This window comes from Glycine max, chromosome 15 (assembly GCF_000004515.6).
Source record: "Glycine max cultivar Williams 82 chromosome 15, Glycine_max_v4.0, whole genome shotgun sequence".
Taxonomy (NCBI): Eukaryota; Viridiplantae; Streptophyta; class Magnoliopsida; order Fabales; family Fabaceae; genus Glycine; species Glycine max.
Genome location: NC_038251.2, coordinates 8,847,329 through 8,918,812, shown reverse-complemented (window position 1 = coordinate 8,918,812; position 71,484 = coordinate 8,847,329). Strand labels below are relative to the sequence as shown.

General features: G+C 31.5%; 7 protein-coding genes across 8 annotated transcripts; 2 read left to right on the top strand and 5 right to left on the bottom strand.

Moving 5' to 3' along the window:
- Window positions 1-36: 36 nt before the first annotated feature.
- LOC100806033 (serine/threonine/tyrosine-protein kinase HT1) lies at window positions 37-5,840 on the bottom strand. Its single transcript, XM_003547227.4, has 3 exons — window positions 4,738-5,840; window positions 3,321-3,776; window positions 37-722 (listed from the first exon to the last, which is right to left on the bottom strand). The coding sequence occupies exons 1-3, from the start codon at window positions 5,161-5,163 to the stop codon at window positions 468-470; spliced, it is 1,137 nt and encodes a 378-aa protein (XP_003547275.1). The 5' UTR covers window positions 5,164-5,840; the 3' UTR covers window positions 37-467.
- An 18,473-nt stretch (window positions 5,841-24,313) lies between these two features.
- On the top strand, window positions 24,314-29,352 carry LOC100810114 (uncharacterized membrane protein At1g16860). The gene is made up of 4 exons (XM_003546127.5): window positions 24,314-25,646; window positions 26,780-26,935; window positions 28,318-28,529; window positions 28,650-29,352. The coding sequence occupies exons 1-4, from the start codon at window positions 24,954-24,956 to the stop codon at window positions 28,840-28,842; spliced, it is 1,254 nt and encodes a 417-aa protein (XP_003546175.1). The 5' UTR covers window positions 24,314-24,953; the 3' UTR covers window positions 28,843-29,352.
- Window positions 29,353-30,779: 1,427 nt separating this feature from the next.
- Window positions 30,780-33,438, bottom strand: LOC100809582 (dehydrogenase/reductase SDR family member 4-like). The gene is made up of 6 exons (NM_001253287.2): window positions 33,260-33,438; window positions 32,600-32,716; window positions 31,655-31,789; window positions 31,413-31,538; window positions 31,212-31,313; window positions 30,780-31,072 (listed from the first exon to the last, which is right to left on the bottom strand). Exons 1-6 carry the CDS (start codon window positions 33,395-33,397, stop codon window positions 30,923-30,925), a joined length of 768 nt encoding a protein of 255 aa, NP_001240216.1. The 5' UTR covers window positions 33,398-33,438; the 3' UTR covers window positions 30,780-30,922.
- Window positions 33,439-35,842: 2,404 nt separating this feature from the next.
- On the bottom strand, window positions 35,843-39,907 carry LOC100805498 (EH domain-containing protein 1). The gene is made up of 15 exons (XM_003547226.5): window positions 39,747-39,907; window positions 39,514-39,662; window positions 39,369-39,426; window positions 39,193-39,248; window positions 39,052-39,091; window positions 38,886-38,947; window positions 38,153-38,266; window positions 37,896-37,998; window positions 37,745-37,794; window positions 37,419-37,547; window positions 37,089-37,340; window positions 36,921-37,000; window positions 36,500-36,626; window positions 36,196-36,339; window positions 35,843-36,120 (listed from the first exon to the last, which is right to left on the bottom strand). The coding sequence occupies exons 1-15, from the start codon at window positions 39,814-39,816 to the stop codon at window positions 35,935-35,937; spliced, it is 1,620 nt and encodes a 539-aa protein (XP_003547274.1). The 5' UTR covers window positions 39,817-39,907; the 3' UTR covers window positions 35,843-35,934.
- Window positions 39,908-47,770: 7,863 nt separating this feature from the next.
- LOC100809035 (uncharacterized) lies at window positions 47,771-50,655 on the bottom strand. 2 transcript variants are annotated; one of them, NM_001253107.2, is given in 4 exon segments: window positions 47,771-48,235; window positions 48,324-48,636; window positions 49,101-49,550; window positions 50,060-50,611. In NM_001253107.2, coding segments are annotated over 4 exon segments (1,308 nt in total). In that variant the 5' UTR covers window positions 50,471-50,611; the 3' UTR covers window positions 47,771-48,101.
- Window positions 50,656-52,659: 2,004 nt separating this feature from the next.
- On the top strand, window positions 52,660-60,121 carry LOC100807967 (ubiquinol oxidase 4, chloroplastic/chromoplastic). Its single transcript, XM_003546123.4, has 9 exons — window positions 52,660-53,006; window positions 53,082-53,259; window positions 53,648-53,741; window positions 54,011-54,126; window positions 57,640-57,748; window positions 58,274-58,342; window positions 59,139-59,210; window positions 59,294-59,341; window positions 59,647-60,121. Exons 1-9 carry the CDS (start codon window positions 52,906-52,908, stop codon window positions 59,856-59,858), a joined length of 999 nt encoding a protein of 332 aa, XP_003546171.1. The 5' UTR covers window positions 52,660-52,905; the 3' UTR covers window positions 59,859-60,121.
- Window positions 60,122-66,838: 6,717 nt separating this feature from the next.
- LOC100807427 (1-aminocyclopropane-1-carboxylate oxidase-like) lies at window positions 66,839-69,207 on the bottom strand. The gene is made up of 4 exons (NM_001254970.3): window positions 69,024-69,207; window positions 68,696-68,922; window positions 67,836-68,169; window positions 66,839-67,409 (listed from the first exon to the last, which is right to left on the bottom strand). The coding sequence occupies exons 1-4, from the start codon at window positions 69,126-69,128 to the stop codon at window positions 67,119-67,121; spliced, it is 957 nt and encodes a 318-aa protein (NP_001241899.2). The 5' UTR covers window positions 69,129-69,207; the 3' UTR covers window positions 66,839-67,118.
- Window positions 69,208-71,484: the final 2,277 nt, after the last annotated feature.

The following is a 71,484-nucleotide window of genomic DNA, read 5'->3' as shown; positions in this document are numbered from 1 at the left end:
ACATTAAAATTACTATACATTTAAAAAGAGAGAAACTGATCCAAAATTTTAATATGATATGATGATGTGAAAATTCCCACCACACCAAAGAAAAGCTTTAAAGCTATCATATACAATTACTAGACTGATCGACCATATTTCCACACATACTATCCACCATATGCCCTCACATACAATTACTAGACTGATCCAAAACTCACCATATTATTGTGTTGTATGACACGTTCATCAGTGATACAATTCTTGATTTCATTTGTCAACCTAATAGCTCATCTTACTGCCACAGAAAGAAAGAAAAAAAAAGCCAAACTCGACATTTTCCTGAAGTACAATTACATAATACACAGTTGAGAGAACAAGAAGCGTGTATAACTACAAACTATATGATGGACTCTATAAAGTAATAAGAGCATCATATGGTAGATTACGACAATAATATGTATATATATATACCTTGTAGGGGGGAATCAAGCATGTACAGGTATGGAGGAGCTCATTGATACACAGCCTTTTATGCGTTCAATAATAACATTTCTGCTGACTAGGCCTGATGAATGATGATGACTCAGTGCTAGGCCCTCTTTCACACACTCATCGTACTTCTCCAAAGTAGACACAATATCACTGAAATCTGGCCGTTTCGAGGGGTTTGCTGACCAGCATCGCTTTATCAGACGTGCTAGTGCTGGTTGACAACTAGCTGGCAGAGGAGGCCTTTCATTCTGATCAACAATAATTCAATCAGTTTTTAAATTAAATTACTTACTTATGACAGCATTAAGCCTTTTCATTATGCATGCTTATGACTTAAAAAGTATTACAAGGTACACAAAGATTTCAAGTAGTGTAAGGAGTTCAGCAAATCCCAGGGTTTATTTTTAGAGTTAACAATTACTTCTGTCCTCAAAGTTATTGGATGTTATCACACTAGTCTCTCAGTTAAAGAAAATCCTATAAAAGTATTCGTTTCTAACATTAGTATAATACTTAGTATGTGTGAATTAATATGTTTAAGGATCAATAGGAGATATAAAATTGATTGAATAGTAAAAAAGAAAAAGAAAAAAAAAGTTGTGAATTTGATTTTTTTTATAATAAAAAATTAACAAACTAATAATTAATATTTATCAATAAAAAAATAAAAAATGATAGGATTTAGATGAAACAAATTATTATTTGAGAGATTTATTTGACATTTTTCTAATAACGCCCCACAATTTTAGAGAAAAATGCTGTTTATTCCTTCTTTTTATGGGGTTAAGGGGATGTGTGTGCCTCGTGGGAAAGCACTAATCGAGATAACACCATAGCGGCTAGCCTTTTATGCATAGTCCAAGGACTACTTTTGACAAATGTGTGCACCAAAATGTCACAAATGTTACTATGTTAGCGTCATACATTTTTTTTTTATCAGGTTGAGCGACATTAAGGGATGCTTGTTGGGACTAGGGAGGGAAAACATGCATCCAAAGGCCCATGCATCGGTGCTTCCCATTATTAGGACTAGAAGACACATGCACCGACTATTACACTTTTCAACAAAAAAGTTGAAGAGTCTTGATTAAAATAATCCATGATCATTGCTCATGTTAGGTTCTGCTTCTGCACATGTAACCCAATACCTACCTCACATGGTTCAAGTAATTCAAGATTTCCATTACGGGAATTCGGGGATTGCTACCATGATGTCAGGTTTTAAATCTCAAACAACAGGTGAGATGCAACATGAACTAGTAGAGTCATTTATTAGTTGTGTTTGTGTAGTTTAATTACACTGACTAGTGACTACTGATAACTATCTATGTATGGAAATAAAGATTAGTGGACACACATTTTATGCTATATGTATTCTGAGCTGAGGTACGTAGTTTGCTTTGTCTGAAGAAAGATTGTATTATATAAGGAAGTGCTATGGCCAAGTAAACCATGATAAACTGATAGTGACACTGAAATTATCATGAGAAAAACTATTTGTAGTTACAATATATAATTAGTGGTTACTCCATGCCGTGTCTTTTGGATTCGTCCTCACCTTTAGGAGTGACACTGAAATGTTTTGTCCTCACATGATTATAATTCTCTGCAAAGCAGAACTCCCTGAATAAAGATATTTTGGCACTGAAACTATGGTATTGATCCATTCAGTCACATATACTACTAAAATGGAAGTGAATGGGTAAAATGGCAAAAGATACTCATAAGCCTCATGAATGTGGATGCACCTAGATGAGGCATCAGCACCTAGATGATCAGGATTCTCCAATTAGCTCTGCCTTAGAGACGATTCTCTAAGAGGTCAATTAGAGGATTGATAAAAGTTTTGAAAATTGTTTTTGTTGTACATGTATTTGTTGTATAAGGTTTTAAAAGATTGGGTAATGGGAGAGATCCAGGTCAAACTTCCTGTTTGGATATGCTATTCATAGATATTTCTGTTACTAGAGTAACTATAGCTACTATTTCTTTTAATACTAAAAGGGACAACCCGCATAGCTACTGTGTTTTGATCCTTTTTGCATCTAATCACACCAGATGCATATAAAAATTAAATGTCAGAGATATCACATTTCTTCGCAGTCCCATTAGGGGGAACAAATAATGTGTAAAGGACAATTTCCTTCATCCTTATTTAGCAGTCAAACTCTTTCAAGGCAGAAATTCCCATATTATTGGGTATAATTCTGATTAAAAAGAACTTGTCCGACCAATCATTGAGTATAATACCGACCCAAAGAACTTGCCGGACCAATCATCTTTCAGACAATGCCACATCTGATTTCAATTTTGAATTATTATTTTTATATAAAGTTCATTTTAAAACCAATTTTAAACCAATTCTGAAATAAATTCTGATTCAAAAACTAGTTTTAAAACCTATTTTAAATTAAAATTTGATTTTAAATCCAGTTTTGAATCAAATCCAATTTTGTTAATCAGCCAATTTGAAACTGATTTGGTAAAAAACTCTACTAGTATTGGAAAAAAAGATAGTTTGATTTTAAAATCCAGTTTGGTTTCAAATAGGATCTGATTTGGTTTTGTGAAACCCAACCATGCACATCCCGAAGTCCAAAAACTATGTCATGTGTCAAATTAGACAAAAAATATAGTTAGTTTATCATTAGGCCAACTAAGGCGTTAGTGTACCATGAAGGAATTTTGTAGAGCAGACAAGAATAAGTCCAAAAGGGATTACAGAAAAACATTCAATCAATAAAACTATCAGAATTGCCAAGCAGAGAAGTGATGCAATCGTTTAACTAAAAGAAATTAACAAAATAAAGAAGACATCATTTAGAGTTCAGGCATAGCCATGTTACCTTCTCAGCCACAGCAAAAGCAGCTTGCACTGGTGTCATTCCTTGGAAGGGAAGTAGAGCAGTTGTGAGCTCCCAAAGCACAATACCAAAACTGTACACGTCAACTTTGCGAGTATAAGGTTTTTCCTTAACCATCTCCGGTGCCATCCAACGATATGTTCCAGAGTTCCCTTTGCTTTTCCGGCATCGTGTTTCAAGACAAGATGTACCAAAATCCGCCACCTTAACCCTCATGTCATCATCGAGAAGCAAATTGCTTGACTTGAGGTCTCTGTGAATCACACCTTGTGAATGAAGGTACTCCATGCCCCTTGATATATCTAGAGCTAACCTTAGTATTGTTTCCGTTGAGAGTGAGTACGGCTCTTTCTTGTTTAGATACATCCTCAGAGTCCCTTGTGACATGTATTCTGTTATGATACAGTACACGGGCGGTTTTTTACATGCTGCAATAAACTGTAAATTAAGGGTCATTTAAGCTTATGCATCCATTAGTAGAGGCATTTCAGAAACCTCTGCAGCTAAAGGTTACAATATCAATTACCACACATGAATGAATGTTAGACTTTTCTTAAAATTTGGTTTAGATGTAATTCAACCTTAATATGCAGTTGGTCCTATAATGGATGGCCCAACAGGCCCAGACCAATAACAACTACTAAGATACACTTTATCATATTATAATATAAATCTAATTCAATCTCAAAAGTTAATTCATAAGAAAAAAATTATCCTCCATTGATATAAACTTTAAAAATATGAAATTTCCATTGTGGTTGTTGACATTCAAAACTAGGGAATTACTTTGTGGCAAAGGCCAAATCAAATTTGTCTAATACTCAAAATAGGATACCTCATGGTCTTTCCAGAACGCCAAGTACAAAAATAAATCATTTAGTCCATTTACCTCCTGCTTTCTATTTTCAATCTCTAATTAGAGATGCTATGGGGTTATCTTTGCCTCGTTTAGTTTGTGTGTAATTTGTTTTTTCGGGACTCTGCCCCACCTCAACATAAAAAAAAAAAAAAAAAGAAGATAAATCACTGCAGTACTCATCCAAAAATGACAAAATAATAAGAAAGATAGAAAACTCAATCTTTGGAAGCAATTAGGTGTATTGTATATGTTATTGAGCCAACCTACTTATTTAAATTCCTCTTTTTTATGTCTTTTAAACTATTACTAAGATAAACAAGACCTTAGTCGTTCGTTTATAAAATTTATCATTTTCTTTCCCTAAAGTGGCAAGTAGCAGTGCCTCTTTATGGGAAAAATCAAAACTATGTACAGTATATAAATTAACTCGCAAACTTTGCTCTTTTCTTGCTTACTCCTCCAAGTTTCAGATCCACATAGACAAAACCCCCTAAATGATAACCAAACAAACTACCATTAGGACAAGTAGATTAACCGAACCTGCACTATGTTGTGATGAATGAGACGTGAAAGCAAAGCCACTTCAAAGTTAAATTGCTCCTCTAGTAAGGCCTTTTTCTCCTCATCCTGGGATGGAATCTTCACCATTTTCACAGCAACAGCTCTCTGCTTGTAGATTCCACGGTAAATTCGGCTGTGAGCTCCAGAAGCAAACTTGCTACCTATAAAAAGCTGAGACAGGTCTGCAGCCCATTCCTCTTTTTCTCCCTCCTGGTCCTCCTTTGAAGTCTCCCATGTCTCCATTGAGTCGAATATCAATGACCACGATTCCATGCTATCAAATCTCTTCCTTTCTACGTTCTCCGCGTCACTCTCCAACTGGGTCTTGGAGGAAGATGAAGGGTCTGGTAAAGCTTTACTCTTAGACATCCTTAGCCTAAGCCCGTGGAAACATGACCCCGCCATTGAACCTAGAAAACAAGTTTGTGATTGTGAAACCTTTGCACTTTGCTATGATGTGATGCTTTTCAAAACATACAGTCATAGGAAACTTTCATCATGAGAGTTGATTTTGAAACATGAGCTCCAACTAAGAATGAAGAGTGTTTGTGGGTTTTCATTAAACCATCTTGATGAGTATGTATATTCAATCAAGACCCTTTGAAAGTCATTCTTACTTAACTAGGCCACGGTTTACTTCATTTCAAACTATGATAACTTCGTATCTAGGGGTCTAGTTCGATTGATTGAGCAGTAAATTGTTGTAAACTCTCAGAATACTTGTTTTTTATTCTTACCAATAATATAAAATAAAATAAAAACTATGATAACTTGGTGTATCAAAGTTGTGAATTGTGATGGATAAAAATAAAAATTCTCAACAGCATTTAACTGTCAAGCAGAAACAACAGAGAAGCATGTTGGGATTTCATTGCTTGTAGCCAAATGCTAAGGGGTGTAATGAAAAATTGAAAATGAAATTGCTAGCATTTGAAAGAAGAAGAAGGATTTTTTTCACGGTTTTTCCTAGTAAGATTAGGTTGTTTAGCGGCATAAAGAAGAATTCAGAGGCAGAAAAGTTTCAAGGGTGTCTCGTGAATGCTAACTTGTTTAAAAAAGAGAATTAGTTATAGCGAGCGAGAGAGAGAGACTTTTTTGGGTCAATTTATAATTGAGAGCTTCCTTGATTATGGCAATATATCATGAATGCAATGCATTCTAAGTGGCCACAATGAAAAGAGAGAGAGACTTTTGCAGTCTTCTCATACTTTGGATATATCCCTATCCTTGTTGGGCCCCGAAAAGTTCCAAGAGTACAAGTGACATGTAACTTAACAAAAGAAAAAACACATTAGACAAGTGCCAACCGCCAAGAGATTGACCTATAATTTGATACTACGAAACAAAGTCATTCTATGAATTACTGTTTTTCCTTCTTCTGTGGAGAAAATGAAACAACACTTTGCTGAGAGTGAGGTAACATGCAGTACCTCATTCCATATAGCACTTGACTGAGGAGAACAAGATGTTCTTTAAGCATTTTAATTTCGGAATTCGGATGTTGAAGGCTTGCACTTGAAGCATTGGTCACCAATTTTGCAGAGCAGTGATTCCAAGCGCGGAATCAGATCTTTAAAAGAAATAATTCTTTTTAAAAAAAAAAAAAAAGCCAAGTTTTGTGGAATCTGATTGAACTATTCAAGGTATAGGAATTAGGAAGGTTTGTTTAGTTTGACAAATGTTTTTTTAATATTATTTTTATAAATAATTGTAAAAATGATTTTTTAAAGGCAAAGTATATATTTCTATTAATTCTAAAATGATAGTACTTTATTATTGTAATGTTTTCTGATTTTAAATATTTATATAGAAATCAATGAAAATAAAGATAATCATATTTTGATTACTTTTTGTACAAAATTTTGAAAATAGAAATTAAGTGAAAATAAGATGATGTTTTGTAATAAATATATTTAATTCTTAATTCATATTATAATTATTGAAACTGAACTAGATTAGTTGGTTCAATTGAACCCAGAATTCATCAAGTCGCTGGTTAAGATAATCCAAAAAAAAAATGGTGAAGTAGATAACTAATCAAGAACAAAATCAAATTGGTAAAAACCAATAAGAGTGAGCATCAACGTAAAAAAAATAAAATTAAAATGGTCATTTTAAAAAAACCTTTTGTCTTTTTTTTGTTACTTTTTTTTAAAAAAATATTCTAAAATGTTTTTGAATAAATAAAGGTTCATGCATAATATCTTTAGAGATTGTTATTATTCAACTCTTCATTATGATTTATTTTTTTTGTCTTATAAGACATGGGATATGATCCTTTTACAATAACTTAAAATTTTATCTAACTTATTTTTTTAAAATTATATATATATTAAAACTGATTTGACCGTGAATGAATGAAGAATAATTGTTTTCACTTCCTTTAAAGTCAGATCAATTTTTTGAAAACATTATTTTTTATTAATTTTCTTACTCATTAAATAAAAAATCTTAAATGTTTTTTTACATTTATTTCCTTTTTAATACTTTGTAAAATATTAAGATAAAATAATTATAAGGAAATTTAACTCGATTGATCAAGCATTATGTATAAATTATTATATATTATCTCATACTTGAGTTTGATGTCTATGAATAACAAAAAAACCAACAACATAATTAATTTTATTGCCGTAAGTCTAAGATCTTCTCAGTGTGTGTTGCATTTGAGCATCACTCTTGTCTCTTAGCCAATAAATCCTTCCATTGATTTTCTTTCCTGAGGTTGTGATGAAAGGTCACATTTGATGGAAGAAATTAAGACGATTAATTAAAATATATTACGACAAAAGATCATATTATTCCATTATAAATGTTTATAAAAATAGAAAATAAGATCGAAATAGCTTTTAAAAAAAAAGGTTTGGGGGAAAAATTGAAAATGTGGAAACAAATTAAGTTGAAAGAAGAGGGAGGGAGACATAATACTGAGGTCCCAAAGCATCTAAAACCATTCAATATTTCCTTCCAGGTCACGCAACATGGCCCGCAAACTGTTAGGTGTCCATATACTGCTTAAAATGCTGTGGTGTGGCCTTATCGCATGCAACATGTATTTGAGCTGCGCACTCTTTTTTGGCAATTCTTTTTGTACAATCATTTATACAAGAGATTTTACAGTTAAAAGATAAATAAGAAAAAAAGTATGAAATTTAATCATTAATACAATCATAGAGATAAAATAATAAAATGCTATATAAATGTTGTTGTAATAATAACTTTACTTTATATCTTTCTCTCTTTAATTTTATAATAACAATATGGGTTATGCACAGACAAATTTTATCATGATGAGTTTATTAATTTTTACAATCATTATTTATAAGTTATATCAACAATAATAATATAAAACTGTTTTATAAAATAAGTGCAAATGACTATTAAATTCTTAAGTTTTCTTTCTCTTTCAGACGTTCAAATATTTATCCAAAAAAAATTCTTCCCTTTCACTTCTCATTGTTTTTTTTTTTCGTTCCTATTTTTTGGGTGATGAATTATTTTGTCTCCCTTTCCTCTCCACAGACGTTCTTATTCCAAGAAAATAAATTTTATCACCTTTAGTTAATATAATATGCATGCACAAGAATTTGTTTCATGATGACTTCAGAAATCTTCTGTTACCCCCCACTAACTGCTCAAAATTTTCTGAGTTATTTTTTGTCGTAAATGTTTCAGAGCTGGTCGTGCACTATTACGTGCATTATTATAGGAAGCTAGGTTCATAAGTGTTTAAACTGGGACACAAGTAGCGCGTATGTTTTACTCCCATATTCTTTAATTTCAAATATCACAGTCACTACACCGAAAAAGATTGGTATCAGCCAGAATAATATGTCGTGAAGACAACAAGTCTTCATAAAAGTTAAAGAAAAAGGAGAGAAAAAATGTTTAATAATTGAGGATTATGTTTAGCAAATTTTTTCCCTTAAGAGTGTCAACTGTCAAGGCAAAGAAAGGGATCAAGTTTTTTTTTTTTCTCTCATTGTACAAGTCACAACAATCCAAAAAAGTCACTCACAAAGTTATTTCACAAACAACAAAATTTACCATATCATCTAACTTGTCGACTAGATACTAATTCAAATTCACGTTCTAACAGACCCCAATAAAGTCTCACGTACGTACACATTAGTATATTGAAAAACTGAACAATAATCAAGCAAGAAAAGTAAACATAGATAATCAATAGTAGTTTTCAAGTATGAGTCATGGTAGCTACTAAAGAGAGGTTCTCACTCTGGATGGAGGGTCACGTGGCTTTAGGTTTCTAGAGTTGTCCACAACCTTTCATTTACATGCTGTCATTGCAGACATCATGGCGCTAACTCGAAGGCACTGTCCGCCAATACTTCTCATGTTCTAAGAGAAGCCACCTTTCTTCCCTCAGCTGTCTTTTGAGAACCACAGGCACTACTGGCTAGTGATGAGACTTTGCATCTCTGGATGCCCCTGTTGGGTCTTCATCACCTGCTGCTCAGGTACCGTGTTCCTCCCTTAGGGGGTGTTTACCCCTCTTAATTTCCTTTCTTTTCTTTTCCATGTAACCACAAAGGGAGACACCTCAGTTATTGTATCAACTTTCAAATGAATTCCTATGACATCACCAGTTCATTCTACACTTTTAAAGAGGACTTTATATTAGGACCTAATTATCTGATTTGTTAAGATTAAAAAAAGTTATTAACTTAGTTGATAATAATACATTTTTCTTTAAAAACATAAAAATAATTAAACAATAAATATTACGAATTAGATTTTATCCAAAGGAATAAATATCATTTTAAGTTTAATTTTTTATAAATAAGAATCGAGTATTGTTTTCTGATTAAAATTAAATATTTTCAGTTACTTTTGAATTTAGGCTTCAAATACAGACTGCATAGTGGGCCCAAGGTTGGACGGTTCATTTCCAACTTGTGTAAGGTTCTAGATGATTCGTCGAGTGGAGAAGTTAGCTCAGGGATAATGGCTCCCAGTGGCTGAAGTGGTAACACTTATATAGATTTAGATTTTTTGTTGGGGCTTTGCCCTTCCATTTTAAAAAAAAAAAACCTATATATATTTTTTCAATTTTTAGGTGTTCAATGGATTATTTTTTTAAGGTCATTTTTATTATGTTTATGATTATTTTTAATTTGAATATTACTTAAATTTTATACTTTACACTCATCTAGTAAGATAAATGTCACATCTTAAAACAATCAAAATTATATTTTGAAATTGAAAATGATCATTATTTCAAAATAATCATTGACTTATTTTAAAAATATATATAAAAAAATTGAATTTTTAAAAAGATAATGAGTCAAACATAATATAACTAAAAGTATAATTTAACTCTTTCATTAATTATAATAACGTAAAATACACATTAGTTATTTTAATAGTTACACAATTAAACAACAAAGTTAAAATTATACAATTAACTATAAATAAAAATTAATTATTTTAATATTTAGTTAATTTGAATTAAAATAATAATTAAAAAATAAATTTAAAAGCATATATTTATATAATAATGATAATGTTGGTGACAACAATAAAATGATGGGACAAGATATTACAATTAAGCTAGCTAAATTTTCTTAATAAAGAAAATTAATTCAAATAGCTTTTGATTTTCAATGCTATCGGAACTCAAATGACTTTTACATTTTATTAACAATATTAAATTAATAACTTAAAAAATCAATTTGAAAAAAATATGTGGACGCAACATTAGTTATATTAAAAGATATATAGAATTAAAAATAATCGCAACAAATAGAGAATAAGGGTGTTACCAAATATGGGGATGAAGCGGGCATTGGTTATGGTATGTGTCTTGAAGACAACAAGGGTGAGTTTTGCCAAAGCCTTAATAGATTGGAAGTCCGCGAGTATTCCAGTTAGAGGAGGGGAGTGGATGCAATACAAACTTCTTATATTGATCTTTCCAAATTCAGTCTCATCATATCTCAGTGAGTTTAGAATCTAATTTTCAAGTTAGTTCTATTAAAAGATAGATCAATCTAGTGACCCATGCTTTAGCAGGGCGTCTAGCAACTATGCATGTCTTACTAATTTCAGTGTTATTCCTGAATATATTACTGCAAACATTAACAGTGAGATGAGTTAAGTTGTTAGCTGTATAAAAAATGGTGTTACCAAATATACAATTAAAATCATCATAAATATGCTTAAATATGTTTTTTTAGAGAGAGAGTCTTAAATATGTTTTAGTTCTTACATTTGAGCAGTTTTTTTTTTTTTTTTTTGCTTTAGTCCCCGTGTACCTTTATTTAACAGATTCTCTCATTTTCTAAAGTTAGGTTAATTGACTTTCGGCTTTTAAATTTTGCAAAAAGGGTTCGTGTACACAATGACTATGTGACAATTTTTTTATGGGGAAGACTGTGTCGTTGATACAAAAAAAAAAAAAAAAAAAGACTGTGTAAAGGGCCAAATTCCTAATAATACAACAGAAGCCCAAAGTTAATCACAACAGCCCAAACAAACAGAAGCCTAAACGAATTGTAAAGTGGGAAAATAAAAACGAGACTTAAGTATAATTTTGGTCTCTTTTTTTTTAATATGGAACTTGTTTCTCTATTTCAAAATAAAAATATTTATTCTTTCTATTTTAAAAATTCATAATTTTTGTCTCCTATTTTAAAATAAATACATTTAATTTTCAAATTTTTAAAAATTTATAATTTTAATTCTCATATTTTAAATTTTTTTCTCCAATCTTTAATTTTCTATTTTTTTATTTTATTTTTTACATTGTACTTAATTAAACTATTTTTTCACACTATCTTATAGATATATTAATTCTAAGGTTCAATTGAATCAATATAAAAGAAATAAAATATACGTAAAATTAAAAATTAGATTAAAATATATTTTTTTTTAAATAAAAGGATTAAAATATTTTTATTTTAAAATAAGAGATTAAATATTTTTATTTTAAAATAAAAAACTTAAATTATTACGGATTAAATTAGATAAGAGAACCAAAATTATATTTAACCAAAAAAACAAACTTATAAAATAAGGTTCTTTTAAAAAATGAGAATGCGTAAAGCAATAAAGCAGATGCTCCACAATAACAGAGAGATCGGGTACAAATAATTGTGGGATCACTGGCTATTTTGTGTTACTTTGTTTTATTGGCACAAATAAAATTCATTTTTTCTTGCTTCCCCATTTTCCTCTTGCAACTTCAATTTTTCTCTTTTTATTCCTTTCGTCCTTTTTTTCTCATATCTTTCCTTGCCATTATTTTTTTATCACAAAATTTGACTTCTTCGTTTGGCTTCATGCATAGACCTACTGCAACTTCTTCCCTTCTTGTGTTCAAATCTTTTGGTCTTTCTATTTATTTGTTGCCCCCCCTCTTCCCTCTTTGAGCTTGATTTTGTTTGGCATCATACTAGCTTGCTTTTGTGTGATCACTGCCTATTCACTTACTGGTCTCTTATTACAACTTACAAGTTTACAACTAGTCTTCAATCAATTAAGAAATGATTTAAAATTGTGTTCCAAAATAAAATAAAAATATTACTATTTCAGTAAGGGTCTGAGTCGCTACCCATCATGTTTTGGGGCGATTTTTTCTATAATCTTGGCACCATTTTACGAGTTTCTAGATTCTGGTCAATAAATGACATATAGATGATTAAATTTAAACCATTTTCAAGGGAAAAAAATAAGCCTAAATAATGGACCAAAAGTGGTGCCAAAATCTGAAAACGAAAATGGTTTCCAAAATGAGTTTAGACACCCATCACTAAACAATGCGATTTTATGCTAAAATTATTCTTTTAATGGGAAAACCACTGAGATCTCATATTCTAATGTTTTGGAATTAATTAAGACAAGTTTGATGAAGAAACCATGGTTAATAAGAATCAAAATGCAACAAATTCCAAAAACTGATTTTGTCCATCATAAAGGTACTTTGTTTTTACCATTTTCCCATGGTTTTCAACATGGTTTTGATCATGAAAATCATTGGGTCTGAAGGGTATGAATATTTGGAAACATTATAATGAATCTCATGATGAAAAACTTGAAAAATAAGAATTTAACAAAAATATATATGCTCTCAATAAAGAAGCGTATTATTATTTTTTTATTGTTCGGAGGATTATTCGTATCCATAACCTTTATTCATCCGCTTAACCTTTATATATATATATATATATGCTCTCAATAAATTTCAAACACTTGTTACTGCAGGTAACATAACAATGTCACACGCTCATAATTATACAGGGAGTTAGTCACCATTTACCTATAACTCAATAACAAATAATAATATTTTAGGTTGGTTACATTATTCCAGTAGAAAAAAAGTTGGTTGAATTATTATGATCAACATTTTTTTTATGAAATGGATATTTTTGAGTCGTGGCATTTTTTGTCAAAAAAAAAAGTAGTGGCATTTTTAAGTACGTTTCGCATAAAAAGGAACGGTCAATTTGTCAAGATTGGCAGTGACACATGGCAAACAAGAAGATCTTTGTCATTAAAAAGAAATTATAAAATCGAAATTATTAGGGACCCTCACTGGCCAGTGATCAAAGCTTATCATGGCAGAGTAACCCAATGTAAAGTAAAGATAATGCCACGCAGAGACTGGACCAATAGGGTCAATTAACTTAGTTCATATATTTATTGATGTTTACATAAAGTAACTTAAAATTCAATCATTTGAAAAAGTAGTTTGAATCTACAACTATAGCAAAAAAAAAAAATGTATGAAGTAATCTCCACAAGAATTTGCCAGTCAATTAGGTTTATTATTCGTTCTTCACTACTCTTGTTAAGCGTCTTGAACATTTAGAATTATTTTTATTCTCAACGCTCTTTTGGTGAAGTTTTGTTTCATATAGAATATTGCGTAATTCAGCTTATTGAAATAAAAGAAATAAGAGATAGAAGAAACAACTAATATTGTATATACAACATCGTATACTAACATATCGTAAACTAATATGCTACGTAGGCACATTTCATGATGATACTCAAAATCCTTTTGAATACTTATATAAAACTTAATATAGGATTGAGACGTGTGATGCCAAAGATTCGGGGTACGTGTGATTAGCTTAAGAAAGCAAAAGATCACCTACCTTCCTTATTGTGCATGAGATCAAAAAGTGATTGGATATTAAAATATTCAAAAGCTATTTCAAATGGGAACTTTACACATCTCTATTTCTGTTCAAATGACTAATGACAAGCTTAAATGGATGGTGTATCCTTATTTGAATCCAACATCCATTACACACAACAAAAGGCAAAAACTTAAGTAGGGTAATAAAAACGCAGCATGAGGTTAATATGGTATAAACGAAGTAAAATAATTTTTTTGGTGCGGAATGAGTGCGTTTAGATAGAAAATTTTAACTAAAAAAAGTAATTTTTCAGATAATTTAAATTTATGTAATTTAAAATTTATTGTTTGGATTTTTTTTATGAAAAATTTAAATTTTTGGAATTTTAAAATAGAATTTTAAACAATTAAAAATGTGAAATTTCAATTTTCTTCTAAAAGATGAAAAATTGAAATTTTCTTCTTTATATAATATTCCAAAACGTTCGCGTATTTCTTTTATAACATTCATCTTCTTTTCCACCTGAAAAGTTCCTGAAATCTCGTTCTCGAACTTGCGACTCTTCCCTCACGTTGATGATCCTCTTATTCAAGAAATACCGTTTGAGCTCGTGGAGCATTGATCGAGTGTGGAGGTAGGGGGACACATAGAACTACATCTGTTAGTTAGGGGAGCAGTCGCCACTATCCATCACGCGGCGGAGGTGTTCACCGACGCAGAGGGCCTGAGTCATACCTTGTGCCGTTAACTGTATAGTCGGGTGTGATGGGGTACATCGTCGTGTCCCATTTCCTGTGCGACTTCTTATGCTGCATCAGTGTTCTTCTCTTTGGAAGCACAAACCAACCATATTTTCTCTTTTCTTTGCCTTCATTTTCTTTCATCCTCACAATTTTAATTTTTTTTTATTCAAACACAAAATTTTGAAAATAAAAGAATTCTAATTGAAGTATTTAAAATTTCTCAGAATTTTAAATTTCCTTATCTAAACACACTCTAAAAGAATGTGAGAATGGAAGCGATACTTGTGAAATTCGGTTTGATCGTTGACTCAGTCAAGTTCAAGGTAGTGGGTCAGTGTGTCAGTAGTCTAACTGGTGAGTCAGTAATTGGTCCGGTTTGACCCGATATATATTAAAAATTTAAAATTATATATGTACCTATTATATATAAGTATATAATTAACATTATTTGAGTAAGAAAAGTTCATTCATATTTCAAAATCCAAAATAACAATTGATAATAATGAGATATCAAAACGACGTTGTAGAAGTGATTCATTTTTTTTTTGTAAAACCGGTCGGGTCGGGTCAATCCAATCAGGATTCGGTACTAACCAGTCTGGTTTGACCGAGTCATCCCTGATTAATTGCGTGACCTATCTAATAGTGGAACCAATACGACCAACACTACTAAAAAACAGGTTTCAACATCGATTATTAAGGACTTTCAACATTGATTATTTAAATAACCAATGTTATATAATAAAAAATTGAAAAAAAAAGTTGTATATGTTCACATCAACATTGGTTTTAACCAAAATCGATGTTAATATTGTATTACAACATCAATTATTTAAATAACCGATGTTCTATAATAAGAATTTGAAAAAAAAAGTTGTATATGTTCATATCAACTTCGGTTTTAACCAAAACCGATCCTAATATATAAAGACAACATCAGTTTTTAGTAAAAACCAATATTGTATGTTTATATTAACATCGATTTTGGTAAAAATTGATGTTGTTGGTAATAAAACAACATCGATTTTTAATAAAAATCGATGTTGTTTTATTACCAACAACATCAGTTTTTAGTAAAATCGATGTTGTTAATGAAACTTAACATCGGTTTTTAAAAAACTGATGTTAGAATAACATAAAAAACCGATGTTTCTTTTTAGGATTTTTTTTAATATGATGTTTGTTTTTTTAATAACCCCAAAATTATCCTGCAAATTTTAAAAGCAGACCACACAACATATAATTTTCATTCTGTTTTGAAATAGTTTTGACTAGAAATTCCATGAAAAATTTATTAATTACTATGAATGAAAAGAATATTTAATGTTAAGGAAGCACATGAATTGTAAAAAATGTAAAATAACTAAACTACAATAATAAAATTGCCTAAACATCCTAGGTTTCATTTTTAACTTTCAAATAATACTTTGCCCATTGGATGCAAAACACCTTTAATATCTCTGGTTCCAATGGTTTAGCATCGTTGAAATACTGCATGATATAATAAAATATAAGTTAATAATATATTATGTACCAATCATAACAAAATGAAATTTGTTTGAATTAAACAATTACCGTTTTCCAATTATTCTTAAAACTTTTTAAGATTATAGTTGACATTCAGTGCATGACGTAATACTCACACTCAGTACTTCCTTTTTGTCTATTACACTAAATACATTATGAAATTTAGATATTCAATATTAAGTACAAATCAGTCTACACAGTACTAAAATATAACTATAAGCATTGTTTAAATGACTTATTTTAACAATAATCCACCTAGCAGTAGTCTTTTATTTACTTTGTGGAGTATCGTCAAGTCCTTTCAAAACACTGTTGAATACAAATATGGATGCTTATTGTACAATTAAAATATTGATATTCCCGACTAATGCTAATGCAAATGTATTGAAAAACAACACTGACTTGTTAATTATTCCTTTGAGGTAGTTTTCTGGCCTATTATGCAACAAACAGAACCAGATGACAACATTTTCCTTAGGCAAAATGACGACCATTTGCGAATGTGCATTATAGTGGAGACCAATATAGATTATTATACTATTAAACATTATTTAAATTCATTTGTTCAGTTTAACTTAGCCATTCAAGTAAGCTCCTATGTACACATCCCGTTTCAAATTCTGCATCTAGTTCTAGATAAGGTTGCTGATATAAACAGATACGATCGCAAAGGAGAAGAAGCTTAGATGGACAAGAACAGAGCGCAAGCAAAATAGAGCTTGCGTTCTGATATTTTAAAATATAAGTCCAACATCGGTTTTCAATACAAAATCGATGTTACCCAAATGATGTTAATGTTAACATCGATTTTTTGATAAAAAAATGTTAATTAATAGACGTTAACATCGATTATTCAAAAACTGATGTTAACGAATACACGTTATTTATAATTATGCCACCGCGTTTATCTTAACATCGGTTTTGTCAAAAATCGATATTAATTTGATGATGTTAAATATACATTTTGTAGTAGTATAACTAGGTTAAATCAGGTTTAAGGACTATGATGGAAATCATGGGCTCCAATTAAAAAATATGTTTGTTTAATTTAATTTAATTTTAAAAAGTATCACTTATTTTTGTTAGTTTTTTAAAATAAATTTTTAATTTTTAGAAATAATCGAGTTAATCATGCACTTAATCTTATATTTAAAAGATGTAAAGAAATTAATCTTATTAGAAAAAGCGGTCAACGAGTAAAGTTAACAAAAGATAAATTTTTGATCATGTATAGCGAATGACACATGGGGCGGACACATTAGATAGCATTTCTCAATATTGTAAATTATTGTGTTTTTGCTAGGTACGTATAATCAAACAATTGGGTAATAGGGGCTAACTAAAATAATACAGCATTAATTAGTATTAAAATATCTAAATAAAATAAGTAGAGTTGTAGAACATATAAAATTAATAATTCGGTTAGAATGCCCGCCAAAACATTTTTCATTCTGTAATTCAATTATAAATTATTATATAAAATAATTTTATTTTTTTTATAAGGAATCCATTAAAAACCAAACCTAAAATATTATCTATGGTAGTAGACAGAATGTATTTTGTGTTGGTCACATTTTCAAAGAAGACAACTCTTGTATAAATACGTTTGTCTCTCACGCTTCTTCTTTTACTGAGTCTTACTGATGGATGGCATTCCCACTTTAGTAGAACTCAATAGAAACAAAACAAGTTTTCTTAATTATAGGTTGACATAATTTTGCTCATGGGTATGATTTGTGTCCCTCCATATTTTTGTAGTCACTGCCTTTGTTTTTTTCTTTATTAATATTTTTTTGTTATGTCAACCTAGTTGAAATCATGGGTCCTATTGTTAGGTTTTGCACTCCTTGGTATAAAAAATAAATAAATTATTAGTAATATTTTTAATATATTTAACATAGAAAAATATATTAATATCATTCTGCATGATACATGATATATTTTATTAAATGTAATAATGTATGTCAATGCATTCAAATGTTCTAACTTGTTAGCTAACCTAATGCATTAATTCGAATTGAAGTCAAAATCATTTATGTGTCTATCATGAATAAAAGCACATGCTTAATTCATAATTCAACCCGAATCTTTTATTTGAATTAAATTGGGAAACTTGTTTTTACTAACTTGGTAGTAGGCTTGATTTTGTTATCTTACATAAAAGCTTGTACCAGTTACCACAGGTTATTTGAAGAGAGAGTAATATTTACGTTTAATGTGGATGATTTGGATAGTTTCACGAGATCTTAAGTTGGAATTCTATTAAAAGAAATGCTAAAAATATACTTTTCTAAATATATTTTTTTATTAGTAGAAATTTACTAAAAGTAGTAAAAATTAGTGAAACTCATATTATACTTAATGACTCTCCTAAAAAAAATATAGTATGATAGACTCATTTACGTTTAATGTGCCTATACTATCACGATGTGTTAAGTTTGAAGAATACTTATTCCTATGCAAAATAATTCTTACAATCTTATAAATATAATGTTTCATTTTTGTATATATTTTTGCAAAAAAAAAAAAAGTAATACTTATTTTGACATAAAAAAATTATGATGTAAATAGGCACAATTTTTTAATTACATTATTTATACAATATTTTTTTATTTTTGCATCTCTTTGTAGTTTCTATCAATCGTCTTATTTTATATTTTATTTTTTATTTCTTTTACAGATAATTGGAAGAACATATACAATAGAATTTATCTTCTTTTACCAGCACGTATAGCAATAGCATAGGAATCACTGAATCAGCAGCATCCTTCAGTATAAAAGGATATTTTAGTCCTTTCGAAACCTTGGACCCGCATCTATCCCTGCACCGACTTCCACGAGGATGCGGATTTACTATATTGACCTCCACATCCACATTAGCATGGCGGGAATCCAACTACTAAATGTCTCTAGTAATCCCTCTTTTATATGGTGAAACCACATCTATCTTTTTTGAAAAACAATCTAATTTAATTTGAGTTGCATAGGATTATTCTGGGCACAAATTTTTTTTATTCGAGGCTTTATAATAATATATCTTCTCACAATAAATATTGAGAAAACATTTGTTTCGGAGATTAGTTTTATATACTTGAGAATGTTAAGATAAATATATTACATTCTCGTGTTTTCTTAAGGTTTAAATTTTTTTTACTTAGAATTTATTCGCAAACATAATTTTTGTAGCATTTTTTCTTCCAAATTATATTATGGATAAAGGCGAGAGTATGTTTTAATCAATTCTTGTTAACATAATATTTAGTTTATGTTTTGATAACCTCTAAAATTATGGTAAATCACGATGACATGAGTCAATATTAATTTTGATCAAATTTTATATGTTTGAATTATTTTTAATTCATGATAGAATTAATTATCATGGAAATAAATTATAATAAAATTTAAATAAGTAAAAAATAACTTTATTTTTATCAAAATTAATTTTATAATAATTAATTATATTAAATTAATTTAATTTAAAATTAATTTTATCACCATTAATTTAAACATATACTTAAAAGTAGTGGATGGTTGTGGTGTGAGAAGTGATGATAAGAGATAAAATATTAAAACATATTAAAACACCAAACGTGAGTAAGACACATTTTTAGTAATACAATTTTAAAAAATATTACTATAAGAGAATCACAATCTTAAAAAGTAAAAGAAAAAAAAACCATTCCCCAAAATTTTGGAGAGTGATTACTTCAGATTTACAACAAATATTTATTAGATCCCAATTATCTATCTGGTTTTTTTTTTTTAATAGAACAAGGGGGACCACTTTTTATTTAGAAGGAGGGGTCCATTACTAGGGTTGGGGTATGCTCCATTGGAACCTTGTTGTAGATAACAAAAGAAGGAGCTTCCACTTGATGGGGATCGTAGATCTACTAGTACGTACTGCCAGAGAGTAAGTGGGATTGGTCCCACACCTTCAAATGAATATGTTATTTTTGAGGGTGATGGGCCAATGGAAGTTACATCTTCATTTGTGTGCGATGATATAAGGCCAGAAAATCTTCTTCCCACGGAGAATCCATCTAGTAGGACCTTACCCATAAGGCCAGTCTCCCAGGTAGAACTCATTTTTCATATGTCCTACTACTTTCTATCAGAGAAAATGACATGAAATTTTTAAAAAGAAAAAATGGAGTTGTGCTTAAGAATAATATTAAAAACCTAGGGATTTCTTTTTTGTTGGATTACATTCTATGATTCATCAGATGGACCGCTCAGGACATGCGTCAAAACTTACCAAACACTTATAAAATTGGTAAAAATTTAACCATTCTAATTTCAGAACTTGTGGGAAGATGTAGACCTTACAGTGATTATGAAATGTGCTCCTTATAGATGTGTAGATGTGTGTGTGTGAAATAAATAAATAATTCTTATAAATCTATTAAATTAATATGAAAAATACACTCTTGAAAAACATATGGAACTCTGATATTTCAGTTAATTCAAAGATACCTTTGTTGTATTACATCCATAAATACATATGGAACAATGCAAGAAAATAGAATATTAATATTTTTTTACCAATTTCCTTTTTTATTTTTTATCTATCTATACAGCACCTTTTTACACTCTATTTCTCTCTAAACCCGAAGCATATGTGTAACTCTGATATTTCGTGTGACTAAATTCTGATATATTTCTTAATAGAGTAATACTACGTTCTCCAACTATATCCTTTTATAAATCTTTTTACCACCTTATAAAGAAAACATTAAATAAAAAATATACTATTTAATGTCTTAAAAATATATAATATATTTAATATCTATCATACAAATAAAATAAAAAGATTAATAAAAGAATGTATTAGTAGAAGATTTAAAATTATTTATCTTAAATCTGAACCCATATATAAGAAAAACATGATATTATATATTAAACTTAAATAAAATAAATCTGATTAATTTTATCTTATTTAATATTAGTATTTTTAAAACATTATTTATTTAATTTTAATTTTATTTTTAATGATTATTTTTTATTCATAATAAAAAATTCTAAAAAAAGATATTTTAAAAATAATTTTCTTTTTTTTACTTAAAATTTTTAAAAAATATTAATTAACTTTCTTAATCAATATAAAATTAAATTTTTTTTATATAAGTGTACTAGTATAACTAGAATTATGTCTCGTGTCGTGTTGTATCCAGTATGTGTACATTAATTACTACTTACTGTCCCTGGCTGCAGCCTGCATGAGACATTGGAACTCAATTGTATAAATTTTCTTGTTTCTTTGTCTTTTATGGGTGAAATGACCGTTAGGGTAATTTTTTTAATTATTAAATTAGAATAAATTTTAAATAAATATTAAAAAAATTAAATCATAAAATATAACACGATTTCTCAATTTAAAGTTATAAATTATTTTACGATTTCTTAATTTATAAAGTCATATTAAAAAAAATTAAGACATCATAAATTTTTTATAAATTTAATAAAAAAGAATAATCATAAATTTTTCGCCGTCTTTTCTGGCTTTTTGATTCAATGATTAATCAAATCTCCATTTGTTGTTTTGGTTCCTAATGTTCAAATCATCAATGCGGTGCTTTCTCTCACCCTGACTTCATTCAGATTGTTCATGTTGATGCAATTTTTTTTTTCTCGTTGCTCTTCTTTTTGCCTTTCCATTTTCCAACTTCCTCCTTCTACTTTTCTTCCATTTTCTCTGCCATAAGCATTCTTGCTCTTCCTGCTTTTCGATCCCAAATCCTCTTTTTCTCCCTCCACAGTCGAGTTGTTGCCCTTTATTTATATCTCTTCCATGCATACGTATACTTTTTTAAAAATTAAAAATTTGTGAGAATATTTTGAAAAATAAAATCTCACATTTTCTTAATAAGAAGTACAAATTTTAATATAAATTTATGAGTTGTATTAATTTAAATACTGATTTTAATTATATTGAATAGTATAAAATAATTATATTGAAATCAATTTTATATTGCTATATATAAAAAAATTAATGTTATTTAATAGAATAAAGGCTTATTTATGTTTTTATACTCTTAAATTTGAAGTAAATTCAATTTTGTTTTTCCAAATTTTTTTAGAGTAAATTACACTCGCATCTGTTTTATTTTTTATTTTTTTCAAATTATACCCGATATTTTTCTCTTTTTGTATCTTAAAAAAATCATTAATTGTTTAGTTCATATTACACCCCTCTTAAAAATTGTTTAATAATTGTTTAGACCCTTCTCCTAAACATTGTTTAATAATTTAACAGAAAGTAGACATATAATATTTTTTAATGAAATTTATGTCTAAAATATCCTTATATTCTTCTTCTTAATTTCATAAAAGACATGACATCATTTTTAACCTAATTTTTTTTAATATTCTTCCTTTTTTTTTTTCTCTAATTGGACATGAATCCAACTTTTTGTTGGATGTGAACTCACTTTGTTAGTACGCATATGTTAACATCTTTCATTCTTTTTCTTCTTTTTAGTTCAATATTTTCTATGTGAGTTGGATCATTTGGTTGCTATGTTTTTGTTAGACGTATTTCCAGCAATGCCTACTGATTGAGTATGGTTCTTTGCTTCAAATTTTAGTATTTTACTCCTGTATTTGTGTTTTTAACTTCTTTATTTGAAATATTTATTTTTATGACTAGGTGTTTGATATAATCTTTCAATCAAGAGCTGCATCTTCTTCAAGTGTTAGCAACAATGATGTAAGAGTCAAATATTAAAAAAATATTATTATTGCCTTAAGAGATGTCCATTCACATGGTCAATTATTAATTTGTTATTGAATATTTAACAAAGATGTTAGGACAATTTTATTTATTCACATATTTTAATTGACATTAGTTAACAACGTTAATAAAACTGGATGAAAGTAATGTAAAAAAATGGACGGGTATTAAATGTAATTTGAGATAAAACACAGGAGTGCGAGTATAACAAAGATGACAAAATAATTTCCTAAGCTCCCATTGACGTTAGTTAACAACGTTAATAAAAAGATGATAAAAGTAATATAAAAAAGAGAGCGATATTTGATGTAATTTGAAAAAAACATAGAAATGTTACTATAGTTTGATTTTATTTATTTTATTCTCTTAAGTTTTAAAATTTGAGGGACTAAAATGATTTTTTAGTTTCTAAAAACTAAAATTGAAGAACTACAGTGATTTTCCTTTAAAAAAAATGAGGGATCGAATTGGATTCATTTCAAATTTCAAGCACTAAAAATATTATTAAACCTAAAATAAACTAGTCCTAAATTAAAGTATGTGAGAGATGTTTGCAATATACTTAGCATACTAAGAGAAAAAAAATTATGTACTATCATATAAAAAAATTATTCACTTTTAAAATAATTATAATAATTTAAATAATAATTTATAATTAGATGATAATATAAAATAATTGTACAATATACATTGGACTCTATTTATAAACATCATAAAATATTTACAACATTGTGGTCATAAACATATTGGGATCCTCTCTGCGGCCGTAATATTTCTATATCTAGTTATGAAAGGTTGATATGTTGTTGTAAGGACAATAGGGGTCGTAGGACTGTAGAAAATCTTAGTTGAACATTGATACACCTAACCTAACAGTATCTGATTGAATTAATGATCTCAAGATTTTTGATATTGAATAAAATTAATTTAATTAAATTTAAAATTAAAATAAAATGATATATAATTAGATATTTTATTATAAAATCAAGTTAATAATAATTTATAGTATAAAATCTAAATAAAATCATTTAAGTTTAAAATTAATTTTAGATTCAAAATCAATATTTTAACATAAGCTTGCAAAATGTAAACTAAGAAAACATAAGAAAGAGTGTAAAGTACATTGTAAAATTTAGAAAACATCTAATTTTAGTTTTCTTAGTTTAAATTATGCAATATACTATAATAATTTAATGTGAAATCAAACAAACGCATAAGAGAAAGGTTAAAAATATATTTTTTGAAACAAATATTCTCCTATCAGATGAAATTTATTGGAATTATGAATTTTTTCTTGCTATCAGTTTCACATTTTGTTTAATAAATTTTTGTTATAATTTTATAAATTTTAATGAGGCGTTAGAAAAAGTGTTTTAATTTTTGAATAATGTTTTTAGCATTCCTCTACTCTACCCTAATTAAAATCATTTAGAAATATTTTAAAATCATAATTTTTTCAAAATAATTATACATAATTAATTTTGGTTGAAGTGCCTCTCAACCCGAAACATGCTACTAGTGGATTGTCTGGTGTCAACTGTCAAGGCATGACTTGAATATGATGATTTCAGGAGGAGAACACCATCACCACACTATCAGTCTATCAGTACAAAACTACCACATTTGAGGGCTGCCGTAGTTTTGTCTCCGTTGGTTGCCTACGCTGGAATCAGCAAAAAAATTTGTAAAAGGAGAAAAACAAACAGGAAAAAGGGTAATAAGGTAAATCTCTCAGCAATTGTGGGGACACAAATTACACAAATCTGCAAATAAACCAGCAAGAAAGTGGTATACCCTCCCCTAGCCCCAACATTATTAGCACAGCTATTTGAGCACAGGCAAGAGGGATACAGGTGTCATTATCACAAACCTCAACCCCATTTCTGCAATTCCATTGAACCTTTACCTTTACCTCCCGCACTTCTAACTTAGTTCTCCTTCCACTTGCACCACCAACACCTACTCACTCACACACACAAAGTGCTGGAGCAAACACTAACACTAACACAACACCACCAACAAGAAGAAGAAGAAACATTCCCAGAGACCCTTTTGCTCTGTGAAGCCAAAGTTGCTATCTTTTCTCAAATGGGGACCCGAATCCCTTCGCACCAGCTCAGCAGCGGCCTCTACGTGTCGGGTCGACCCGAACAAGTAAAAGAGCGTCCGCCGACGATGACGTCACGCTCTGTTCCGTACACCGGCGGCGACCCCAAGAAGTCCGGCGAGCTCGGGAAAATGTTGGAAATCCCCGGCGTCGAGCCGAAACCGTCGCGTCCGTCGTCTGGGTCGGTGAGATCCGGGCCGAACTCGGGCCCGGCGGGAGGGAGGCTGAGCGGGTCAGGGCCCATGTCGCGAAAGTCGTCCGGTTCGGGTCCGATAGCGCTGCAGCCCACGGGCCTGATAACGTCGGGCCCGGTCGGGAGTCGGCGGTCGGGTCAGCTGGAGCAGCCTGCAGCGACGGCGGGGGGGAAGATGGTGTACGGGTCGGCGGTGACGAGTTTGAGCGAGGAAGTGAGGGTGGGGTTTAGGGTTTCGAGAGCGGTGGTGTGGGTTTTCATGGTGGTGGTGGCAATGAGCTTGCTCGTTGGGGTGTTTCTCATGGTGGCGGTGAAGAAAGCAGTGATCTTGGTGGCGCTCGGAGCGGTTATTGTGCCCGTCGTTGTTTTGATCGCGTGGAACTGCGTTTGGGGGAGACGAGGGCTTTTAGGGTTTGTGAAAAGGTACCCTGATGCTGAACTTAGAGGCGCCATTGATGGACAGTACGTCAAGGTTACCGGGGTAATTTTTTGAACTATGATATAATAAATAATAATAATCACTCTTTAATGATGTCTTGTAGATCATGCTATGATGGGAAATTATTTGTTTTGTTCAGCTAACATTATTTATTTATGATATATCCTTCCCCTTAGGTGGGTTGTTTGTTTATTTATTTTGGTTTCGATAATTTGTTGTTAGGTACGGGGTTGATACTTATGTAACGAGTGAGTTTGGTCGTGGTGATTGCGACTGCTTCTTTTGGAGTTGTCCTATATGTTGAAAGGTTTTCTGCCTGGGGCGTTAGAGTCTCGAATAAGTATTTATAAGCTAGTAGTTTTCGTTCTGATATGGATATGCTTTGTTGATTTTACGGTACAAAATGGAAGGTCTGAAACGTGGCTCAAAAGAGTAGAGTTAACTTGCGTGTTGTGAAATTGTTTTCTTAGTTCATGAGCTTAAGTGAAAGTAGATGTCCACGAGAATTTTCCGGAGATGGTGGTCAGGGATAATGATGTTTAACTTTAACGTGCATTTTTGTGTTAGAATAAGGAAGAAGGAACGGGAATAGTTGCCTTTTTACAGAAATGGATGTCATGTAATTATATTTGTTGACAGAAGTAACTGAATATTAACTTCTTGCCGCATAATTGTGTGGCATTTAAGTAAGTAATTTTTGCTTCGCCTTCACTTCCCTTTATATCCCTTCCTACCTGTTTGGAAAAAATCTTCTTCTGCTAGATATTATGGATATATCATACTTGTTACTTTTCAGATTGTTATACTCTTAGTTTTTTCTTAATCATGATCCTTGAACAGGTTAGCCGCATAATCCTAATTGTTAGTTCGTTTCTTTACAATAGCACCACAATGCACTCAAGTAGGATTGTTCTGTGGATGAGATGATAATGTTCTATACACAACTTGATGCTTGTGTCCCAATTAGACTTACTAGTATTCCTAAATTTTTTTTCTTCACTTAAGCTTTCTAGCTTTCACAATTTACAGTATCACGTGAGATAGTTGCTTTTTATCAATATAATCTGGAGTAATTTAAGTAAAATATAAGGGATTTTACTAGCCTTGGCTGATGGAAAATAATTTGGCATGACCTCTATAATATAAGTTCATATGTATCCCATCTCTTCTTGTAGGTTGTAACCTGTGGCAGTATTCCTTTGGAGTCATCCTACCAAAGAGTACCTAGATGTGTATATGTCTCCACCGAATTATATGAATATAAAGGATTGGGTGGAAAATCAGCGAATTCTAAACACCGTTGCTTCACTTGGGGTTCTAGATATTCTGAGGTTAGTTTGTTCAACTCTTCATTGATGCTTTGTGTATACTACTGATTCAGGATCAAGCGTAATTTAATAAAGTGAGAAATGATTTATGCACACAGATCTACATTGACTTGATTGGTACCTCAAATACACAATGACTGGATGCTCGTGGAATAACAAGTTGATTTGTGGGGAAGGAATTGTTAAACAACTTAAAATTAAGGAGACCTTATAGAGCTCAAGACAGTGTTTTGGACTTACCCAACAATAAGTGAAGCTTAAAACAAATTTTGAGAGAAACTTTGTTTACTTTAAATAAGAGAATTATATGTTGGGTCTTTTTGCCAACATATGTGGCCTTCTTTACTTTTAAAAAATAATAACAAATATTTTTTTGTTAGTTGGCCTAAAGCTTAAGTTTTAGTTGCTTAATCCTTGGGTCGAGTCTAACAGTGTTTGATGCACACTGAGAATTGGGTGTGGAGTACTAGTGGCAAGGTTGCTTATTGTTTTTTATTCTTTAGCTTATTGCCCTGTGCCTAGGTATATTATATATAATCTGTTGATCTAACGATATAACCGCATGTCAAAGTAATTTGCTCAATAATAAAATATGCTTGAGGGTTAGTATGATATTATAGAATGACAATGCTTCTATTTCTGTCACTTCAACTGTCTCCACTTTCTTGGTATCTCTAACATATGTTATACTTTGCTTGTGCCGAGATTTAAACAGAATATATTTCTATATAGTCATATGGATTTAGGATACCAAAGTTAAATGAAACTGCAATAGTCATTCCATTGAATAGGAATAGCAATTAGCAAAAACACCGCAGTGGATGCTCACTTGAAAGCAGCCTATCCTATTTAAAAAAAACCTTAGGAGCCCTCGCATCCCATGCTTCTGATGGATCAAGTTTTACTCCTGTGCTTGTGCTGGCCAACCACACCAATCCACCTAAATTGTGTAAAGCCCAAACAAATCACAGTCTGAAACCCAAAAAACAATTATTGTTCCTGCATAAGAAAATTACTTGCACAAATATCTTAGTGCTGTTCATTTAGTGAATGCATATACATTTTCATGTTTGGTTCACTCACCTGACTGAATTACTATGTTCACTTAACCACGTTGACTGTAATAGTGGTTTTAGAGTGGTTTTAGAGTCAATACCGTGCTCTATATAGTTTTATGTATCATCAAAATCAGTGAACTTATTGATATTGAATCTTGTAATCCAGTGTTTTGTATGGACTTCAGTACTGGTGACCTCTCTAATGCAAGGATTATAGTTTATATTTTTGGTTTTGTTGGGCTTCTTGATGACTGAATATTGTGAGTGTGTCTCTCTTACTCAGTTACTCTACATAATGGCAATGTTTTCATTATTTTCTATGGACAGAAATACGTAGCAGACTTCTACGTATCAGACTTCCAGTCCGGATTAAGAGCATTAGTGAAAGCAGGCTATGGTGCCAAGGTTGCTCCTTTTGTGGAACCAACTACTGTAGTTGATATAACAAAGGATAACAGAGAGTTATCTCCAAATTTCTTAGGCTGGCTTGCAGACCGCAAACTCTCCAGTGATGATAGGATAATGCGCCTCAAGGAAGGGTATGGACTGTATTATTCTGCTGTTTACTATTCATCATCCTAAACTGTTTTTTTCTCTTTTAAAAATTTCCTTCTCAACTATGATTTGGTACTTAGAAAGTAAATTTGGGAAATTCATAGGTACATCAAAGAAGGTAGCACCGTAAGTGTGATGGGAGTTGTCCAACGACACGATAACGTGCTCATGATTGTTCCTGCGGCGGAGCCTGTCTCAACAGGCTGCCAGTGGATCCGCTGCCTTTTGCCAACCTATGTTGAAGGCCTAATCTTGACATGTGATGATAGTCAAAATGCTGATGTCATTCCTGTTTAGTGTTGTTTTCTTTTGCTTGGAAATCAGTGTCTCACGCATCTGAAATGACAAAAAACTGATGGGGAAATCCTACAATATGGAATCAAGAGTATTTTCCACTTGCTGGTTTGTGTAAAATGGCTTGGAAGAAGATGCTAAGCAGACTACTAAGACTAAGATTGTCATGATAATCAGAATATGATTGGATTAATATGACGCAAGGATTCACAAGGGCCAACTACAAGCACTTTGAGAAAGTCATATCAATGTAATCCATCCAAGAAGTTGCATTGTTCTTTTTCTGCTTATTTTATTATGTACATAGTTAGAGGGACCCGAAGGGGTTCAAAGTAGTTAGTTCTAGCCGGAATGTAGCTTTGTAGCTAAATATTATTTGTCAAGTTTGGGTTAACTTGTATTCTTAAGTTGATATGTTGTGTCCTGCCTATGTTACTAGTTGTAAAAATCGAAAACCATCCATGTTACTCACGATACTGTTGTATAAATGTTGGCTAAAATCAAGTTAAATAACGCCCCACATTGTTGTTTCTTTTGTGTGTGCTATCATTTATCAAACGTTCAGGTTGAACGAGCATTGCGGCTTACTGAGGGATGAGGTGCGGGGTAAAGGAAATTGAAAGTTTTTGTGAGAAACATGGATCACAAGCAGCATGATGATAAGAATAGATACAAAGTAGACCATGAAGAAAACAATGGAAATATAAATTAAAAGTTACTTGACTTCACAAAATATTCAGCATCAAATAAAGTTACAGTATATATAGATCTTGCTACAAACTTAAGTTACATATTTAAAAAATGAGTAATAAACGCTATTTCATAAAGAGACATTCTCACATTCTTTTGTCTTGTACATTTTCTGTTTGGGAATATTATCCGTTCACATGACTCCTATTTGATTTGAGGTACTTCTTCTCTTTCCTTTACAAGGATTTCTAACTGGTGGTGAATGATTTCTTTAGAGAAACACTAATTACTTATCTTAATTACTTTAAATTGTCACTACATGTATACCTATAGTCATCACTCCATTATAAACGAGGGATGATATTTAGTAGGAAAATTATCAATAGGAATTCACTAGAATCTAAAAATAGCCAATCAAAATATTACATAATCATTCAGTTAGGAAAGAGAATGAAAACTATCTCCAATAAATTCACGCCGCTTAAAATTTGTGTGGATTCGTATATAGTATATTTTTGAGTGCTGATTATCATTTTCCTTTCAATAAAGTGAAACTCCAATGTTTGTGGACTCAAATACATTTAGTTGATAAAAAAAAAAGTCCACATGGATGCTGCATATTTATTTTTCTCAATGGGTGCAAATTGCAATATATTTAAGACTAAAACTTAGTCACCTTCAAATGTTTCTCCTGACACCCATTACATCAACGAATGTTTAATGTAAAATTACATTACGAATTGAACATTCCGGGTACCTGTGGGTAAATATTTGTGTTTTAATTTAAAATTTATAAATATATATTAATTCTATTTTATAAAATAAAATATTTATTTTAGATTTTCTTAAGATTTTGTTTTAATGAATCAACTAATTTTTGTTTTAATAAAATAAAATGTTTTGACAACTATATTTGTGTTTCCAACGGTCATATTTTGTTTGTTGCTTAAGGTGACCTGTGTCTATATATTCTCTTCCTTCCTTTCTAAAAAGATAACAGAACTAAACCAACGAGTTGTCGTATCTTGGGAGAGGAGCGCAATTAAATTTCTTACCCGTGAAGTGGGGGCGTTTTCTCTCTAAGGATAGCGTTTACGCGCTTCAACTCAAACTATATTTTTCTTTCCCTATTTTTTTTTCTTGTGCTTATTGTATGTTATAATGCATTATTTATGTGTTGTCAATTAAATTTATTTTGCTACTGTTATTTTGTTATTTAATTCAAGATTGTGCATCTTCTTCGTATTTTATTTTCCTTCATTTTTATTTTATTTACCAATAGTACCAGGTACATGAAGCACCACTCTATATTGAATGGCATCAGATGAGTCAGGAAACAAAACGTTTTGGGGGGTAGGCCCACCATTCAACCACCAGAAGAAGAAACTGGAAGCTACAACCTAGAAGGCATTCCCCCAGAAACCACTAGATTTTCTCCTGTTATGTAAGAAGCATCATCAGACGCCAAAAACGCTGTCGCAGCAGCCATGTCTTCAGTTGTACCAAGCCTTCCAAGCAATGCCTTTCTTTCAAGTTCCTCTCTCTGCCGTACAACACCAAGAAAATCCATTCAAATTACTATTGATATTGATGGTTAAGTTGATACAACCAGCAGACTTAAGGCAACACAACATTGTTAATAGTTTAAACGAAAAACTCTATTTGGGACAATAGAAGCTCACTGTAGCATCATTTGAGGTATAAAGTGCAACAAAATGAGTTGGCACAATCCCAGGAACAACACAATTCACCCGAGTATTAGGGCCCATTTCACTAGCCATAGCCTACAACACAACGAATTAAAAAAGCAAGCAGATAAAAAAGTACATATTATAAGATAGTTTTAGAGTTTTTGAAGGAACAAATGCAAGCCGAATACTTACTTTGGTAAGTCCAAGAACTGCTGTTTTGGTCACTCCATACATAGCCATAGTAGGTGGTGGATTATAAGCAACAAGTGAGGCAATGAGAACAACAGAAGAACCCTTCTTCAAGTGAGGAGCTGCATCCTGTATAACAAAAGAAGTGGATAACACATGGAGTTGCATTAAGAGAATATGCTGAAACATATATTGCATTTGTTCATTTCTTCTTTTGGCTTTGGCCATGTTAGTAAGTTAGTTACCTTGAGAAGAAGTATAGTGGATTTGACATTTATCTCCCACAACTTGTCAAGGATCGATTCTTGTGTTTGCAAAATGGGATCTACAGAAGGATGTACGGCAGCATTGGACACAACAACATCTATCTTTCCATACTTCTGTAGCAAAACCAGGGAATTGGTCATTTTACGTTAGATTTTTGCATGACCTTGTCATGAGAAAAAATTGTGTGTTTGTCTTTCTTGATATGGAACTTTACAAATTCTCTCAGGCAACACTTGTTTAATGTTTACTACAAAAAAGTGAGAAATACCAAACTTTTACAAAGGTCCAGTGAGAATCTCTCGTGACACCAGCAAACCAGAATGTTAACCACATCTTTAGAACACTAGAACACCATTAAAGAATTTGCAAAACGTGACTTGTAATAGAACACCACCAACCAATACCCTGGACCCAAGAAAACCCAGCTAAATTCCCTATCTAGCCACCAGATGAAGATAACAAATCAAAATGGAGCTAATTAGATTTAGGATATGTTTGGATAAACTTTACGAACACTGACACAAAAGAAAATAAGATAAAATAAATTAAAATTTTCTGTTAAGTTAAAATCAACTCATGTACTTCAACTTTTATTTAAGTTTTTTCATTTAATTTCTCTCTAAAGTTAATTTTAACTTATAAATATATGTTAATTTTAATTTATGAGAGAGACTTATTACATTTTTTTTCTCTCTAGAGTTTATCGAAACAGACTTTAGACTAATAGAAAAATGACTCATCAGTGGTCAGATAGCAGTAACAGAAGAGTTTCGGTAGCCGAATGATAAATGAACAAAAACAAGGATTGAACTTCTCAGGCTTGCAGGATGAAATCTTCAGGAGACTTGTATTGAGCTTGGATAAGATGGTTTCAAAACCAATAAAAACTCACAAGTGTATCCAAAGAATGTCTGAAACCCCACCTGTAAAGTTTTGTCTATCAAATTTTTCCTTTGTTGGGCATTTGAAACGTGGCAAACAACCGCCAATACTTCGATTCCTTTAGCTCTCAGTTTACCAGCAGCCTCATCAACATTTTGCTGCAGTAATTAGACAAATAAAATAATCCAGTAATGAACAAATATCTGTAAGAAGTGTCAAAAGCAAAACACATTAAAATCATAAAAATAAGTCTTTCTTTTTAACAAAATGCTCTTTTATCACCAATCATCACCGTTTTCCTCTCCTTTCTTCCAAGACAATATGGAGCTATTAAATAAAATAACTCCTCTGATCCAACTATACAGGACTTTCAAAGGGGTGGCTACTGGAGATTCCACACGGACTAGTGATATGATTAAAGTAGTATATATAAATGAGAGCAATAATCATTTCATTAACCAGATAACTTTTGGAATTGAGTTGGACACAAATCAAAGTTGCAAGAGTAGCCAAGTGCCAACAAGAGATGAATCTAACACACCAAACTAAATTAAACTACCAAACAGAACAAAAAAAAATCAACTTAAAACAAGAAAGAAAAAAATATTCTGCCCTTGATTAATTGATTTAAGCTTGACAAGAAAAAGAAAAGGGTGTGGAAAATGGGAAATTGAAGGGCAGACACCCATCAATTAATTAACCTGTTTGCGAGAAGAGATGACAACAGATGCACCCTCCAAGCCAAGCCTCTCTGCTATGCTAAAGCCAATTCCAAGGGTGGAAGCTGTCACAATAGCTACCTTACCTTGAAATCTCTTGCCAAGTTTGGTTATCTCCATTAAAACAGAAACAGAAACACTTGACTAATGTTGTGAATTGTGAATTGGAACTATGCTATCATGTCTTTATAGTTGTAGGAAACTGAGATACAGGTCATGTCCATTCAATCCACGGCTCCTCCACCATTTTTTGTTCTTCATCAGTCATCAATAACAGGCCATAATGTACAGTAAACATTACTGTTCCATTTGCTAAACGACGAAGGTGCTTCAGTTCCATCATATGTAAAGCAACGGCGACTGTGTAGAACTAAAGTTTGAAAATATGAATAGAAAATATCTATAATTATGATAACATAATTTGATTCAGGAAAAAGGTTAATAACATCTCTAATAAATAACTATTATATTTAATTACTTATATTGCAAAACTTACTTTACATAACAACAATATGATAAATTATGGCTTTATATGTATTAATAAAAATATAAAAAATAAATTTGTAAATAGTCAAATAGAACTGTTAAAAAGTTAGAAATAATATAAAAAATCTATTTAATTAAAGTTGTAATTAACTATGAAAAAGTGTAAATAAGTAAATATGAATGTTTCCCTCAAAAAATAAGTAAATATGAATGTTAAAAACGTTTTTCCTAAATGATATATAAAGCACGGTTATGAACTTATAGGTATAGAATTCTATTACAATTGTTATCTTACAACTTCATGATGAAAATTAACTAGTGTCTAAACTTTTTGTTTTAACTTTATATAGAAAATAATAAAGAAAGATTAAATTATCTTATCTCTTCTTCTTGCCTTTTAATTTATTTACTTAAATTGAATTTATTTGACTACAAATTGACTTCTTTTAAATATGTTTGTATTTTTATTTTTTATTATCAAATTTGCATTAATATATTATTCTAATGTTTTATAATATATTAATAAATTACCATATTCCTTTATTTGAGATGTTATTGAAAACACTTTATTTAGATTATTCTATAACAATTATAAATTATTTTATTCATGAAAATAAAAATCAAATTTTATTTATTTTTGTACCAAAAAAATATTATTAATTTATTTATCATTTTAGTATTTCATACAGTTTTAGAACAAAAAAATTAGGCTTAAATGTAATTTTGTTCCTCCTATTTTGTTCATTTTGTGATTTTGATTCTTTTATTTTAAAAAAATATGAGATTTTAATTCTTCAATTTCAAAATAGAGACATTTAGTCTTTTTATTTTAAAAAATCCATAATTTTAATCCTTTTATTTTAAAAAATTCATAATTTTAATCCCTTTATTTTAAAAAATTCATAATTTTGGTCAAATTCTCAATTTTATTAATGCTTTATTTTTTTCTTTTGGTCTAATTAACCACAAATCCAACATATGCATTTAAGGTACCTTCAAGAAATAATTTAATTAATTAGAATGCAAGAAATTAAAGAAACAAAACATAGGTCAAATTAAAGATTAAACTAAAATTATTGATTTTTTAAAATATGAAGACTAAAATTACTTATTTTCTAAAATATAAAATCAAATGTTTGTATTTGAAATAAGGGGATCAAAATGCAGATTTTTTTTTTTAAAAAAAGAGGACAAAATGTCTCAATTTTAAAATAGAGGATTCAAAATTATGAATTGAGTAAAATAAATGGATCAAAATTACGGATTGAATAAAATAGAATAATCAAAATTACATTCAAAGCCAAAATAATATGAATAAACATAATGATTTTGAATTTTGTTAAGAAAAAACACTTAAATAAAGATAAGAGTGAAAAGTTAGGCATACTGAAATGCCAATCGGAACTCTACCCGCAATACTCAGTTTATTACTGGCAATTACCCCAATCTAAACTTTTTTTCATATTCGGAAACATAATCTCATTTTGGAAAATCTCGTTTAATAGTAATAAAAAGAAATTCCTATTATCAGGCAAGTACTATATTTGGAACAGATCAATAAATAATTTATCAAACAGATAAAAAAACTATATTTGGAAAATCCTTTTTTTAGCCAACAAGGTTACTATCCAATCTTGCCTTTTTCTATATTTTACCGTGATCTCCAATGTACATGTTTTGATATACGGTACCTTCGAAAATATGAAGGATGTGGTCATCCTTTATATCATATATATTATAATGAAAATAAATGACTTTTGTTTGATACCACCTGTTTTTATAAAAGCTAATTAGATTTCAAATACAATTTCACGAATTAGGACTCTGGAGAGCCCACCTCAATTCCAATACACGTCAGCACCACATTCACAATCTACCAACACGGTTGACCCACAATCCCCACTAACTCACGAGAGCATTAGAAATGTTTGATGTGCTTAGTGCCTTCACTGTAACAGCATTTTCCAATGGTGCCTGCCCCCTCATTGTAAGGCAAACAATAAGGGCAGGAGTATTTTCTTTCTTTTTCTACAAATGGTTACCATTATATGAACAAAATAGGAAATTAGACACTGAAAATGAAACCATCCACAATCCATTAATAATGAACTTAAACATTAAGATCTCAAACTTGGTGAAACATACATAAAAAAATGACAACATTTTTTATTTTAATCGTAAGGATTTCTGAATTTCTTCAATAGCTCTGGTATTTCATACCCAAGCATGTCATCTACTGCTTGAATCATTTTGGGCTTTAGTTTCTCAAATTTGTCAATGCTATAACCACTTAGAACTTCTCTGAAGTGTTCAACGTTGGGAAAATCACCGGCTGGTAGATGAAACTCCCTTTGGACCTGTTTGCAAAATCATAAATGGTAAGTACCTGGAAATTAAGCAACCAAAGTAAGAGGAAGGGAAGGAGGAAAGACCTTTGCAAATTCTTCCTCAAGATTATCAAGAAGTCTTTGTTGAGCCTTGGCTTTACCCATTATAGCAGGCATCTCCTTCTTAAGGTGACTAATTATATATGCATGAATTTTAGCAGATCTTGCACGTTTGACAAATTCATTGATCTGCACCATTCCAAATTTCCAATGACTAATGTTTGAAACAGGAAACTAAAATATAGGAGCTGACACGAGATACAACTAATTCAGTGGTCTGCCATCTACATAAAACTAATTCAATTTTCACCACCAGGCCACACAAATAATATGAAATTATTGACCATACCCGACGATCGCATGCCTTCTTGGGAATATCCATCAAATCAGCAAGCAGATTATTCTGTTCCTTCTCAAAGAGATCCTGTCCTAATGGACTGACGAAGCCTTCATCCATAGGCTTATCATTAAATGAGCTGTGAAGTCAAGCAAAGGAAAATATACTTATAATCAAAAGAATATCAAATTCACTGCAGAAGCTATCTAATAATATAAAGTGAAACAATGTGAATATCACCAAAAGATACTATGCATTTAATGCAATTTTCGACTAAAACAGCGAGATCAAATGTTTGCTAAAACTCTGGCTAAACAAAATCTGCAAAACTACTCCAAGACAATATAAATTTGAAAGAATGGTTCAATTTTTCAATACTTGTAAGCAAAGCCGTGGAACGTTAGACATATTTGAAAGATAACAAAAAACTTACCCTATGTATACACGTGTAACTTCAGGAGTATTTAGAACTTTACCCAGTGACCACATCAATGCTCCATAAACTCTCATAAGCTACAATATTATAATTAGGCATGTAAGTAGATAAAAAGTTAGATAATAAATATGATAAACCAGGTAACCTATGTTGATGTTGTCTTACTTGTTGAGTATTAACTTGGTCTGCCTTGTTCAAAACCACTCGTATCTTGTCATCGTTACCACGTAGACATGCGATTACACGTTTAAACTCATCACTGATGTCTAGTTTATGAGGATCAAATAGGAGAAGAATGAGATCACATTTTGCAGCAAACCAAGATACAACACCAGTGAAATCATAGCTTCTTTGAGTCCTTTGTTTCTCTCCAGATAGGACACCAGGAGTGTCCACAAATGTTACTTCATCTAACAACTGAAAGAAAGAATTGCTTCAAGTTCAAGAACAAATAATGACAAAATCATTGGACTTGGAAATATAAATAAAACTCACAGGGTGTGGCATCTGAGAGCATTGGAACTTTGATAAAAATGAACCTCCAAATGTTGTCAGGCCACCAAAAGGCATGTCAGCATCAACAGCAATAGTATTTCCAGGAATACTTCTCTCATCAGGTCCAGACTAAATAAAAAGAGTTTTGCAGCAAGCACCATGAGCACGATCAGAACACAAATTGACAGAATTTAGAAAGAAAAAAAATGGTAACAATAACATCATGATTTCAACTATTTATCACACATAAATACTTTTCTATTTGGATTTTATTGACTTCCAGAGGCAATACAGCAATACTAGAACAGGAATGAAACTTCTTATACCATGACAACAACAAATCTATCAGTGGTAGGTTCTGGTCCGACGTGTGCTCCTACACAAAGAGTTAGCATCATGAATCAATCCGGTCATCAATTTTATGAATGAAGAAATTACTACAATGTAAATGAGTAGATAGTCAAGAACTTAACCTACCTGGATAATCACATTTTAACAAATGTTTTATAAATGTAGTTTTTCCTGTTGAATATTGACCAAGAAGCATGACCATTGGTTTAGCATCAAAATCAGTGTTGGTCTGAAAGGGATGAAACCAAAATATTCTTGAAGTTAATATCATCATATTTATGCGAATAAGACCTGCTAAGTAGAGCCGGTACCATGCTCTCACAAACACAGTTAACAAAATTTAGTATCTTTTATTTATACATTGGGTGCAAAACGCAACTTACCAACAATGGAGACACAAAATCATTATATTGATAAGCGACTTCCAAGGGCTTTAACCTCTCGATATACAATCTCTTTAAGCCATCGATGATTGATGTAACTGAATTGAGAGACAACTAGGAAAAAGCAACTATTTATGATTAGAAAATATCTAGCAACAAAATAAAATTAAGGAAGACTACATGCAGTAATTTGAGAATAAACGGTAACAAAAATACATTCTAAATTGTCTCTAATATGATTTGACTCTTCAAAGTAATGAAAATGGGAGAAGACAGGAACTACAAATATTTAATAAATGATACATCTATCTCTCGTGATAATCCACACAAATGAGGAAAAATACTGCATTTCCCAATAAAAATGTGGACAGAATTGACAACATTCACCTAGCCCCTTTGCACCATAAAATCGATCATGTGAAGATTGAAGTATAATTGCACCTTTGCTCCCCACAACCCCTTATGTCAATTGTTTTGCTTAAACTCTCAATCACTCATTCAAGTGAGCATTATTGGCAGATATGCTTCAAGGATCTCTCAAGTCTCAACTCTCAAACACACAAGAATCAGATGATCAGATAAAAAGAAATGATTAATTCATCTGCAAAATAATGAATATACAGCACCAACAAGGCAAAAACTAAATGAACAAAATGAAATTCATAGCATGGAAATTTGAATTTCATGAAAATCAAGACAGACTCTAGATCTGAGAATAAATAACAGGACTCACTTTCTTTGAAGATTTTGAACCAAACCACCTGTTAGTTGGAAATACTTGAGGCTGAGGAGTCCCTATATATTATCAGTAAAACAATCCAATCCAATCCAATCAAATATTAATTAAAAGAATACAAGAATATGTTTAATTAATAAAAATAATTAGTTACATATCTAACCATTTACTTCCGGCGGGGCACTAATTGCTAAACTCTTTTGCTGGGAAAAAGAACAATCAGGAAAGGAATCAATAGAATTAATTAACATAATCTATTTGCACGATAAATAAAGCATAAGATGAGATGAAAAACACAACTTACTGCTACTAAAGCTTCGAGTCCGTCCAATACAGGAGGTTTAATATTTTCCTTGTCAACTGTAATTAATAAAAAATAGAGCGATGAATTCACGTGTGTCGCATTCATATAGCATCCATATTCAAAATTCATTTTCGCAATTTCTAAAAAAAGAGGGATAAGAATGAAAGTACACTTACTTTGCGTTTTGAGGATATCTGAGTTAAGTTCGTGCCCTGCTTGTGCTAGCGAAACCAACTGTTTATAACACCGAAAATCGAATTCAAAAGCCAGCGGGAATCGTATACGAGACAAGATGAAAAAACGACGATTAAAATGTGAAACCTGCATTGCAGTAACAAACTCCGTGAAGCCCAAAAACCCTTGTCGTTTGACATCGGCTAGAGCCCAGAGTTGCTTCAGTTGAGAGCGCGACAAGTTGGAGAGAGCGAAGAAATTTGTGGCATCGTTTCCAGAGATTCGTCCATCTCCATCTACCGTTCAATTCCAAATTCCAAGTCAAAACGAATCGTTTCAATCTCAAACTGTGAAGTGAGCAAAAACTATTAAAAACTAACCTGAATCTGCCAAATCGAACCATTCCTGATACGTTTTTGTTTCTTCTTTCGAACGCGATTCGGTCTTCATCTTCGGAATCGGAACTACTTCTCGCGATTCAACTCGGTGTTGGAATTCAAATGCCGGAGACAGAGAGGGCTCTCATCAGTTTTCAAATAATTTCGGCACACGTGCCAGATTTTGACGCGTGGATCAATGATCATAATCGTCATGATTTAATTTTGCTTTATTGTGGGGCCCTCAAAGTGATGGTGGTTCATGTGAGAGCGTTAGATCGTTTATCCACCGGATGTTTGTGTGGATCGATCCGCATTGGATATCTCCTTTCCCGTTTTTGTCGTTTCCAATTTTTGAATTTGGGCGCCATTGCTACGTGCCCGTTTTCGTCCACATGTAACACACTCACAAGTCACCCCAACGATCGTTTCTTGTCATCATATTGTATGGATTAAAGATTAATGATATACATATTAACAAAAATCAGATCAGATTAGATAAAAATTGGGACTTTTGGAGTATTAAGAATTAAGAATAAGCAAAAGTATGCATTTCAAATTCAAAAAGAAAGGGCGGCATTACTTTTTATTTTGGGGTTAAAAAACAGAATTTGTCACTCAATAATACAAAAAAATTAAAAACTTATCCAAATAATACAATCCTAAAATTATTTACACAAATAATACAAATCACTATTTGGGAGAAAAATACATTCTCCTCAAATCAATTTTTCATCTTCATTTTATTTTTTTTCTTTATTTTTACTTTATGAAGTTGATTTCCTAATATTATTTTTTTTATCATCCACAATAAAAAATGCTTGATATAAATATTGTATATATACAAACACGATATAATTTCACGTGTTTAATTTTTTTTCCTAAAACAACCTTAGTATATTAGTTTCTGGGAAAAAATGTAAATTATATTAAACCCAAAACGATACAATAATAAACGGAGCATACCCCGTAGTTAAAGAAAATCAAAAGTCTTCCTAATACAAGAAGACCTATATCAAGATGTTAAAACAAATGCGCTTGTCTATACATAAGAAACTTAATCTTCCTAATAACCTCTATTACAGAAAATTGATAATCTTCAAAAATCAGCTTGTTCCTAGACAGCCAAATGCAGTAGACTGTAATTGCTATAGCTAGACAACGTAATTTTCCTTGAACACCTGATGTAGATCTGTCCCTAATTAAAGAGTCAGTAATGCGCTGTAAAGAAGTGAAACGTTTGCGAAAAGGAGCCAAATCACGAATGTGAGCTCAAACTTGGAGAGATTTCCTGCAAGAAAAGAACAAATGAGCATTTGACTCATGCTCATTTGAATATAAAGGGCACAGGGAACCCTTGTTCAAAAAAGCAACTTTGTCAAGAGTAAGCCGATTCCTTTTAACAAGCCACAAAATGAAAGACATCTTAGGGGGGATTGCTGGGTTCCATATAACAGAACACCAACTAACAATAGGATTGACACCTCTAATGTATTCATAGACTTTGCCAACAAGCAATTGTTCATTGGTGCTCCAAGATTGAATCCTCTTTTTGGCCTCTTCCGTACTTAACTCTTTAGAGATAATAAAGTCCCTTATTTGAATGATTTTCTTTATCAAAACTGAATCTGATGAAGAAGTATTATAATTCCACACATCGCTCCCTCTGAAATAGTAATGGTGAATCCACCAAACCCATAGAGAATCTTTCTTACAATGAAAGTCCCACAGGATATGGGAAAGAAGCGCAAGGTTCCAGTCCTTGAAATTAAAAAGGCCTAAACCCCCTTCTTTTTTCCGAGAACAAACTACTGGCCAAGCAACCAAGGGCTTGTTTTTGCCAATATCCGCTTTGCCCCACAGAAAATTACGGCACGAAGCGTTTATCCGGTCCAGAACAGATTGCGGCAAAGGAAAAATCCCCATCCAGAAATTCACAATTCCTTGAATAACCGCTCTGATCAACTCTAACTTACCTGCATAAGATAAAGACTTTTTGCTCCATCCCTGAATCAGGCCAGTAATCTTGGAAAGCAAGGGAGCATAATGACATACATTTAATCTAGATGATAAAAGGGGAACACCCAAGTATCTGAAAGGGAAGTCACCCAAGCTAAATCCAGTAAGTTGCTGAATATGAGAAAGTTCATGAGGCCTAATACCTGCTGAGTATATGACAGATTTATCAGAGCTGATGAAAAGCCCTAAAACCCTACAAAAGTGCTAAAGTTTGGCAAACATTAAGCTTGACCAGAATTTTAGATACAATTTTATATAACAAATTACAACAAATAACAATACTCATTTTTTTATTTGAAATTTTTTAAAATAATTCATTCACCTTACTCAATCAAATTAATTAGACCCTTTTGATTATATACATTCAAATGATAAACCCTCAAATAAATCAAACTGAAATAGTTGTGAAGAATATACTATAAATATCCCAAATAAATTGAAACATTAGCGGGGCAAAGTAAATGACACATATAAGATCTACTTTCTGTTCAAATTTCACATTAGATTCCACGCTCATTTGCTTTGGCTTGGAAACAACAGCAACAGTACTGCATGAAATTATGAAAATATCCACCAGATTAGCAGTGGAATAGGAAATCAACACCTTGAGTAGATGGATGAAATAAATTAAATCATCATAGCCGTGGCACCATAAATTTACACTTATAATATATCAAAATTAATTTATAATTTTATTTTACTGAACAAGTGTGTGTGTGGAGAACACACATAGCATCACCTTAGCCAACCCAGGAGGAAGATTCACCATATTGATTCTTAATATTTGAATTGTTCAGTGGTGGAGAGCTTATGCTGTCGACGTGGCTAGACTTAATTTCCCTCTCTTCTTTTATTTTGCTTAAAATAGCAGTATAACCCTCTCCTAACTTTGGGTTTGTGACATCCCAAATACCAAATTTGGGTATCGCAGTTGCTCGATGGTTCTGCCCCCATGCAGTCCATAAATTTGATCACCATGGAAGACCAAGATGAAGAAAACAATGTAGAGAAATAAATAAAATAAAGTGATATAAAAAGACTAATTTCACTCAATACCCTTAAATTGAAGGAAACAAACTAAAAATGGAAGAGTGATAACAAAATCCTCTTTAACACTTATTTTTGTAATGCAAACTTTATCATAGGTTAAAATTTATTAAAAATTATAAAAATTAAAAAGAAAATCATTAAATAATAAATGAGACCTAATAAGTATGTTAAAAAAAGTGTGATAAGCCTTTCAAAAAATTGTATAATAAAACTGTCTTCCTAGTATTTAACAAAATTGAATATATTCTCTCTCTCCTTTTGAGTAAAAATGGTAAGAAAATGGTAACACCTGTGTCAATTGTATGTCAGGAATAACAGATTCAATACCAGGGAAATTGAAAAGAAATATACTATAAAATTTGGGTTGAATGAATGGAGATGAAAGAAATAAGTTGATAATTAAAAAATATACTTTTAAACTTTAATATGTCTCATATATTTTTAATTAAGTGTGTGTTTGGATGAATATTGATAAAATTAATTTTAAAGTGATATGATTTATATTTAGATATATTTACTATAAAATTAAATTAAGAATAAAATTTAATATAAAATTTTGAATCTAACCTAAAAGTTATTATAATCAATTAAGAATTTAAAATAAATCATAAATTCTTTTTTAATGTGAAAATAAATATGTAAAAATATATTCAAAATAAATTTTAAACTCAAAATTACACCAAATACTCACCAACAAGGATGATAATTGACAGTAGTTTCCCTATAATCGATTATGAATGCAACAAACAGAACCAAATGTTAAAGGAAAATTACTGCGTGGTCATTAAAGGAAGAGTTTGTACTCCTGTGTGTATTATGACTTGACGAAGAGAAGCTCTTAGTGCTGCTTCCTCCTTTGGACATGTTCCTCTGGTGATCTGATTGGGGGCTTCTGTGGGTCACAGAGTGATCAAAATGACTCTGTTCACTGCCAAACTCTGCTGTGACTGTGAGGCCACCATTACTTCCCCTGCTCCTGGGACGCACATGGCTTCCATTTTCCAAAGAATATCCGCTGTGGGAATAGCCATGACAAAGCCATCATCACTTCATCAGCATGAACGTGTTCAAAGCCCCTGGATTTTCCATTGGGTCATTAGGATTTATCATGATCCCAGACTTTTCTCTTCGTGCATGCTCAAAATATGCAGTGTACGGAACGTTGTCGGGGTCCCAGTTGCCAAACTTGGGAACGTGATCAGAATGTTAAAAGAACGTGATCAGAATGTTAAAAGACTTATTATTTTTTTTTACTCACTGTGGTAAAAAAATTTATAACTTTAATTTAATTTTTTTTATCTATGACTAACTTTAAAGTTATATATGTTTTTTTTATCTTACTATTTTGAAGTCCTAATTTCTTTTTTATGTTTTAAGAAGTCATTTTTTTTACTTTTAAAGTTTTTTGTTTTAGAATTTTTTATTTATTTGTATTTTCTTTTTTTTTTTCTTTCAATTTTTTTAAAAATTAATTTTATTTATTTAATTACTAAATAAATATTTTTAATTTTACTCGTTACTAATTTTATTTAATAATTTGAAAAAAAAATTATAAAAAAATTTACAATTTTAGTTAAAAAATATAAAAATAAAATAAAATAATAAATCGTAATAAATATTATAATTTGTAATTGATAAGTCGTCGATTCTTAAATAGAAAATGGAAAAAAAGATATATCCCATCCGTTAAAAAAGCCATCATGAACCATTGGCAAGAGATTTATTATAAGATATATGTATAAATTATCACGATCAAAGCTTATTTGTTTGTTGGTTTTGCCAAAAGCAAGTTTCACGCAAAATAAATGTTTTCTTTGGATGATTTTATTTCATATAAAAATAATAATAAAATACTTATAAATAATATATAAATTAAATATTTTAATAATATAATAAAGTAAATGTTTAATTAAATTTTTCATACTTAAAATATAACTCTTTTTTAAATTATTATTTAACATTTATTTTTGTTCAACCAAACACCAATTTTTTTTTTCAGTTTTATTTTATTGGTGTTAGTCATTTTTCGTTAATTGATAACATGACAGATGAAATGTCATATCATCACGCCTTGTTACAAACACCTCATTGACACTAACATGTTGATGATGAGGTGTCATCACTTGATGGAAGACGACTAATGACAAGTAATAAAATGAAACTGAATTTTTTTTTCAAGTAGATATTTGACAAAAAAAATTTAGGTAGCAATATAAAAACGACTTATTTTCATATTACTATCTAAAAATTCATGCAGTTAATATGCAAAGAGTTTGCATATTAGTCAACTTGTAAAAGGTTAGTGAATTTGTAAACTCGTAAGAATTAATATGACAAGATAAAATTGTGGTTGTTAACAAATTGACAAGTGTACCAATTTTATCACAAATAGTAAAGATTAAAACAGAAAACCGAGTGTCAAATCCACAAAAACTTTGTTTGTTCTTACGTTGATAAATACCAAATTTGTAAGCAATAGAAGAGGGAGTACAATAGAAATAAAGGAAAGGAATTAAATTTATCAAGACAAGAATAACATAAACAAGATGAGAACAAAGATGATGTAGAACATGATATCACAATGCAATTATGTTGGGACCTAGCATGCCTAACTATCCTTGATGTAATATTAATGGTTTTCTCTATTAAATGTTTTCCTAATTTCCATCCACATCTACTAATATGCTCTTTCCTAATCTCTCACGATGAAGAGTCTAATTTATGTATTTTCTCTCCCAAATCCCTTTACAAAGATGAAATCATAAACAACATTAAACATAAAGATGTATGAATGACCAAACCACATAATAACAATGAAATGTAGAGGGGAACAATAAAAATTGAAATTGCATTAATAGATAAGAAGAACAGTTACATTACAAGGGCACTAACTACTAGGCTCCAACACAACAGATGAGGTTTAGCCTCTCATAACCATGAGAGACTTTACACTTCAAAGGCTAATGAAAGAAAGGGTTGGATGACTAGTAATAAGAAAAGAGGGAATGACTAAGGAAAGAGAGTTTCCCCTAAGGGAGAGACTCAAGCTTTGGATTTTTACACTGAAGAGCTCTGAGACTAGGTGCGCCTTTTTCTTCTGCTTCCTACTCCTTTTATAGGCTTAGGGTAATTTACTTTTCACGCTGACTTCACACTGAGTGCGCATTCTGCGCGTTAAGCGTGCACTAGGCTTTTCCTCGTGGATCTTCTCGTGCTAAGCTTGGCCTATGTTGAGCAAGAGCATGCGCTGAGTGATACTTCGTGCTAAGTCTGGAATTGCCCGTTAAGCGAGAGTTGCACGCTAAGCCTGGATTGCACGTTGAGCAAATTGTCTAATTCTTCCGACTCTTCTTCAATTCTTTTTCTTCCACATTATTTTGTCAATTTTCCTCTAAAACACTTCAATTCTTCTTCTTTTGACTTCTGATAATAAAAAATTACACAGATGTTAATTTTTTCGTAATTTCATTAAAAATAATACTAAAGTGAAGAAACTATTATTATTATTAACCAAAAATAACGATCAATGTAGCTCAAATCTCAGAGTTATCAGTGGTTAATATGACAATTCTATTTAATAATTGAAAATCAGTAAAATTAAGGTGGAGGATATAAATGTAGGTGATTTGATGAAATTGATACTTTTTGATCATTTATGAAATTGATACTTTAGTTTGCCATCAAGTAGGAAAATAAAATTAACCTATTGATAGTAAAATAATTAGGAAATGATTGATAGCCACCAACACAAACAAGAAATGGTTATTAGATAATAGTTAATATAGTATGAAAGCTTACAGCCATTTTGAAGAGTTTCTTATGGTACAGAATCCGGGGCACAAGGATCTTTGACCTCTCTCTGTGCCTCTCTGATAGGATGTAAGCTTAACAGTAGAGCTAAATATATGGTTTGCGTATTTCTGCAAAAACAAAGCCCTTTATAATTAAGACAGTAGAACTAGTCTCCGAGGAATGATTATTAAAATTAATAACTTAGCAATACACGGAATGAAATAGTTTGACCCTATGAATCAGGGGCCACGCCGCCCCAAAAAATAAATCGATAGTTACAAAGCTTCTTTGAATATGTTGCGTACCAAAATGTAAGTCGCTTTCTTTTTGTTTAGCATTTTAAACGGCAGGACATGATTAAAATAATTGGCTTGGCTCAAGTTTTGTTCTGCTCTCCGCTGCAATATTGTCCCTGTCATAATCTCATTTCCGCCTATAAGAGATTCTCCTAGTAACACCACGGGGAATTTCTTTTTTATTTTATTTTATTTTAAATATTTATGTATTTAAATTGTTCAACTATTTACCCTCAAATCTCATCATACACTATCTTAGTATCTTGCAGCTGCACTGGAGAAGCAGCTTTTTTGTTTTTTATTTTTTCAGCTATTTTCTTAAAAGGCTTCAAAGAGAATACTTTTAGAGAAATGCTGTTGATACTCTTTTTGACACTATTTTTTCAACACTCTACATGTGATTGATTGAAATTTGATAAAAATCATTGGTTTTAGTGGATCGCACTTAGTATTATTTATTGATTTTCTCGTGATTTAGATATGAAATTCATCAAAATTGATAATTAAAAAAAAAAGTCAGTCAATTACGGGAGATTGTTGGAAATAAAGTATTACTAATATTCCTCTACTTTTATATACAGAAAAGAGCAAAATATATATACTGAGGTTGCCCTATGAGATCTCCTTTATAAAAGGAAATGTTGAACAAATAAACTAATAAAGGAAACGAAAGCTGTACAAATCTTTTATATTTACAAAAGCCAAATTTGTAGATAACTGAATATTTGATTTATCTTAAACAATTTTCCATCGTATATATCACCAAATTGGATTCTATCCAACCGTGCTGCTTCTGCAGCATAAAAAATATTAAGAATACATGAGTACATGACGGAAAGAAAGAGAATAATTAGAGAGAAATTGAGATGATGGAGAAAAACTGAGGAAAAAAAACTGTTGGAAAGGATCCACATCCACAAATCACACATCAACTGAGAAGTTAATTTTTCTTTATTTTTTTTTATTCCATGAGCTTTGGACTAATCACCATTCAAAGTTAAAAATTAAATGGCCTATTAGTTGGAATTGTGGTGGGCTTGGGATCCCACACACAACACACTCCAAGCCCTTTGTCTGTTAATTAGTCAAAAAGATCCCAACAAAGTGATATTTGTAGATCATAACAAAACCAAAATCAACTGGTGAATATTCAAAATATATAATAAACAAGATAGGAGGACACAGCAGTTCCTTTCTGTCTCTATACACCAACTGTCTTGTTAAGTAGCCAAAGGCAAAGAGCCAATTGAATGCCAAAAATGGAGTGAAGCCAAGTTCTGTCAAGCATGAACCCAAACACTGTGATTCCTGCTCTATTGTTCTCCAAGTATGTCACTGCATCAATAGCTAGATAACTCATGACGAAACAAAAATGGACTAATTATTTGACAAGTAAAATACCACTAAAAAAATTCCCATTTACCTAGAGCCTGCCTCTTATGGAATGAGATAGTTTGGGTGTAAATTGGCAGTAACAGTTTGGTATTGTCCAACTCATCCTCCTCATCTCCTACCTCATCATCATCCGATCCCCAACTAATATTGGCAGCAATAGCTTGGGCTGAAATTGCATTTGCAGTTGTTGGTGTCTCTCCTTCAATGTTGTCAAACGAGTTTATGGTAGCACATATGTGCCACTTAGCAGCAAGGCCTGTAATGGAGTGTGCTTTATGTGTGATCTTGGTTGCGCCTCGCAAGAGTATTAAAAGTCCACTCACCAGGGTGATGGAGACTAACTGCAACATTAAACTCCACCTATTACATTCTATTTGCATAATGCTTAAAACATGTTAAACATTTTGAACAAATGCGCAGTAGAATTCTCAATTTATTAAGAATCCTTAAGAAGAAAATTGAAGATCTTTTGAGTATTAAAATTATGTATTGTCAGTATAAACTACCAATTAAACATAAACCTTTGTTTACATAACTTTTAAGATAATTATTATAAAATTCAACAAAGTTATTATACATGAGAATCTTTAATTGGATAACAAAGTAAAAAAAATCTCTAGTGTCATAGCATTCTTATTAAATTCTGAGTTTATAAAAAAAAATAGTTTATTTTAGACCGATGCTTTTAACTTGTTTAAAGTTTTGGAAGGGAGCTTATTAATTATCTGTTTGTGACATAATGTTAAATAAGTACATAACTAATCTGTTCACTGAAGTTGTTATAAATGGAGGAGAAAAGCTTTACCGCAAGCTCTCCAGCCTTGAGGATATCAACATCAGCATAAGGTTTTGTAACCATAAGCAGAAAAATGAGTTGGCTTGCTGTCACCAAAAGCAGAGAAGCTAGAATGAAACCTCGGAAACGATGGCTTATGATCCGAAGATTCCTTCTCATTCTTAGGTACTCCAACAAGATTGACCCCACCTCAGTTTCTCGCTGAAAAACTCGAGCAAACTCATCTAGTCTAAGTATTTGCAAGTAGCAGATAAGTCGAAAGAGAACACACACCAGGAAGAAAATGGAGGTTCTATACAGCCAAGAACATAGGTCCAATGTGCACAGAATGATGCTGCTCACGTATATATTACCATAATGTGGTATTTGTGATGCTCCCGAGACGTACCACCATATCTTGTAGCCACATTCTGCTATGAAACAGGGAAGCCCCCAACGCAAGATGAGCTTCATGGTTCCCTGCATAATAGAGACTAAGTTATTTTGTTCCCTGCATAAACAGTTTGAATAATCAATAATAATGTGATTATGTGAGTTAAATTTGTTCTTCTATTTTGGCCTAACTCATCTCTAGTTAATGTCGAACTTGATTTTTTCCATTAATTCTCCGACTAGTGGTTTTAACAAACAGATTATTGAATGTTGACCACATAATTGCCACAGTTCTGAAGAATAAGAGGATGGAAACAAACACATCAGAAAAGTAATTGCCAAAAGACCATGATCGTGTTCCCTATTTTAAATGCAGATCGTACAATTTCAAAATTGCTATTTGCATGCCAATTTCTCAGTGGATATGGCAACTAATTACTGCAAACAAAAGAGCATTGTGTTGTACCAAAAGTATTAAAAAGTAGTACTATGTTACTTTTTCCTACTGAAAGAAGAAAAATTGAATGGCAGATTATAGAACTCATACCAAATAAAACAGGAAAAAGAAACAAAAGGAAAGAGAACAGTTCACAAACCTGCATCTGTTCTGAGTACCCTCGTTGAATCTTGAGGCTTTCATCACCTAATTTATCAAGGAAGAGAAACTTTCTGAAGCCATACCTACGATCCCACGAAGAAATACTGATGAAAGAGAGAGCGGCAAAGACGGAGAGAGAAATCTGCACGGGTATGTGGTATGGTCGACTATGATCACGGTCGCAGGTGGGACAATCAAGTAGGAAGTGTGAGAGTGTTGGTACAACAAAGGCTAAAGTGAAGAACACGGACCATGAGAGACCCGCTTTGCACACGTTGGAGTGATCCACGTAAACCCATCTCAGGTATGATCTGAAGTTCCTCAGTTCTGTTGTTCCATGATCATGTGTTGGGTTGTGCTCCTCCATGTTCTTTGGTAGTAGGAGACTACTCCCTCTTGCATCTTCCATGGCAATCTAGGCATGCACTTTTAATTTCTAGGGGCCTAGGAACACATGAAACTATAGGATCCAAGAGGGTGTGAATGTGATTGTCTTGGCAATTAGAATCTGGAAGTGTGAGGGATTTAGATGTGAATGAATGTTGCTGTCGCTTTCTCATCACTCTTTGCTTGTCTTTTAAAGTATAAACTGCAATAATGTAATGCCCCTCCTCTTTTAAATATTTCATATTAGTTAAAGGTTTAGGATGGACTCTTACAGAAAATTTTTGTAGCTTTAGCCTCACGTCAACTTAACAATTCCCATTAGTTTAATCACACCATAGTTGCCATTATATTTTAATAATTCTCCTATGTCAAATCACAGTTTGCCATGACCACGTCGTCTTCCTGGATAAGAAATGCTATTCAATCCAAATGGATTCGCCAACTCAGGCAATCTAGGAGAGGTCAAAAGAGTTTCGGCCTTGTTTTAGAAAATCAATTAGTATGTTTTCTGATAGAAATTATTCGGTGGTTTGGGAGGGATTCCAACCAAAATTTATAAGAAGGGAGTATTTTTTTTTTTTTTTTTTTTTTGTAAATTAAGAATCTGAATTTAAATATGTGTAATGTAGAAATCAATCGGGTCTACTTAGTAGTTAAGAATCATAACAGTCAACACTTTAAGATTACACATTATAAGTAATTACTATATCAAAATCAAATTTGCCCATTTTACCCGACCTTCGTATCTAACACACAATTGAACTACTTGTAACATAAATGTTTGACTTTAAATCAGTTCATTATTAAAATAAACAAAAACAAAGATAGAGAGGGATGAATTTGAAAACTGGGAACAAAATCTATCTGAAATGAAACTTCAGTTAAAAGTGCACAACCATGAGTTATGACTGAATAATTAAGTTTGGTTTGAAGTTATTTTAATTGCTCATTTTAAGCTAAACAATCAATTTTTACTTAATTTTTTAATAATGAATATGAAGAGAATTCTAGAAATTATTGGGTTAATTAATACAAAGCAATTGTTGTTTTGTACAAGGAACTTGGCTAGTAGAATAGAAGACAGGCCCAAACGCGTGAAAAGTGGCATGTAATGACTAGTCCGTGGAGCACGGGAGCCATCTCCGGATTCGGTCTTTTTTTATCAGAGCTATCAACAGCTCACATCTGTTAACTTGGGCGGTTGTAGATTGGAGTTTGGACCTCCACACACTAATTTGCAACAACATATCCTTTTCACAACTTTCTTTGCTATACAACTCATACCTAACCATTTGGGTAATATTTTTACAAACAAGATTGCTATTTTTTTTAGCACTGGTGGATCAGTTGCTTACGAAACCCTTTGTCAATACTGAATGCCAAATTTCTCTGTCCTTTTGTTTCACGGTTAGTTTATAAGGTATCTTTATAAATATTGATTTAATCCTATTTTCAGCTTCTTTAATTTAAATTGCATGCGATTTTAGTTTTTCCATTTTTTGGTTAATTAGTATTTTAGTTTGTGTAAGACCCAAATTATTATAGTAGATAAATTAAAATTTGTAATCAATAAATATTTTTGAATATATAAATTACATTTTATGTTTATAATAAAAATTTTATATTATTATTGTGATACAAGATTACTTTTAATTATAAATATAAAATGTAATTTATATATTCAAAAAATATTGATTCGAAAGATTATTTTTAATTATTGGTTACAATATAAATTTTCCGTGTGATAATTCAAAAACAATTTATACTTATAATTTTACAAGACAAAAATATTTAATTTTTCTTTTGAAAAAGACAAAAAAGTAAAATGTGAAAATAATAAGTCTATTAGCCCAAAGCTTCATTCATTAAATTAAGTATAAATAATTATTTTTGGTCTTGAACAGTATAAATTAATGATAATAATCTCTAATTGTGTAAAAATATTGGATAATTTTATTTTATCGTTAGGTTTAAAGATAAATTATAATGTTCACATAAAAATTTAATGATAAATTATATTTTTTAGACTAATTTGATATTATTATAAGGTTAAAAAATAATTTATTATTAAGTTGCATGTAATTGTCGTAATTTTTATGCATTAATTGATTAAATTAATTTTTTTCTCTCTTTAAAACACTAATATTAAGACTTACATTTTGGGTCTTTTTAAGGATCAAAATCATCATTTATTTATGGTTGAATTAAACTAAATTTTAGAAACGTGAAAGGACAAGGGGAAAACGGAACTTGTGTTGGTTGCGAAAGAAAAGAACAAAAAAGAAGTTAACGAAACCTGAAGAGAATATCCGGATGCGGACGCTGGCGCTGGTATGAGACGTAAATGCCGCCTATTGACTAAAAGCTGCGAATCAACGTGGACCACTCACCTTCTTGTCTTTCCCCTTTCATCTCTTCAATTCAATACTCACACACAAAGTTCCCTCCTCTCCAAACATGGCGGCAATTTTCTCTTCTTCACTCTTCGCTTCCTCGCCTCTTCCCAAACCACTTTCTTCCTCCTATTCTCGAATCCATACCGCTCCACAACTTTTCAGGTTCGTCATCCTAACCTAGCCTTACTTGTTTCGTTCCTCTTTTTCAGTTCCATTCTCTGATTTCATCTTCTCTAGGGCTCGATCTTCTCTCCTTCAGGATAACGAGAAAAAAGTGATCGTGCATGATTCCTTCCCCTCCAAAACCTCTCCTCTTCACACCGCTGATAAATCAACTGGTGGAAACTCAATTAACACCTCTGCGTTCGAGAAACGGATTATCAAGGTCGAACAATCGGTCAATATCTTTCTTACGGTAATTTAATTCCCCTCCTTCTAACTCTCTATTGAAATTCCCCGTCGGAATCACCGTTACTGTTGTATTGTTACGCGTCCTTATTTTATCGTTCATTTTTCTAGCTAAACATTTTAGTTGAGTTATTTAGTGTATCAACATTTAGCAAGCATTTTCAGTTTTATCGCTTTACTTGATGATATTGAGGGAAACTGCGGACAAATGCGGCCGATGCAGTCACAATTGCGTTTGCGTTGTGGTCATGAACTGATTTTTAAAACCTTGATTTTACATATAGTTGAAACTTTCTTGACATGTTGGCTCTGCTTTTGGGGATTGTTATTCCTAGGAAGACGGATGTGAGTATTTGTTGTTTATTACTTATTTTCAGCTTCACTGATAATTTCAGGATTCCGTGATAAAGATACTTGATACTCTGTACCATGATAGACACTATGCAAGGTTTTTTGTGCTTGAAACTATTGCGAGGGTTCCTTACTTTGGTAAGTGCTTGAAATTCTTACTGCTACACTTGATTATATATATTTTTTTAAATGAACCTGTTAGTTTTTGGTTTTATTATAAATTTCATGATGATGTAGCGAACTTGCAATGCTTTAGCTGTACTGTGGTGAATATTAATATGATTGTTAAGCATCATAGACTCATGGTCAATTGTGTACTTAAATTACTCGTAAATGTAGGGAGTCACTGGGTATTTTTCATTGTGACTTTTCGGTATTAACTTCTGTGTACTGTTTATTTATGTCAGCCTTTATGTCAGTTCTCCACATGTATGAGAGTTTTGGTTGGTGGAGGCGGGCGGACTATCTGAAAGTGCATTTTGCTGAGAGCTGGAATGAAATGCATCATTTGCTCATCATGGAAGTAAGATCTCTGACATTTTTTTTTATGTAATTGATGTCTTATTGGTTAATTCTCAAAAGATGTCATTCCACAAATCTTGTTAGTTGTCCATCAACATCTATGAGTTCTTTTGATTTTGGAGGATTAGTATGTGTTTGGATTAGCTTTCAATTCTACTAAAATCAATTTCAAAATCAAGTTGAAGGCTAAAGCAACAAATAATTGCTTATACATTTTCAATTTTCCGCCATGATTTTGGGGGTCAAAATTGATTCTAGGAGGTATCTAAACACATTATTAGCGTGTGTTTGGTTAGGTGTTGGTAAAATTTATTTTGGTTAAAATTGATTTTGAAGTGATGTGGCTTATGTTTGGATGTTTTATTATAAAATCAAGTTAGGAGTAAAATTCAGTACAAAATTTTGAATCCAATGTAGAAGCTATTCAAAGTTGCTTCTATTGGACAAGTGGCCTCAATAACTTAAAAGAGAGGGTGGATTAAGTTTTAAAATTCCCACTAACAAGTGACCTTTATCTCTCTCTTACTTTTTGAAGTCAGACACACATATATATAGATCCTTCGTGTCCTTTCAAAATGATTTCAAGAAATGTGTCTTTTCAAAAAGCTTTTTTTGAAATTCTTTATTGATAATTAATTACAGGTTTCTGGTAATCGATTACACAGTTATATTTTGAAGGGTTATGACTTTTCAAAGTGTTTTCTGAAGTGCCGTTGCTGGTAATCGATTACAAAATTGTTTTCTTGTATTAAGCATTTTGTAAAAGATTGATTTTTATCTACTGATTTTAAAATTTTAACTTCAGATTTAAGATTTTTTAACTATATATTTAATTTCAAAATTTTCTTTTCTAAACTTGAAATAGTTTTCTTTGAATATGAAACTAATTTGACAAGTTCGACATATTCTTTATGCAAATCATTGAATGCATCTTAAAGTTCATCAAAAGAAATAGATAAGTTATAGTTAGAAGACATTATCTCTTCTCCGCTTTCATAGTCTTTCGTCCATATTTATGATTTAATTTTCTGAATCACTTGAAGAATCTATGTTATTATCTTCCCAAGTGATATATGTTTTCTTTTTTTTGAAATTTCTCTTGTCGAATTTTTTCATTCTTCTCTCAAGGACAGGACAATCGATCTCAAGTGTCCAGGTTGATCGCATTCATAGCATTTTGGGGCTAAGGAGGAATCTTTTTCTTTCTTCTTTGAATTAATATCTGATCTCCTTTAATTTCCTTTGTTTCTCATAAATTTATTGAATCTCTTTATCTTTCATTATCATTTCATTCTTCTCTAGGTTTTTCTATAGTTTCATTTTTCACTACCATTGTAGAAATAAATGAACCAATTTCAATGACTTCCCATATATTTAAATCTATGACTTTTATAAAAATCTGCATTCAGATTTTCCAATTGTGATAACCCTCACCATTGAACATAAAAGGCCTATTAATAGAATTTTCCTCAGGAAATGAAAAATTAGATAAGGTTATAACTATTCTTGAAGTTTTTAAACTTTAGACAAAAATTCTGCTCTGATATCACTTGTTGGACAAGTGGTCTCAATAACTTAAGAGAGAGGGTGAATTAAGTTTCAAAATTCTCAGTAACAAACTTTTAATCCCCTTCTAAATGATAAACTTAGAACGCAGAAGAAGAAACAACAATCAATTTAATCGATGTTCTTTAAATATGCAAGATAAAATTAATTGCAATAACATAAATGAGTTAAGGGAAGAGAGAAATGCAAACTCAATTTATACTTATTCGGTCATTTCCCGTGCCTACGTCCAGTCCTCAAGCAACCCACTTGAGATTTTCACTAACTTTGTAAAAATCTCTTTTATAACTCCTGAACACCCTAGGGATCCCTTTCCCTTGTGTTCAGGAAACTCACAATTCAAGATACAACCAGTCTCTTGATTACAGCTGACTTTTTGAGATGATCAGAAAGATTTTTCTCTTTTAAAGTGGATGATACAAATTGAAGTTCCTAGAAAAATTTCTCTCTTTAAGAGATGATAATACAATTTGAAGTTCCTGGATGAACTCTCAATAGATTTGTAAGTGTTTGTCCAAAAGTTGTTGAGAGAGCATTTGACAATGAAGTTCTCTTAGAATATCTTTTTCTTGCTTTTCGAAGTTAGACACACATATATATAGACCCTTCGTGTCTTTTCAAAATGGTTTAAAGAGATGTGTCTTTTCAAAAAGCTTTTTCTGAAATTCTTCACTGGTAATCAATTACAGATTTCTGGTAATCGATTACAGAGTTATATTTTGAAGGGTCATGACTTTTCAAAGTGTTTTCTGAAGTGCCGTTGTTAGTAATCGATTACAAACATCTGGTAATCAATTGCATAATTCAAAATTTAAATTCAAAACCCTTTTTAAAAGCTGTTTTTCAAAATTGTTTTCTGGTAATTGATTACACTGTCTGGTAATCGATTACCAGAGCCTTGATCTCTTGGAAACACTTGTTTTGAGGCAAAAACTTATCTTGAATTAATCTTAAAACAATGTTTGTTTGTTAAAGCAACCTTATATTAATCTTGAAGCAATACTTAACCTTTGAATGTTTTGTTGAAATAATCTTGAAAGCAACCTTGTTTGATTATTCTTTGGTATCATCAAAGTCATGTATTCATATATTCACAGCTTCCACCTAGAATCAATTATGGACTCAACATCAATTTTGAATTCTTCTCTAACGTGAAACCAAACATGTGAAAATGCATTCAAAATCAATTCTAGACTCAAAATCAATTCTCCAACGCCAAACCAAACACGCACTTAGTCCAATGGTATGTTTCCCTGTGAAAATAATGATATTAGTCCCGTAATTGTACTCCTATCATGTGCATATCCATGTCTATTTTTATAGATAATAACATGACGGTGGAAAATGTTTTCAGAAGAAAATAGTAAAAAAAAAAAAATCAGTAGAGAATAGCTTCCTGACAAACATATTGAGTTCTAAGATTTACATTTTGTTCAAGCCCTTGTTCAATGGTTCTAAGAATTGACCAGGAAGCTGTGTTCTTTTCTACTACTACACCAAACAATGGAAAATGCTTTCTGAATTTTTTTTGTGCCATCAAATAACAGAAAATGTTTTCACTCATGCCAACCAAATAAGCAAATACCAGAAAATAAAAAAATTTAAAAATGAAAACCAGAAAGTTATTTTCCTTAATACAATTGGTGCATTTTCTAAATATTTTCTGTTCTATTGAATTGTCATGGAATGAAATGACAGTACCAACATAGAGTATTGTTTTTTTTCTAGAAAATGCTTTTTTCTGCATCAACCAACATAAAATGTTTTTCTGCTCTAAACCCTGGAAAATATTTTCTGGAAAGATATTCTTCATAAATGAAAATGGGGAGCAAAAATATATTTTTGGGGGGATTTTTGCAAGTTTTGTAGTTTGCAATCACATGCATGATTTGTGACTCTATTATACACATACTTTATTGCATGTGATAAGCTTGGACTTCTATTGCAGGAACTAGGGGGGAATGCTTGGTGGTTTGATCGGTTTCTCGCTCAACATATTGCAATATTTTATTATATTATGACAGTTTTAATGTATGCAGTAAGCCCAAGAATGGCATGTAAGTATTAAATACTTGAATTTTGTTTAACTGCAATTCCTGCTACATCTTATAGTTCCTTGGTTGTACTAAACTGAAAATTTAGTTAAGTTGTATACATATGAGGAGTTTTGAGGACACCAAATGAAAAAATGTCACTTGTTTGATTGAAAAGATAGAAGTTGCCTGCACATCTAAGTTGTATACATATTGTTTGGTTATACCAGTGACACTAGTAAACTGGAAGAGTAAATGAGAAAGATTTGAGATGCCCATATCTCCTTTGGTTTTGCATAATTGATAAAAATAAAATGAGGTAAACAATTGACATTAAACTATGTTGCTGAACTTAAAACAACTAAAATAACACAGCTGATCAGCAGTTCAGCACAAAGAAACAAGAATGAAGAAACTGACATAGTTGCTTTTGCTAAATTATCAACTGTTAATCAACATGTTGACTGAATTACATTCTCTACCATTCGGTACCTGTAAGCTTGGTTCTTCAATTACTGATTTTATGTGTATGGTTTATTGCTAGTGCAGATCACTTTTCTGAATGTGTAGAGAGTCATGCATTTGAAACTTATGACAAATTTATCAAGGTTCAAGGAGGTATTATGGAGTTTTCTTTTCCCTTTTTTTTTTTTGTGTTATTTAGATTTTTATTCTATGTTTAACTCTTGGTTTTATGCTTTTGTAATTGAGGTCTGGAAAACCATTGGTTTTATACATGCTCGTGAGTCGTGATTTAATTGATGTGAAAATTAATTAAAGATAAGACGAGCTGTTAGGCTGTAGTGTGGTTGAATAATGGCAGGCTAGGTTATTCTAGCTTTATGTTGATGCTTACATTTTTCATCTTCTAACTTGGATTAACATGTTCTTGAAATTACCTTAATTTGTTGTTTAAACCAAAAAATAACAAAAAGAAAGCACATAAATGATCTTGCATTGATTATTTCATAAATAATATGATAGGAACAGGATCTCTAAATGGGAAAGCCCTTTAAGGTGTATCAATGCAGGCCCAAGACCAATTAGTGCCCGACTATGCTTGGGGGTAATAGGGGAATTGATCAGTTAGTTAGAGGAGAGAGGGCGTGGGCATTCTGTTATTAGGGAATACTGTACTGATGTTGGGATAAGGAAGGAATCAACATAGAAATTGGGAGCACATAGAATCTTCTCTCTAGCTTGGCTCTCTGTTATTTCCATCTCTTCCTCTTTTTCTTTTGTCATTTTCCTTTTCTTGCAGGTACCAGTGATACAACACGTATCATAATATATTAATTACTTTATTTGATGAAGGTTCCAAAAATTGTTTCCCTTTGCTTCACATGCTTATTTGGTTGTGTCTATTTGTACATGGTGCTTCAGTAACTCTGACAGTTTGATAAATATTTTGCAGATGAATTGAAAAAAATGCCAGCTCCTGAGGTTGCTGTGAATTATTATACAGGAGATGACTTGTATTTATTTGGTAAGCTTTTCATTTTTAAGACCTCGGGTTTTCTACTGGAGGAAAAAACTGGAATTTCTCACTTCCCATATCATTTTCCTCAGATGAATTTCAAACTTCCAGAGTTCCTAATTCAAGAAGACCTAAGATAGGTATGCCTTGAAACCTGGTCCAACATTACTTTATTACTAATTTACTATACTGAATTTGTTCTGTCTGTTTTTTTTTTTGGGGGGGGGGGGGGGAGGGGGATTTGCGAAAAACAAGTCCATTTTCAAAATAATTAATTAGTCACAAAAGTTTTTAAGTGGCTAATCATATATCACTTTTTGAACATTGTATATCATTTGTGTGGTTAATCTCTCCCGAACAAACCAAATACCTCTTTGTATTGAACCTTTTAATGCAGTAAAGTTTCTCACATTGATGATTAACAACATATTTATTTCCCATCTAGAGAATCTGTACGATGTATTTGTAAATATCAGAGATGACGAAGCTGAACATTGTAAGACAATGAAGGCTTGTCAAACCCATGGGAACCTCCGGTCACCTCATTCATATGCAGAGGATGATGACAGCTCAGTCTGTGCTCTTGAAGCAGATTGTGAAGGAATAGTAGACTGTATAAAGAAATCTGTTGCTTCTAATCCAGCTAAGGTGAAGTAAGATAAGTGGCCCAATACATAGTACATTCATTTAATAAGATTGTAGGCAGGGAATAATGATTGGAGGTAGTAAATAGTTGAAATTTGGAAAAGGTTGCTCTCCGGTGTAATTGTCTTTATAGAAAGTAAAGGTGTATTCACCCTTAAATTTTCTAAGATCAAGATCATGAAATATCTTATAGTGACAACCTTCTGTTAGGTTAAATGTTCATACCACACTCTGAGGATTATCAAAGAAAATAATATTTTGGAGATTGTCTATAATTTTGCTCCTGCTCTTTTCCTTGTTTTTGTAATTTGGAACTTTGTCTTTAGAGCTAGAGGGTTGCATGCGTTGACTTTTAGAAACCATCTATCACTGAAAAATTTAGATTGTGACAACTAAAGAAAAATAAACCGAAAATAAAAATAAAACTAAAAGAAATATGATGTGAAAATAATAAAATGTTTGAGGACAAGAAATGGCAGCGACAGCAGCTGGTTGGTGGGATTGGAAGGTTCACACTAATTGGAGGTGGTTATAAGGTGTGAAAATGTGTATGCTAAAACCTTTTCTTTTTTCTTTTTTTCTAATGCACTCACGAAAATTCTATTGCTACCTGAGGCAGATTTGTTTTAGTTTTACGAATTTTGCATTTCCTGATTGTAATATATGTACTGTTTGATGATAATGAAGATCACTTCATCTTTTCTTTCCTGATGTTTCTCTTCACTACATTCTAATAATAAGACAAGTTATAGTTCCTTTCACCTACACATGTTATTCTTGCATGTCAGATGCTTGCAAAAAATTTCTTGGCTGGCAATATCATTGTCACTTTCTGCTGAGCTTAGTATCTGTTAACGGGCTCATAAGCAACCTGCCAGCATTGCTCTGCATGTAAATAGCCCAGGTTAAATCCAGTCCTAGTCTCCAAGACTTTCCCCATACATCGCTTTTGATCAGACTTTTTAGATAGTTCATACCACAGTACCTCACTCATTAAATCTCTTAATTCAAAAAAAAAAAAAAAACTGGAAGGAACAGTTTCACAAAGTTGCTGTTGGGGTTCAATCTTCTTTATGATCATGACATAGGCATGCACAGATGCTGGTGAATGGCAGTTTTAGAGTGAGCAAAAGATTTCCATCGTCTAAGTTAGTTTTGATCAAGTACTAGTATAAGATAATGGTGGTGATTTGGTGACTATAACCTCCTTAATTAGATTGGCTGAGATAGCATCTCCTAAAGGGACATGAAACGGATAAAAGTGATTCAATTGGGATGCTGAGGCTAAACATTGTTGAAGTTAGTCCTGACCTTTATTGGAAGAAGAGAAGTGATCGATGGTGATGAATCCCCAAGTGAATGTGTTTTGGAAGCTCATGAAGGTGAGGATTGGTAAGGCAAAGAAAGATGCTCCAAAGGAAAAACCTGGTGTTGGGATTGAGTTTTGTTTGGAGACTTGAGGAAACTGACTAGTGAGGAGGCTCAGGATAGTTTGATTATTTGATAAAGCTGCTTCAAAATGACACTACAACTTTTTAACAGAGAGCAAATGAGATAAAGGATCCCAATACAAGCAAAAAAGAAAAACATTGAGAAGGAAACAGCAGGGAAGTGGCACACTGATGATGATGAGTCCTCCAGTCTTGGGGGTCAGGGTGATGTATCTGCAGAAGAAGCAGCTATCATGAGATTGCAGATTCACCTTTTCTGGGCTAATATGCTTTTTCAACAATCCCTAGTTGAATGCAAATTAGGAATGAGTGATTAGAAGAAAAATCTGGGTGCTGCTAGGCTGTGTTTTAAGCTTGCAGGAGCTTCTGAGGCTGATATTTCAATGGTTCTAAAGAATCATAGTGCTTGTGCCAATGGAGATGCTAGGGAAGGATCACGAGGACACAATTCAATTACGCTGGTGATATAGAGATCAATGAGGCTAGTCCAATTTGAGATGGATGGTGTGTGGCTTTGGAATATTGTCCATGTCTGCTCAGTGGCATCTTCAATGAAGCCTCTGGACAAAATGCTGAGCTCAAAGGGGAATTCTTGACTCCTTTTAATTGGAAGCCGACAATTTCGAGTGCCTAAATTAGATAGTTCTCCAGTTGTTTTTCTTAATTTTTGCTCAAATTCTTGGCAATCTGAAAGTTGAAAGAGATTATTTCTGTTCATTTTTTTGTTTCACGATTATGAGTTTCCAATCAATTTCACATACCAAAGAGCAGTTATTCTTGTTCCCATGCTATATTGGGTGTGCTGTTGCAATTTGTTGAGGTCTGCATACTTGTTATTGAAAGATATGTTTGATTGTTTCTTCTCCCTAATGTTGCTAGCTTTGTCCATTTTACATAATGAGGTTTCATTTTATATGGGCATACGTTGAATTTATTACTTTTGGAGACATGGTTTGTTGACGGAAATCTGTTGTATAAGGCTTGTAATGCTTTGGGAGTAAGGTAAGATGTGCTGTGGACTTCTTGTTAGTGCTGAATCAGTTTCTCATCTCAGAAGATGGTGCTCTGAAAAGTAAAAGCAAAAGTAGAAAAGCAAATAGGTAAAGGAAACACAAATACTTGAACGCCGCTGCGCTGCACGCCAATGTTCTGATGGGTTGTTTCTATCAGGGAAAGTGAAAACCATAGTGTGATGAACTCATTAGTTGGGGCATAGTGCTTAGGATAAGTTTGTTGCCGTGCATGGTTGATGATTGTTCTGTAACATGGATTTAAGTAGATAATTAAATATATCTTCAAGTTTCAGTGAATCATAAAGGTACACCTGCAATTGACTTTTGCTTCTCAAACCTGGAATGGGTGATTGGAAGAAAAACCTGGATGCTGCTAATGAGTCGTTTATGCTTTTATTTGATGTTTGAGTGAGGTAAGCAAATTTTTTTTAAAAAAAGATTTATAATTTCATTAATCCATCAATATTTTCATTTTTTTTGTTAATAGTATGTTAGTCATTTTTCAATTTTTATTAATTTGTTTTATAATTTTTCAGGTTTCCCAATCATTTTTTTAAAATAGAAATTTTCGATTTATAAATATATTTTTTGTTATTCAGCTCACGTACTGGTTTCATTAGCTCACGGGCTAAGTGAGTTAGACGTGCAAATCAAACAAAAAGGCAGTTCATTCGGTCAACATGTCAGTGTGGTATGATTTATTTAGATATGGATAATTGGATATGAAAGCAGGCACAACTGACTTGTATATCCACCTCTAAATTGATACCATCTTCTTACTTAAATATACTAAAAAAGTCTAATTAATGTGAATTAATAAAGTTAATTGATATTATTTAACTTTTTTAGTCTTACAATAAAATTTGATATCATCTATAACTGTATAAAAACTGTCATCCAGCCGTTGCCACTTGCCACTTGCCACATGTTGACAGAACAATGTTTATGTAATTGTCATTTTGTAAACTTCATTCTTCCTTTTATTTTTTCTCACTCTTTGTATTTTTTCATCAAAAAATTTGCAAATGCATGAGCACTACTTAATTTGAAATAAAACTTCAGTTAAATGAAGAATATTTAAAGATGATATCATTAAATAAGATAAAATTATTTAAAATTTGCTTATATTTTGAACTATCATATATGATTTTTTTCTTCTTATATTTAAGTTTGAAAGTAGTAAATATTAAATATTTTTTTTATATTCTCAAGGCATTAAATATATATTTATTTATATTCTTTCCTCTGTTTCTTGCATAATCGAACAAATTGTTAAGATAAAACTTAGTTTGTTAGAAACAGATCAAGTTGAATAGTATCTAGAATTCATTTTTTTGGCCTTGTGGCCTCCAGTTATACGAAAAAAAAAATTGGCTTGTTTTAATTCAATATGAAAAAGTATTTTTTAGAAAATTATATTTAACTTTTTTTGTTAGTTTGTTTTAAACTTTTAAAAATAACAAGAATCTAAAAAAAATTCAAATTTCTTGTTATTTTGAAAAGCTATAAAAAGTTCTATTTATAGTTATCTATTTAAATAAAAACTTTTTTTTTTACAATTAACACTAAAAGATAACTTAATTTTGTTAAAATCTTCAAAAGAATTTTTTTATGCGCATTTTTAAATCACTTTTTCTTAGAAGTTTAAACACGGGTCCTTTAACATTAACTGACCATATAAAGAGTCATATAACAAATTGAACTAATCTGTTCATATAGTTTAATCTTAAGACTTTCCAGCAAAAAAAAAAAAAAACCTTAAGACTAAACTTGTTAAAACAAAACCAATAAAACAAATTGAACTAATCTGTTCAAGTAGTTGAACTAACCATCCATTAATTCTTTAAAAACTACTATTTCACATAAGTGTTTTATAATATTCTGTAATATTGTACATAAATTATTTGTACAATATTCTTATCCAGTTTGACCTATCATTTTAAATGGCTGACTCTGAATCTGAAGGGTAAGTTATGAAATCTATGCAAGTATCATTTTTCCTCTTACTTACACTAAAAAAACTATATAAAGCTTCAAATTAATATTCAGTGCCAGTAGGTTTGTTTCCTCTTTGGACATTATTTGCTTGGTAGAAGGTCTAAGGAAAGAATCCTTATCCTTATATTAAAAGCTCACGTTAGAGGAGCATATAATTACCTTACCCAGTCACCTATGACTGGTGTGTATGTTTTTTTATTTTATCGTTAAAGAAAAAAAAACCTGCCTTGTCATTTTCATCAAAGATTATGTACTGTCAGTTACATGCTAGAGTGCCTTTTCTGACTGGAAAAGTGAGCAACATTTGCTGGTGATCTCAACGGGAATGCATTATCTTATTTACCGCGCAACCTCAATTTTCTATCGAGCTTATGTAATGCGAATCCATTAAATTATTAATCTCATACGACGGGATATTACATAAACTTGTTTCAGTTTAGCAGCAAAGCAATAAAGTAATAGAGGGAAAATCTATGTTGTTGATGGACATTAATTAAGCGACCAATTCAATGCAGCACATCCTATTCACATGCTTTACTTCATTCTTTCCATTATATAATTAGTATTAGTACGACTCGTTGATGATTCTCCTTTCATGCTTATTTTATGAGTGAAACATTTTCTACCACAATCCTTCTAACAAACTTTCTTGTTAGTTAAAATTGATTAAAAAATAAAAAATTATATAAGTGGATTTTTTTTAATAAGAAGTGAAACTCTTAAAAAAAAAATTTTCAACAAATTTTTGTTAATAGAACATAGTCTGTTAGAAGAGAAATTATTAGATAATCTTATATCATTATGTGTCTATTATCCTGGAATTTTTATGTAACACATATTCAAATTTCTTAATTATGAAAAAAATTCATAATATTCTATATATATAACACATATTCAAATTTTTATGTAACAACCCTAAAGATTGTTTCCTAGCAAAGCTTCTCTCTCTAAAAGCATATATATGTATATATATTAGTTGGCAAATCATATAAGTTTTTTTTTTGTCAGAGAGCGTGTTCTAGCATTTCAAATCATAATCAAACCCAAGTAGATTTGAAGTTTTTTTTTTTGGGCCGGGAAGAAGGTAGATTTGGAGAATTGGTGCTTGTGGTCCCAATATAGCATCATGACTTGTAGAAATTCCCCAGAGGTTTGATAAATCAGAATGAAACAGTATAAAACAAGAATCCATTTAGTTTTCTTATCAATTATACACACAGGCCTACTTTCCCCCCAATTCTTTAATTAATTTCCAGATGCTACTGGCAGCCATTCAGCGTTGGGTTTCAAATCCAAGCTGCTTTCTTACCAACTTTAGATTGTTAACATGATTAAAATTCTTGTTTGGTCGCTGTCCAATAGTTTATAACATATCATTATTGTACCTTTCGGTTCCTCAAATGGAAACTTAATTAATTACCAATCAGAAGGACTGGCCTTCCCCCCTTTTAAAAGTAATCAACCGCTATGAGAGGTTGGAATGACATTAATTTAATAGCCCAACATGCAATTGAACTTTATTTTTTATCAAGCAAATAAGGAAAAAAAAAAAAAAAGGCACAAGCACGCAAGGGGAGAGAGTAGTTGAGGTAAAGTGAATGATTAAATCTTTTAACATATACCATGAATAAGGCCAATGCCATATGAAATGCACGTTTGCAATTGGCGTAATTGAAGTTAACAAAGGAGTAGTTACTAAATAACGATTAATGCTTGCTTCAAAAAAAAAAAATGATTAATGGTTTGCACTTTTGCCTTTACATCACATCATCACCTATGCAAAACCAAAACCACGGGACATGGAACTCAATCCAGAGATTGGAACAAGATCTGACAACAGGGTTGGGTTACTGTCGCTACATGCGTAAATATTTTACGTGGGCATTAAAGTTCAATTAACTAATTAACTGCCCAAAATAAATCCAAATAAGCATTGTTTGTAACGTCATCAAACAAAATTGTCCAAATGAGTTAAGATTACATGTGAGCCGTTCCATTTCATGGGGAAAAAAAATCAAGAGAAAATCCTTTTTCCGTTTTCATTTATTTCAATTTCTTCTGTGGATGTGTCCCCACTTGCTAGAAAAAGATGGGAAATAGTAGATTACTAGTGCTTAGGAGTCGTCAATTCCCTTAGGCCACTTCACAAACTTTAACTGCCTTCACTTTTCCAGTGTGTTTATTTTGGGTTAATTTTAATTGAAATCCCTCTCTATTTTTATTTATTTTTTTATTTCAATGCATGATCTTATATAACAAGCAAAAATAAATCAAGAAAAAAATCTTTTTCACATTCTATTTCTTTATAGCATTCCTCACACCCCACTTGTTATAATATATAACAAGAAAGAAAAATTTTAACGTGAGTTTATTTTTTTTTCTTTTTAATCATATAGAAAAAAAATGATACGATGGAGCAATATATAGAAAGAAAAAAAAAAGTAAGAATATATCACTCTATATTGTTCATAATCATAAGCCAAAGAAGAATTATGAGAGACAGATCCTTGTAAAATGGACAAGTTACTTTCTTAAACAGTGTATCACTACATATCACACTAACTTAATCATCATATCACAGGCGACAACATATCATATATATCACGGATCATACGCACAAATTAAGATCAACCTAATTAATACTTTTATTTTAAACTTTAAGGTTTTAATATACTGCACAAGCTCAAGCTTCCATGCCAATTATCCAAGGACACCAAACACTAATATGTTCTGAGTAGCCTTTGTTTATTATTAACAGAAAACACACATAACCGTTCCCATGTTGCTTCCACATGCTGAGAGCCTGAGACTCAAACTGTGGCTATGGCCCCCACATCAACCACGCTTGCATTGGCCTTCATAGCTTCAAACCTTGGCTCTTTAGCCTGAAACTTGAGACCAGCATAGAGCTTCATGTAATCATCAAACACAAATTTCGGGTACACTTGGCTTGTCTCATCTAATTCCTTCACCAAAGCCGGTGCAGGAGAAATGACAGCATCATCACCAGGGTTGTAGAAAGAAGCTATGGACATTCTGGTATCATCGGCTTGGGCAATCACTCGGTGCATGACACTCTTGTACTTGCCATTGGTTATGACCTGTTAATGTCACGGCCACAAAAGCACAAAACTCACTATTAAAATTATGTAGAAGAATTTAAAGTTAATAATGCACTGAATGCCAAAGCTATATATATCACACTATGATCTTTGATTGCAACGTGCATGTATGATATGGGATATATTTTTTTGGATCTTGATGATAACAGTATTTTAGGATATCACTAATTAAGAAACTAAAAGAAAAAAATATTTATTATGAAAGTCATAAAAATATATTAAAAAGATCATGCATGTATAACACATAATTTTACCTATTTCAATTAAAAAAAATTACTTTAATTTTTTCAACTAAGACATTGATTAACCTTTGTCATTTTTTTTGGCATGGTGAAAAGTTACTAGTAAGGAACATTAAAAAGGGATAGTGGGGCATGTCGGCATGTAGATATAGTAAGTATGTACCTCAAGTTGGTCACCAAGGTTGATTACAATGGAGTGACGCATTGGTGGGACATCGATCCACTGATCATCCTTGAGAAGCTGCAATCCACTAACCTTGTCATCTTGGAACAGTAGGATTATGCCACCAGCATCAGTGTGAGCTCTTAGGCCCTTGATGAGATCAGGGGTGGGACAAGGAGGGTAGTTGCTCACTTTAGTCCCAAAATTTGGACCCTTTGATCCATAGAACACCTTCTTCAGGTACCCTTTCTCCAGCCCGAGATTCTCGCACAGCAAGTCCAGAAGCTGCTCTGCAAGTTTCTCCAATTCCAGTGCAAATTTCTTCATTGTCTTCCTGAAAGAAGAACAAAACACATAGGACGTACATGTGTCCCCGTTAGACACGGCTTTTTCCTGTACAAAAAAATTGAACTTAAATATGCACAAAGATAGATTTAGCAAATTAGTGCATGAGTTGTGATAAAGTTTGTAAACATAAATCTGAAAGATTTCATATTTTTTGCAAACTGTGTTTGAGAAGAAAAACTAACTTTGATTGATCATATTACTTTTTTTGTTTCAAACCAAATATAAATATGTGAACATACTCTTGAGAGAAACCAAGATATCATCAAACTGAGTTTATTGGAGAAACGTAAATTGAAGGTAGTTAGTTAGTAAACCAAATAGGCACATGTTTAGAGACTAAAAAAACCTTTTGTTTTATATTTTTAGTTAGGTCTGATTGTAATCTAAGTTTTACCTCATTTTTACATTGAAATCAAGTTTGATATAAAAGAAGAAAAAAGGGGAATTGTTTTTATGAATTCAGTTTGTAAACTTTTATCCAAACATGTTTGTTTTTAATGTACTTATGTGACCTGTATTCTTCATCAAGATCTGAGTTGTCTGAAACGTTGGAGACTGGAAGATGGCGCAGGAAAAAGGTGCTTTCCCAGTCCAAGTCATTGATTTCTGATTGAACTGACTCAAGCCCTTTGCTGGCCACCATTTCTTTGAACCTTTGCTCCATAGTCTTCTTGTAGTGCTCTTTTGTGAGCCTCTCCACAGTGTCCATCAACTCAATGGATATCCCATGGTTCACCAACTTTGAAAAACAAAACCCACAAAATTAATAAGCCTTTTTCACAAAAACACACATGCAAGAGAAATTAAATTCTCTTTGGTGGGGGACATAGTAATTAGTACCTCAAAGAAACCCCAGTTCTCACAGGCATCTTTTATAATCTCCATGGCTGCTGCTCTCTCTTCGGTGTTAAGTTTCCCCATGTCAACAACTGGAAAGTTTGCCATTTTCTTCTTTCTTTTTCTCTCACTTTAAACAACTAGCTATGTGATTTATGATCAGTATATGCTGTGAGGAGTGTTGTTCTCAGAGGTGCAATAATATAATGTATTTATAGGCCTCAACTTATGGAGCGGCTAAGAACGCAAGAAATTTATTTAATTAAGAAACGAGAAAAAGTTCTTCGGACGCATGTTGCCTTATTATCTACAATACTTTTTTTTATATATATTTTCTACATATTTTGTTATAAGCTAAATCAAATCAAATTAAAGGAAGAGTAAGGAACTCTAACTCTCGTAAAAAGTTTAAGAATATAGTTGAACAATAAATAAAGTATATGCTATTAAACTAAAACTCCCGTTACTTAAAAAAAAAATAGTAAAATTGGTTCCTGAAAATAAGAAATGCTGATCATTTGATCATTGAAAGATTAAAATTTTTAATTTAATTTCTTAATATACAAAAAATACAACAAATCGATCATATAAATAATTTAATGATAAATTCATCCTAAACTTTATAATAATATTAAATTAATTCTCAAAAATTATAATTTATTATCAAAATCTTTGAATATTATAATTTAATAATAAAATAATCTCATAAATTTAATAATAAGATTAATTTATCGTATTTTTATACATTTAAAAATTAAATTTATATTTTTTATCTTTTAAGAATCAATTTATTATTACATCACATTTTCATAAATGAATTTCACCACTTACCCTTGTTTTTTAAGAATAGTCTATTTTTTTTCTCTACCATTAAATTTGATTCAAACATCAATCAACTTCATCATTTTAAATGGAAAGGCTAAAACATTACAAATTTAAAATACGAGGAATATTGAATCAATAAAATTAATCAGTCAATAATGAATTAACAATGTTTTATGTTTAAAAGATTAAAATGAATTTATACTCTCAAATTCACAATAATATATAAAAGAACTTAATTTGAATACTATGACGCTGTAAAAGTTTCAATATCATTTAATTATATGTTTTTATATATGATAAAATTGTTAAATTTTATAAGAACTATTTTAAGCATTAAATTAAAAAAAATGTAATTGGATGACAATATGAATTTTGCATAAAAAAAACACGTATTAAAATTTGAATATGATATGAACTGATAAAATTACACTTTCTTTACAAGCTGATCACGGACTTTAGCTCACATGAACTGTCCATTTCTTTTTTATAATTAAGTGGACAAATTTTTATCAATTTAATAAACAGAGGGGTGTGCTGTGTGCAGCCAATATATTGAGTTAAAATGACTAACTTTTTAAGTGTGTAGGATGCATGTCACATCTTCACTTCCGAAGAGACAAAATTTCTTTTCTCGTTAATGAAGCATTGATGCTACTTTGAGTTGAAATTAATAGGATATATAATCTTGTTCTGTTGTAAAGAAATTATTAGGCAATTCAAAATCTCTATTTATTCATATGGTCTCATTTAATTTCTATATGATATGTATTTAAAAAATATATTTTATAAGAAAAAACTAATAATACTTATTATATATATCAAGTAAAGTTTAATGAGAAACATGTAGTTCAAGTGCACCTAATAATTTCTCCATTTTAAATGTGCTTATAACTTTGTCATGTAAAAGTTTCATATTTATCTGTATCTCTTTACACATATTTATAAATATTAATAATTAAGACCTTGCTTATTTAATGTCACAGACACAACAATTCTACGAGAAAATTCATTCTAAAAAAAATAAAGAGTTTTAGTGCATATAATGGTAAGTTAGGGGCTAAAATAATTAATTTATCTGAATTTTGAAGAAATTGCTAATGCTTTTAGAACTAAAGAGGGGAGAATGACTTGTTCAGAGAGAGAGAGAGGAGAATGCTTTCACCATATGAATTGTGCCACTTGAAGAATATAGAAGCAAGCCAGGTTGGGTGGGAAACATTAATATCGGGAAATGTAAGGAGAGCAGATAAATAATTGGAAGGGAAGTTTAATTATCAAATTAGTTTTAAAAGGCATAGCAGAAAATCTCGTGGAGAATGTATGTGTGCACATATTGATGGACCCCTACCATCTTTTGTCACTTGAAATTAATGTGACCATGTTCTTCGTTAAGAGTTTGTGTCATCTTCGGTTTTGGTAGGGTATGGGACCCTTGGGCTTCATATCTGAATTAATTTGACCCAACCCCACAACCACAAGTGGCTACACCACCTTTCCTCTCACACGCGCGCAACTGATCATTGTCGTTTTCATTCGGCCTTTTCTTTTTTCTTTTCTCCTATTGTAACCCTCTTGCCTTTTTTCTTACCAGGAAGCATCGACACGTTAATGTAACTATGACGAAAAGATCTACATAGCC

Coding starts and splice junctions, on each gene's coding strand:
- LOC100807427 (NM_001254970.3), bottom strand. CDS start 69,128: ATGGCAAACTTTCCAGTTGTTGACATGGGGAAACTTAACACCGAAGAG. Junction 68,923..69,023: donor AGAACTGGGGTTTCTTTGAG/GTACTAATTACT, acceptor TGTTTTTCAAAG/TTGGTGAACCATGGGATATC. Junction 68,170..68,695: donor GATCTTGATGAAGAATACAG/GTCACATAAGTA, acceptor TTCTTCTTTCAG/GAAGACAATGAAGAAATTTG.
- LOC100809582 (NM_001253287.2), bottom strand. CDS start 33,397: ATGGAGATAACCAAACTTGGCAAGAGATTTCAAGGTAAGGTAGCTATT. Junction 31,790..32,599: donor TGATAGACAAAACTTTACAG/GTGGGGTTTCAG, acceptor GTTTTGCTACAG/AAGTATGGAAAGATAGATGT. Junction 31,314..31,412: donor CAGTTCTTGGACTTACCAAA/GTAAGTATTCGG, acceptor GTTGTGTTGTAG/GCTATGGCTAGTGAAATGGG.
- LOC100807967 (XM_003546123.4), top strand. CDS start 52,906: ATGGCGGCAATTTTCTCTTCTTCACTCTTCGCTTCCTCGCCTCTTCCC. Junction 53,742..54,010: donor TGCGAGGGTTCCTTACTTTG/GTAAGTGCTTGA, acceptor TATTTATGTCAG/CCTTTATGTCAGTTCTCCAC. Junction 58,343..59,138: donor ATTTATCAAGGTTCAAGGAG/GTATTATGGAGT, acceptor AATATTTTGCAG/ATGAATTGAAAAAAATGCCA.
- LOC100805498 (XM_003547226.5), bottom strand. CDS start 39,816: ATGAAGACCGAATCGCGTTCGAAAGAAGAAACAAAAACGTATCAGGAA. Junction 39,663..39,746: donor GTTCGATTTGGCAGATTCAG/GTTAGTTTTTAA, acceptor ATTGAACGGTAG/ATGGAGATGGACGAATCTCT. Junction 39,092..39,192: donor GACTCGAAGCTTTAGTAGCA/GTAAGTTGTGTT, acceptor TCTTTTTCCCAG/CAAAAGAGTTTAGCAATTAG.
- LOC100806033 (XM_003547227.4), bottom strand. CDS start 5,163: ATGGCGGGGTCATGTTTCCACGGGCTTAGGCTAAGGATGTCTAAGAGT. Junction 3,777..4,737: donor TTCATCACAACATAGTGCAG/GTTCGGTTAATC, acceptor CTTAATTTACAG/TTTATTGCAGCATGTAAAAA. Junction 723..3,320: donor CTTTTGCTGTGGCTGAGAAG/GTAACATGGCTA, acceptor ATTGTTGATCAG/AATGAAAGGCCTCCTCTGCC.
- LOC100810114 (XM_003546127.5), top strand. CDS start 24,954: ATGGGGACCCGAATCCCTTCGCACCAGCTCAGCAGCGGCCTCTACGTG. Junction 25,647..26,779: donor AGTACGTCAAGGTTACCGGG/GTAATTTTTTGA, acceptor CTCTTCTTGTAG/GTTGTAACCTGTGGCAGTAT. Junction 28,530..28,649: donor ATAATGCGCCTCAAGGAAGG/GTATGGACTGTA, acceptor GGAAATTCATAG/GTACATCAAAGAAGGTAGCA.
- LOC100809035 (XM_014767364.3), bottom strand. CDS start 50,470: ATGGAAGATGCAAGAGGGAGTAGTCTCCTACTACCAAAGAACATGGAG. Junction 49,551..50,059: donor GGTACTCAGAACAGATGCAG/GTTTGTGAACTG, acceptor TCTATTATGCAG/GGAACCATGAAGCTCATCTT. Junction 48,637..49,100: donor TCAAGGCTGGAGAGCTTGCG/GTAAAGCTTTTC, acceptor TTAATGTTGCAG/TTAGTCTCCATCACCCTGGT.